The sequence below is a fragment of the Cryptomeria japonica genome, chromosome 6, assembly GCF_030272615.1.
Source record: "Cryptomeria japonica chromosome 6, Sugi_1.0, whole genome shotgun sequence".
Taxonomy (NCBI): domain Eukaryota; kingdom Viridiplantae; phylum Streptophyta; class Pinopsida; order Cupressales; family Cupressaceae; genus Cryptomeria; species Cryptomeria japonica.
Window position 1 is genome coordinate 407703335 of NC_081410.1, and position 72089 is coordinate 407775423.

The 72089-nt window shown below is 35.1% G+C and overlaps 1 protein-coding gene across 1 annotated transcript; it reads left to right on the plus strand.

The window, feature by feature from the left end:
* The first annotated feature begins 10754 nt into the window (after window positions 1-10754).
* LOC131065854 (GTPase LSG1-1) lies at window positions 10755-44818 on the plus strand. The gene is made up of 7 exons (XM_058000497.2): window positions 10755-11154; window positions 17579-17680; window positions 24040-24126; window positions 40801-40894; window positions 41938-41994; window positions 42635-42714; window positions 42842-44818. The coding sequence occupies exons 1-7, from the start codon at window positions 10937-10939 to the stop codon at window positions 44142-44144; spliced, it is 1941 nt and encodes a 646-aa protein (XP_057856480.1). The 5' UTR covers window positions 10755-10936; the 3' UTR covers window positions 44145-44818.
* Window positions 44819-72089: the final 27271 nt, after the last annotated feature.

Genomic DNA, 72089 nt, shown 5'->3' on the forward strand with positions numbered 1-72089 from the left:
CAAAGTGGATCCAAATCCATTCATATATTGCAACAATCTTCAACCTCGATCAAAAATAACAATCCCAGTCAATCGAGAAGCTATTCCTTCATTAGCATATGTGGATCCAGAATCCTTGAAACCTTCTACATCAAAACAAGTAGAGCTCAAAGAAAAATTCAAGATTAAAGATCTAGGATGTGATGAGTATATCTTTCATGTTGATCAACTCCCACTATCTCCTAAGGTATTCACTCGACATAAACAATCTATAAATAATTTGCAAGGAATTGGGTACGAACCACCTAATGTTGTGGCTACTAAGTTTGAATGCAAATCTCCTCTAGTGGTGCAAACACCTCTTGATATCAATACTCCTAAGAGTGGTTCCAACGAAGAATCTATTGAGCATATCGCTAGCCCTCTCGAGAACTCACATAGCCTAACCATTTCATTCAATCATTCCATTTCCACTCCGCTCCTAGACTTGGATCAACAAGAATCACAAAAGCCCTTACTAATCGAGGATCACAAATCAAGCTATGAAAAGAAAAATCTACAAGTCAAAAATAAAGAAAAATCGTTCAGTCCAAATCAAAATCAAAAGCCACTGAACTCTGCAAAGATCAAAGTCAAGGATAAAAATCCTACGAAGCAAAAAGAGCAAGAGATGATCTCCCCTAATATCAAAATAACTGGGGGCAAAAGTTCTAAAATTTCAAGTTAAAAAGCATACTTGTTGATCCTAAGTCTCCATCATGCTATCCTACTTTCACTTCTTTTCACAATCATAAGCCTTCATAACTCATCCACTTGTTCCACACATCCATCCCCTTTTGGCGATATATCATGGACCTTTAATGGAGCTTCCTCGAGGGATTTTGTTATCAAGGATGCCCAAACTTCTTTAGGTGACATGCATACGGGCCTGTGTAGTCCACACACTAGTAATTCTATCTCAGTTCCTTTATCAAGGAAGACATACACTCAAGCTACACATCATTCAGTCAAGGAATGTTGCAGCTACAATCATAAAGTCAAGCCTCGCACATTTGAGGTAGGTGATTTGGTTCTCAGAGAAAACCCCAAAAATCAACAAGACAGAGAGAAGAAGCGCAAGTTCGAACCAAATTGGCTTGGTCCTTACATCATTACAGCAGCATATGGATCTGGGGCATATCAGCTCTCAACTACAGAAGCTGAACCTTTGGAGGATCCTATCAACAGCATGCACCTTCGCAGGTTTTACACATAGCTCTTCAGAGTATCCTAATTCAAAAAATACAAAAAAAATAAATAAAAAAAAAATAAAAAAATTATAAAATAAAAAAAATCGTTACTTGGTGAAAACCTGGCAAACAGGCGCCTTGTGACACAAAAAACATTGAAAAATCGAAAAAAGTAAAGAGAAATAATTTTGTCCAACGATGAAAACCACTTCGGTGGCGCCCTGGACAAGTACCATGGTGAAAACTGGGTCACCAGCGCCATGTGTAGAGACATTGCTCCTCCCTCCTTCAGGATTCTCTTTCATCCTTTCACTTTGCACACACTCACAACCTATTCGTTCATAATAAACTTACCCATCCCATCATGGCTTGTTATTGATCTACCCAAGATTGGTTAGCCATTCATAATAAACCTCCCTTTTCACCTCCCTTTCCATCCATAATAAATCAGATCCTATATGTGGCTAAGGCAAATCCTACGTCTAGTGATGGGTGTGGAACTCAGAACATCACATGTTTCGAGGAGTACAGTTTCTTCCAGCTTCCTTCAGTCTATCCGCGCACAATCCGTAATAAAGCAACATTTGTATCACAGATCTGCGATAAAGTTTCATCTTCTCTGCAATAAAGTATCAGTTTCATGGATTCAGTCAATTTCAGATGAGACACAACAGCAACAATGGGCTTCAACAAATCAAATCTTTCAACAGACTCAGACAACATATGGTTCAATGCTATATATCCTTTTTGTGAGAGTAAACATTGTGACCACAATCAAATAAGACTTATACAAGTGACAAGAGACACTAAACTTGAGGACTACAATGGATGTTGGTGTCGAGTCTTGGTTTTCTTTTGATTTCATTTTTTTTTTGGTGACATGTCTTTTAGCTTTTCCGGGATGTCTTTGACTAGAGATTCTATCTCCAGGATGTCTTTGACTAGAACGACGAGGATGGGGTATCGTCACCTATTTGTATTTGCTGTCTGTGGATTGTCTCTTAGTAATGCTATGACTTGTCCAAGGATATGAGGACACTGTGAGTCTAGTGTGAATTGGGGCATTCCTTGTTTGTGATTGTCTTATCTCCATGCAAACAGGTACAATGACTTTCTGGGTCGAACATATGCCTCGATTGTCATAACCTACTTGCCATAATAAAGCTCAATGATGATAATGCACAAGAAGTTCTTTCACTTTCATATCTTCTGTCTTCCATCCCCTTTCTTGATTGACTTCCATTGTCCTTCTCGAGTCTGCGTAGCTTGCTATCACATGACTGAGTATAATGACACACCAAAAACATTTGCATTTCATGTAGTTGCACCTGCATTACCACATATAAGCATTTGATACATACATATAAATATCACAACTGCATCACATCCTGCACACAACACCTGTCAGCACAATTTACATTTGCATTATCATATTCATTTGCATTACATACATTCACATTTGCATTGCAATAACATATAAAACATAAAAGAACAAATATTACATTTCATCATGTACATATTTGCATCCATATCATAACCATCACATAGAAACATACATCACATAAGAACATCTCATCACATAGGTACACATGCATATAGTTGCTGCAAAGATGAATCATCTCATATATATATATAAAGTGTCATGATACAATGATGTCAAACAAATCATATGGCTACAATCACCCAAAGGTGTCTACATCATCATACAAAATGGTACAATACTGATACATAGGGAGCCCTCTATGACTATGATGAATTCCCTCCCTTAAAGCCGGCTGGCCTCGACCGAGTCTGAGCCCTAGAAGGACCCGCCCCAAGATCATCTCTCCTGGCCCCTGTTTTCTCTGCAGCCACCCCTCGTGTCGTCCTATCTGGATAGAAGAACCCACTGATCGCTCCTCCTAATATTGTTGGTAGTGCTAACCCTGTCCATGTCATGGTATCCCATGCCACATGTCCCAACCTCATCTCCAATGCCGGATCCTGGAACACTTGTCTAAGGGCATCCCTGTCTCCGTCTCGATCGTACGGAATTAGCTCCCCATCAATCAGTATCCGCATAATCCTGTATACATCCTCCAGGGTGACTGTCATCTCACCCATTGGCAAATGAAATATACATGTCTTAGAGTGCCATCTCTCCGCCAGCGCAGTCAACAGTCCCATGTTCGCCCGAAACTCAGGCACATACAACACATGTCTCAATCCCATAGCCTCGATCGCAGCTCGCTCCTTGGCTGTCAACTCAGGTCACAATCTCTGAGTCGATGGGAATCTCTCCCATGACTCCAGCATAGGCAAATACTCCTGCAGTCACACAAATCAATCATCTCAGTCCTAGTGACACTCATTGTTCATCACAAAGTGTTGCTTCTATCCTAGTGGTACTCCCTGTTCATCACAAAGTATTACGTGTTTTGCACTCCCTGTTCATCACAAAGTGCTGCTCACATTTGCACTCACTGTTCATCACAAAGTGTTGTTCATATTTTAGTACTCCCTGTTCATCACAAAGTACTATATCTTGGTACTCATTGTTCATCACAAAGTGCCTTGATCTATCCTATCTTAGGGCCTCTGCTTGAGTGAATCCTCTTGAGTAGTTTCCTAATTGGCAACGTATGTTCTATCACAGAATTGTCAATCATAGCCCTATTTGTTATCCTAGTCTTCCCTAGAGGACCTGTTTGAGTGTATCCTCTCAACAGCTTATCCAATCGACAGCGTATGTTCATCACAGAACTGCCGATTTGACCTAGAAGACACAAATTCACATTTTTGGACACAAACGCACTTTCCTGACATAAACGCGCATTTATTACATTACCTAGTATGCATTAATGACAACAATAAATGCAACAAAGTACGAGGAGGTTTTGTGGTACTCACTGGCTCTCCTGCCTCTGCTGGCCTCTAGAATTGGCGAACGCGGTCGAATCTGTGAACCAAAGGCCATCGCTGCTGACTGTTGCTGCTCTATTTCGCTCTGCACTCTGCTCTCGTGGATGTGTGGATGACAATGAGGATGTATTTTCCCTCGTGGTCTATCTTATAGACTGCCCTAGTCCTAGTCCTAGCCCTTGTTTCTCGAGCCAGTCTTCATTATCCTGTGACTTTGTCACTTTATTCGGTCAGTCCATTCTATCCCGTCTTTATTATCGAGCGATTGTTTGCGATCTTTTCAGACATTTTTTTCATCCAATCTCTCGAGGGGGCATATCATTCCCATCTTGGGGCAACTTTGTATCAATTCATATTATCTTCTTTGAAACAACGCGACAAGCCGCATTGTCTCAAAGAGGGGCAAAATGTAGACACCCAAAATTGTCTAGTCTAATTAAATAAATATTTTATTTATTTAATTATCTAAGCTTAATTCTTCTATTAATTAAATAAATCTTTATTTATTTAATTAATTCATTTATCCTCTTCTAGCCTTATTTCTCATTTAAATAAATACATTTATTTATTTAAATTATCCTTTTCCTAAATTAAATAAATATCTTATTTATTTAATCATCCCACTTCTTCTATTAATTAAATAAATCTTTATTTATTTAATTAATTCATTAACCTTTTCTACCCATGACACATGTCATTCATCTCTTAATTCATACACTACCTACCCCTTTCATTATTTTATTATTTCTTTTACCTACCCTCTAATCATAGCCGACCTCCTTTTACACCTCTCAATCTTATTCCTCCATTTCATATAGTGTCTTCTATATAAGGAGATGCTTCCTTCATTATCAAACCCTAATCATTCTATACATTCTAATGAATTTTATGCACTTGACTACACTACGATCCTACTTGCAACCACATTTCGTTCTTTGTTGAGCTCTTGTGCACATAAAATCTGAGAGCAAATATATCAAACAAGATCAATGGAGATAGGAAGAATGGAGATCCAAACCCTATTGGACATGTGATGGTATAATCTTTGTGATTTCGTTTGATTTGCATTGTCTTAGGTAATCTTCATATGTTATGGTGGATCTTTGTTGTTGTTAGGCTAGGGTTTTGTGGTTGAATTCATTTAGCCTTTCAATATCATTATTATTGTTATCCATTTTCACCATATACAACTTTTATCACCAATTATATGATTTGAACATCCACTGTCAATCAATTGTTCATTCTTGTCTCTTTTAGCATAAAATGTGTTAGCAATAGTCTTAGAGATATCAAACTTAGGAACATCCTTTTCTACCAAAAACAAGCAATCACCATCCTCATAGTCTGATTCATCATCTAAGATACCAACATCATCCTTAACATGATATGCCTTCTTATTGAGTCTTCCCTTGTTTTCCTTAAGTTTCTATCTATTTCCCTTTTTCAGACATCTAGTTGCAATATGACCAATCTTACCACATCTAAAACATTTAAAGGGTAACATACCTTTGTATTTGCTAGTGCCTTTCTTCAACTTTCTCACAAAGTTTGTTTCTATCTCATCCGGGCTCCCTTCATCATTCAGATTGTTTTCAGATGCCTTGAATGCGATTTCTAACTTGTCTTTGTCCTTTCCAAATTTCCTTACTTCGAATGCAGTTGGGGTGCCAAACAACTGCTCTTTAGTGAATTTCTTTGGATCATAAGTTTCTTCAATCTTTGAGATCTTGTCACTGTAGCTTACCGGTAATGTCACCAGGCTTTTGTCAATCACATCTTCATCATTCAAGGTGCCTCTGAGTTCTCTGATCTCATTTATCATGGTATCAACCTTCTCAAAGTAGCTCACAATATCTTCTCCTTCTTCCATCCTTAGGTTTTTGTAACTTCTCTTAGTTGTCAACCTCTTTGTTAGCTTGACTCTCTCATTCCCTTCATAGATGTCTTTCAGCTTCTACCAAACCCCATGAGCAGTATTCAAAGAGTTATACCTTAGTTAATTCAGTTTTTGATAATTCACTAGAGATAGCATACCTCACCTTTTCATTTTCTTCATAAGCTTGAATTTCATCTAGAGCATTAAGACCATTTGTTGATAGAACATACTTAGTCTCTATATCCTTCCAAGTATTGTATCCCAGAGAAACCAAATAACCTCTCATCTTCACTTTTTAGAAGCTATAATTAGATCCTTCAAAGATAGGAATGGATAACTTGTGTGCCATCAGATCAGGATCTACCTCAAGCGGTTAACCTCTATAACAAGGAACCACAACTCTGATACCAATTGTTGATTACCCGGGCAACTAAGAGGTGGGGGGGTAATCAGTTAATAATAAAAAATTATTTTAACCTTAATACACAGATCCAGAGTAATTAACGGAGCTATCAAAGAAAGTGAAAGCACATGCAAGAAACACCAGAATTTATGTGGAAAACACAAAAAGGGAAAAACCACAGAGAATGATAATTCTCAATATATAAACAGTGGTTAAGGTGACATCAGTTAAGGTTATTTTTACAAAGGGTGGCTCATTGCCAAGGTGCTCACTACAGGTGGGCTCACTGTCGAGGTGCTCATTGCTGGTAGGCTCATTGACCTAAAAGGCTCATTGTCGATGAAGAAATAAAGATAAAGAGAATCCACCACAAAAATATAGTTTGTACTGCCAGAACTGCTTCCAGTAACAATCTGTAATACTATACTCGCACAACTGAATTTCTTTCAATCTTGCATGTCTTCAACACAAAAATCCACATCTCAATTGATCAAATCATATTCCTATAAATAGTGTCTCCGAAAATCAAAATTCTCAATGTCGGTTGAGACAAAGATCTAAAATAGGTCTCCACTAAACATTCCAATGGTGGGAAGGAATGAGAAGTGAATCATATCACACCATTCCACATCAAACATATCAAAATGCTACTTACATTACCAAAGTCGAACCCAAAATATATCTGCATGTTATACAACCTCAATATCTGATCCAAGTTCTCGAGCTCCAGACCAATCCTAACCCAAAGATAATACTGAGAAACATCTCGTGAGATACCAAACTCATCTGATGAAACTGATAAACCTCCAAGTGCACAACGTACCTTAATCAAACACTTCTACTCATTATACCACATTCAGACCAAAGGATTTGACATCAATGACAACACATAGTGTAATGCTAACAAAGCCTACTTTGTGGATGGTATAATCTATTTTATTTAATTATTATTTGCATGCATGGTAGATCTCTATTGATGTCGTGTTGAATTAGTTTGTATATCTAGGTTAGTGGTTGGATCTTTATGGTTTACAAATAGGTTCTGAATTCAACATAAACACATATAAAAGAAACCAGCTATAACATCAAAAGATAACACCACATAATTTTAAACACTTAACACCAAAATTATGTGGAGAAACCCTTTTGGAAAAAAACTCCACCAAAAAGAGATGGGAGATTTGTATTATCGGTAATATGAAATTAAAATACAACTCTCAAACTCCAATCTTGTCTTCAATCCAACAACTTAACCCCTACAAAATAAAACTTGAACCAACTCATCCTTGTCTCCAACTAAACCCCTCAATATATAGACTCATGGGGGGCTTAAAAATACCACCATAAACATTATTATGGGTCAAAACAAGCTTTCAAAATACCATGGTAAAAATCCATATAACCTCTACATGCCAAACACAGTCTGTTACATGACATTATAACTTCTAACAGGCTGTCATACGAATCCCTAAAAATATGAGATACTTATACATACGTCATACACTATTGATATCTTATGTAAGGACACTAATACATATACCATAGTAACTGATTCTCACATCCAAAATGATTCACCTCGATTTTAGCCTTTACAATTATTATAAAATTCATCATAACATCCCTAAAGAGTAGTTTTCCATATTATACAACTTGATGGACATCTTTTGAGAGCTAAAAACATGACTTTAAAGGCATCAGCCTGTGAAAATCAATACTTGCACGCAATCTCTATAGCCATACTGTCTCCTTAGAAACATAGGTAGAAGCCATGCACTTTGATTTAGTGGTGGATGAAACAATTGTAGCCACATTTTACTCATCCAAATCACTACTCCTCCAAACAAAGTAAACACATACCCAATAGTGGACCTTCGACTATCCAAGTCACCTGTTTAATTTCCATCAATAAATCCTTGTATTTTTGTAAGATGTTGAAAATTAGGGCTTCAACACCTTAACTAGTAAGGGCCACTAATTTCCATGAGATCATCTCATATTAAGAGAAATAAATTGAACTTGATTGATCCAATCCTAAAAGGATTGAATTCAGATCAAGTTAATTCATGCCTTGTTACAATTGAAATTGAATTGTAATTAGGGTTGATTTGTAATGTTAGATCTAGGACAAACAATGAAATATTGACATAAAATAATAGTAACAAAATGTTCGAGATGTTAAGTAGAGTTGTAAACCTATATTTGAGGAGGGAAAATGGATCAAAACTTGTGACAAAATATCCAGGCTGAATTGTCGGGATCGAGGGAGTATGTCATCCTGGTCCTATAAATATCGACGATAGAAAGACTGGATGTATTATGGATCAAGATGACACATAGAATCCACTATTGGAAGGTTATAAAAAATTCTTGGGACCGAAGTGAGGCGGTCGTCCTGATCCTTAGCTTTTTGCACCTTCAAAATCTGAGTTATTATCATTGTCTACATTGCCTGATTCCTTGCTTCTAGTTCCTGAGACAATTCCTTGCACACAAAATGAAGGAAATAGGTTTGGTTGATGGGGGTTTACCTTGGGTCAAACCCCAATTTAGGAATTAACCTTAAAATGATAATTGAAATGGAATTGAAATAGAATTGAAATATAATTGAAATGGAATGCTTTCTTTTTGAGGGAAAGGCTAGATTTGGTTTGAAATGCTTGAACTTGATAACTTGATGAAGTTTTCTTGAATCCTCATGCAAAGGTTTAGAATGTTTTTATAGAAGCTGATCATGGATGCTTGGACTTGAATGTTTGATCTTTACTTCACCTTCTCCTTCAATTCTTGATAAATACTTGAATGCTTGCTCATATAGAATTGTTTTTGCTAGAGCGCAGTTGGGATCTTGATTGAAGCTCCACATTTCCAAGATTACCAAATGAGGGGCGGGGAGGGGGAGGGTAGGCTTTCTTTTATACCTAACCATGCATTAAATGTTTGAATTTTTAGAGTAGGTGGACATGGATCCAAATTCCTCGCCCACACCAGGTGACCATTGTGAGGTCCTATTTTGGGTATTGAATGGGAGGACCATGGTGCCCAAGACTTCCTAGTCTTGTTAATAAGGACTCAAAGTGAGACAGAGACTAGGCGAGGAGTTGAAAATGCAGATTCCAAGATGGTATGAGCAACTTCAAGGCAGACACTGAGCATTGGAGGTTGAAACGCCAAGTTAAGGGCTAGGCTAAGACGAAAATAGGGATACAATTTACAACGCTATAATGTCTAATATCTTATCCACACTGTCAATCCCAAAATATTCTAAACAATAATCAAAAGTTCCTTGCAAATATGTAAACACCTTTTTAACATGATTCCAATGTTCTCTATTAGGGTTAGACATAAATCTGCTTAAAACTCCCATTGCTTGTGCAATATCTGGTCTAGTGCAAACCATTGCATACATTACACTTCCTACAACACTAGCTTAAGGCACATTAGACGTATCCTTTAAATCATCATCATTCTTAAGTCACATATTTAGTGAAATATTAGTGCTAACCTATTAAGGAATTTTTACTAGTTTACAATCCTGCATATTAAATGTGTCAAAATAGTGCCAACATACTTACTTAGTGACAACCAAAGTTCAAGACTTACAATTTTTAAAGTATCAAACTTATTCAAAGGGTTGTAGCTCAATTGGTTTAGCACAATTGGCAAGGTTCAAACCAAAGTGTGTTTGGGCCAGGTTCAACCATTTGAGTGAATTTGGTGAATTGGATCCCCTTACAAGTGGCTACTTAAGTGAAGATGACTTATAATTTATATATATTCTTATTTAAATTATTGTAATTCATTATATAAAATTAGAGATGTTGACATCTTTAAGAGAAGCATACCAGTAGTCGTTATAGCTAACTTTGCATACCCACAAACCCTAAACAGTACATTGGATTTTGGCGATTGTTTTTTTGGTTGTCTCTGTATGCGATTTAACTACTTATAGTTATTGTTCTGGCTTTTGGGTAGTAACAATGCATATTGTTGGATCTGTTATGCATGTAAAGGTAAAAAAATGACCATTCCAAAGTGCTGCCCAATGCCTACTTAAAGAGGCCCTAATAAATGTGCACTACAACAACCTAAAAAATGGGCAATACTTATGCACAAATGCATTCATAATTGTATACTATGCATACCAATTATGTTGCTCAACTCCTCTAATCAAAATCCAAAAATTCTAACTATAAAATAAAATGAATGACTATAAATACTTTAATAGACTTTTAATTAGCATTTTTTTTAATTTCTTTAATTACTTAAAAATTACTTGAGGAGGAGTGAACACGAATATCTGGCGCTCTTCCCCTATATTAAGACTTGTTTCCTTTAAAAAATATCCAATAAAAGGTCAAAGAGAAGAACAGAAAACATATTCGTGCAAAGGCGGCCCTTTTCACTCCACGATAAATAGAGTTCATTACCTAGCCGCCGATATTGCTATTGCCTACGAAACGAAAAAAAACAAAAAAAAAAACAATCAACCGAGCATTTGCATATCAGCCAGGAAAGGCAGTCTGGTACGCCTTAGCAGAGACCAGCAGTATGACGAAGAACAATGAGAAGGGAGGGCTAGGAAGGTCTCTGATAAAGCAGCGAAATCAGCAGGCAGAGGAAGCAAAGAAGCATGGCTATGCCAAAGTAAAGCGCGTTTTGGAATCCGTCACAGACATCAAAGACATTGAACTCGTGGTCGAGGAAGCAGAGGAGGCAGGTCGCCTCTTCTCCGCTCAAAATCCCGCTCCCGACCTTCCTATTGACCTGTGAGTCTCTACACACATTCACCTTTTTTATTCATAAACTTAGGGTCTGTCTGCCCTTATTTAAACATTGGATGCACCCTGGTGGTTAGAGATTTGGATTTAATGGCGGAGAGCTGACTGTGAGGTCATCGATTTTAGTAAATGACATAAGTATTTATAAAAGAAATATTTTTGATAGGTTGCTTTTTTTTTTGGTCGGTCTTTTAAATAGGTTGCTTTTAACTTTCACCTCTTATCAAATAAATTTGTTTTGAGTACACCATGAAAGTTTAGACCACCTTCTGGGCTTCAATTATAGTCTGAATTGCACGCCTGAGAGGTTTCTCTTCCTTCAGTTAGGCTGACCCCTTATCATACCACCAGGTGGCTTCAATTCACCGACTGAATTTTATCTTCTGAGAGGTTTCTCTTCCTTTTCTCGTGCTCCCCTCACCATAACATCAGGTGACGAAGCTCGGACAAAAACAGATTGGTTATTTATTATTACAATTATTTGGCATGCACACGCTATTTGGTGTAATTTTTGCCTTGATATCATTACTGAGAGGTATCTTTTTCTATTAAATTTACATTCGCTTTTTCAATGGCACTCTCATTTTCTCTTCTACGATCTTAAGGGAAACAAAAAATATGCAAAGAATCCTGTATAAATACCAACAAACTATAGATTAAATTATAATCACTAAAAAGATGGGAGGTGTTTTGTTAACATGTCTATCAAGACAAAACAATAAATACTTAAAATTCCCAGTTCAAATACTTCAGAAACGCCTCATGTTTGAACGCCTAGGCATTTATTGTTTATTAAAGCTGCAATAAGGGAAGCGTTCTTCATGGTGGGGGCATGGCAGTCCGCCCTTGCTTGGCGGGCCGCCCTTGCTTGTCCACAAACAACTTTAAATTAGGATGATCAAAAGTTTCTGCTCCTTCTCAAGTAGTGTCCTCAGAGGCAAATTCTTTCACTTAACCAAATATTATGGAATGACATTATTTCTTAATTTCTTTTCTCTCATATCAATCATAACCTCAAATTTCTAAATTAATTATCCTTCGTCATCAAGTGGGGTTTAATTCCGGACATGGTGTAATGTGTTGACCTAGCACCTTCTTGAGGTGAGATACATGGAAGACATTATGAATTTGATTATTTGCTAGTAACTCCAATTCATAAGCAACCTCACCAATCCTTCTTTTAATCTTACAAGGTCCATACTACTGTGGCTTGAGTTTCTCAGCTCCACTGCCCTTATAGAGGATTGTTTATAAGGTTGTAACCATAAGAAGACCAAGTCTCTAAACTTCAAAATTTCAAATGTCCTCTGGGATCTTCGATGATTGGCATACATCTTTTGTAGATTTTGGGCGTGATGCAAGTTATTTTGAGTATGTTTAATATATGTACACTTTGTTGCACCAAGTCTCTAGCTCTAGGAACTCTACTTTTGTTTAAATCAAATTTCAAAAGGATATTTCTTCATACCCATATAGGGCCTTGAAAGGACTCATCCCTATTGACATATGATGAGTAATATATTAATAATTTTCCCCAAGATGTAGCCATTTGACCCAAGCTATTTGCTGTCCTGTGACATAATTTCGCTAATATCCTTCAAGCCTCTTATTTACAATTTCAGTTTGCCCATTCGTTTGTGGGTGGTAACTATGCTTGGGGTAAGTTCTATTCCGGCCAACTTGAAGAGTTCTTGCCAAAATATACTGGGAAATCTATTGTCTTTGTCACTAACAATTTGCTTATGTAGCCCATGTAGTTTGAATATTTCCCTAAAGAAGAGATTGACTACTTGTGGTGTTCTATATTTAGAAGATATTGCATGAAAATGAGCATACTTAGTTAGTTGATCCACCACCACATATATACAATCCTTTTCTTGCACCTTTGGAAGTCCTGTAATGAAATCCTTTGAAATGCTTTCCCAATTTTTTTTTTTGATTGGTGAAAGCACTAGGATTTTTAGCTAGGTGAGGCCACAAATGGGGGGCCTCATCCCCGGCATTAACACTCGGCCATCCTCCTCCTCCTTGGCATCAACGCTCGACCATCCATTTCTTCTTGTCTCTCCTCCACCACCAACACGTCCACAATGATAGTTCATAACCTGCATGAATGCCATGTGAGCCAAGCAAGGATTTGCTTGGTTGCACCATTAACAATGCAACCGCTTAACCATCACACTACACTATGAACCCCAAAATGCTTTCCCATTTTTGATTTGGTATTGGCAAAGGTTGTAACAACCCTGCTGGAAATGTTTGTTCTACTTTTTTTTCTGTGACATATCGTACATCCCTAATATGCTTCAAAATATCCCCTTTGAGGCCTTTCCAAGAAAATCTTTCACTCGCTTGTATGTTCTATAGGAACTTTGATTTCTTGCTAATGGAGTATCATGGTATATAATGGATAAGATATATTCTATCCTTGTAGAGAATGAGCTCTTCCACCACCTTGTATTTGTCATCTTGTAGTTTTCCTTCCAATATGTTATTTGCCATTGCATCCTTGGCATATTTTGCAAGTATTGAATTCTTCCTGTCTGCAGAGATGTCCATCATAGAATATAGGTGAGATCTTCGTGATAAAGCATCCGACACAACATTATTCTTTCCTTTCATGTACTCGATATCAAATTAGGCGTGAACAGATTGTTGGAGCTTCAACAGCAGGAACTATATTGTACTATTTTATGAGATTGTTTTGTATTCTCTGTAAAATTCACATCTTGTGTTATGGTGATATCAAGGCCACCTTCATAAATGTTTTGTTTTGTTGGAATTCATGATTGGGAGTAAGAAAATATCTCTATTTGGGAGAACACATGGCCATAGCACTCCTGCACATCTCTTGGGAAAGGTTTTATGACGGTGGTTATAGAATGTTTGAGCATTATAGAAACCAGATCTCCTTTACTAGCAATGGTTTAGGATGTGGAGATGGTGGCATGTTTGCTTTTCACAAGAAACATGTGCCTTACTGTTGCTCTTCTCTACTGATTTACAATATCAACAGATCCCTTTGTACTGGATTCACATCAGATTGGGAGGATGAAGGGGTATTGTATTATTTAGCAATGAATAGTAGTACAATGCAGTGCATGACTGAATCAAGTGATCATAAGCAATCCAGTTTATATTGTATATGATCATATCCAACCAGAATAATACAATTTAACCTATTTACCTTATTCATTAATTTTTTTTTGATGATCTAGCATCACTTCATTATGTATAACCCATTTCAAAAAATCAGGAATTGCAATCCCATGGTTGCACTTCACATCTTGCTTTTTAATACCATTGTGGGGGTCTGGGGGTAGAGTTTCCTGCGGGGTTGAGGGGCAGAGCCCTCAGCTTGTTCTTTGACACATTATAGGGTGGGTTGAGGGGTACAGCCCCTGCCTTTAAGCCTGAATTAAGGCCTTCAAGCTCACAAAGACATTCATGGCACACACCATTTTTTATAATCTTATCACTGTTTTCTCCAATACCAAATCTTCATTTTTTTTGACCAGATCTTCATTCTTCAGAGAACTAGGGGTGAATTTGGGAAACTGACCAATCTAAATGATGAGGGCTGTACAATTGATGATAGGAATATCCTCTTTCTTGAATCTTCTTTATCTATTTTCTTCTATGTTTTTAGAAACTCCTTACAGCAGTCAGCAGAAACTAACAAGCATTTATAATTTATTAAAACTTGATATCATCCGCTACCACCTCACCCTCACTGCTTCGTCCACTCTCTAGTAAGGCCAAGGTGATGACGTACAAATTAAGAAATATTTGATCACCAACATTGTAAAGTCAAGATAAAAGAACATGCATTTGAGTAAACAAAAACAATACCAACTGTTTTAAAGTCTATTTTACCTCCCATACCATGCAAATTTCCTTGTTTCTAACAAGGTCTACCATTTGGATATGGCATCATGTTTGTTTGTTCAAAGTTTTGACACAATTTAATATTGTTATTCTGACATAGAGAAACTTTGTTGAGCATGGGGACACCCAGGTATCCCTCAGATGATCCATGGACACCCAGGCATTCTCGAGTTGTCTCAGGGATATTAGGTAGTTCCTCCAACAGCCCCTATGGGGGGCACAGATTTTCAAGGGATGTAACCCCTTGCAGGCAGCAGCAGGGTGGGCTACAGTCTCCCCTCTGGTGAACATTTCTAGGGATGTAACTCCTCTTTTTGGGGTCAGGGGGAGCCACATGACCATGTGGACCCTTGGTGATTTTTCAAGATTTTTAGTTGAAAGATTGATGTAACCCCTAACCCTAACCCCGACTATTATCTAATATTTTTGTTTGCCAATTTATATGTTAGAAGATTTCTGCTATCATGAATTGGACGATTGTTTTGTTTTAATTTTTATTACTTGGGAAAGTTTCTTTTAATTATAAAGTATATAGCTGGGTTTTACCTTAACAATTTTAATTTAACATTATTAAAATGTATTGAGCTTTTTAAATCTATATTTTATCAGAGTAATATTCTTAATTTTAAATAGATTTTGATCTTTTGGGGAAAAATTAATACATGGTATATGATTAGGTGCTAATTTTTTTATTAGATTTGTTTGATTTAAATTTGCAATAGTATGTTTTTAATTATTTTAGTGTATATTTAGTTCCGGGCAATGTGACAGTTAAGTCTTTGAATCATGGTTGGTTGTTTTAATGTTCTTTATTTATTATGGTTTACATATTTTGACATCTTATATAATTTTTAAACTGATTTAGTATTTATTTATTTTTTATGCATTTATTTATTATTTAAAAATAGATATTTATTGAACGTAATCACAATTTTTTTCTTTTGTATTTTATCAATGCAATGCAAAACTTGTGACTTGCTTGATATTCGTGAAAAAATAACTTGGTTTTTTTTCCCAGCATATGTGGATGACAAGTCTTAGCAGTAGGAAGTAATTCCACTGTAGCTTATCTTAGAAAATAATTCTGCTTGTTTTTTAATCTAATTTGTTGTAAATAATCATTAGATTTAAAGGAGATTAGTGTTTATGCAAGTGATCAAGGACTGGACAGTCTCACTTCCACTTTTGTTATGGTATCTAGAAATGTGTGGTCTGTACTTTGAATAGCTTTTTCACATACAGGAGTCACCCTTAAATGATGCTTTGATAGCTATCAAGATTTTTAGCTTCTTTCATTTGCTCCATGCTAAAGATATTTTGGGTTTTTTAGTACTTATCAGGTAATTTGTAATTTTTAGCATGTTTGGTTATCATTAGCTCTATCACCTGTACATCAGTGAGATTACCAATTAAGTCTTACTTATCCTAGAAACAGAGGCTGGTAATTTCTTAAGCAGCGCTGAAGAATCCTTGTCAAAGGTTAAGGCAAAGGTAAAGGCGAGCCTTGAAGTCCCAGCTTATCTGGCATGCTCACTTAGCCTTTAAGGATTTCTTGTGCTGGTTTTGTGCCTGTGATGGAGCTCAGTAGGAGATACTAGCCTTGCCACCTGTATACACTAAGGTCTCTACCATTAAATCGTGTGGTAGAAAAGACATGTTTCCCAAAATGATGTCTATTGTAGACTTGTTCTCACCCGACGCTTTCTCTTTTGTTCATTATCAGCGAGAGCTGGGTAACTTTATAGGAATCGTCAGAATGGTCAAGAGACACAGGGGTTTAGGGATGTTTGAGGTCAGGTACTTTCGCTTGCATGCTCCTTAGTGGAACACTAAATTGAAAACATCCCCGTTTGATGTTCTGTTTGCTTGGACAAAATCTGTATATCTTCTTTTCATTCATTCTGTTCTTAGTCATCAACTTGCATTAGTTATGTTTTCTTATGGACCATAGCTTTATTAAGCCATGTTTCATTGTTTTTACTTTGAGTTGTGCTGTAGGCATTCCCTAGTCATGCTCTTCCTTCTGCTGGTTTTTCATTTTACTTGGCAAGCTTGATTTGAAGGTGTATATATAAGATCAAAATCTTTATTTTTTTCTTTCTCTGCATCCGCTGCCTGGATTATAATGGTACCAGGTAAACTTCTAGATGTTAGTTTGGAAGTAGAGTCAAATTCCAACATATATCAATCCTGCTCTATTGGTAGTGAGTGAATATTGTATCCTGCAAAGAATAATTACAAGCATATGCTAGTTTGCATGTTCTTGAATATGATATGTTTACAAGGTAAAGCATTTATAATGAGCTATTGTGTGTTCATTCATATTAGTTTTCACTTGTTTCATTTCAAACATTGCTTTTTATATTTTCAAGGTGAGATTTCAGAACTTTAGTATGGGGAGATGTTTTATGAGTATTTATTGAAGGGGCATCTAGAAGCCAGTACAATTATTATCTTATATGTCTTGATGTATATTGTTTGATGTGTCCTTGGAACATTTGTATTAAAAGTCTAAATTTTGCAGTGATTTGAGTTCAACAAGGAATGGTTTGACTCCTGATGAGAAGAAGAAACAGCAGAAAGCAGAGGAGGCCTTGTATGAAGAATGTATACGAATCCCTAGAAGGTACCTTTCTACATTGTGATCTTTTAGTCAATTATGTTGTTAGTGATGAGTTTTTCTGTAAAAGCTGTTATATTTATGTTTGACACATGGAACTTCTTAAAATCTATGCAATTGTAGAAAACTTGCGAAAATGTTCAAGAACAAAATCGAAGCAGGAAAGTCTTTACAAAATTCAACATATGACACAATGGTCATGAGCAAAGCCTGAAAAAATCAGTGATAAAACAGAACCTGATTTCCATTCTGTTATGATTTTGGTTTCACTGTTACAAGGGCAATTAAAATGCAATAAAATAAATATAACAGTTTGCTGGCTCAAGAGCAGCAGTGAGGTAATAGGTTCCTTTCCATCAGATACCTATCCTTTCTTTCAGGCAGTTAAAGATGGAACAAGCTTTCCTGTAGGTTTCAATGTACAATTTTCTTCCAGGGGAACCTATTTCATATTGTATCTATTTAATGATGACTAATTCTCATAGCCTTTGTATGAACTGTAAAAACTATTTGCATCATTAATACAAGCTTCATGATCTTAGAGAAAATCTGTGCATTTGAAATCCTCTGGCAAAAACATAAGACACCGAGGTTATTTTATGGGGACCATATATAATGTTTAAGAGTCTAAAACAATTGAATGTGTATAAATAATAGACTAAATTGTGCTACAAGGTCTAAGTTCTTTAAGAGATCTAAATTATTTATTTTGTGTGTAAAAAGTAGGAATTCATGCTTTTCTCGTTCAAGCTACTATGTCTTAACAAACACACGGACACATTCATATAAGCTTTTCTAAACACCCATTCATGTGCTTATACAAATATACACACACACTTGTTTGTGTTAATATTCCAATCATGATGACTAATTACCTAATGCTTTGAAAATATTGTATTAATCACACAAATTATTGAAATTCAAACTGTGGAAATGAATACAAGTATGCTAACAATTTACACCTTGAAATCTGCTTCTCAGTCCTTTAAAAGCTTACAACGAAATCTCCACAGTGGTAGAACTAAAAGTTGCACAGAATTTTTACACTCTATTAAGTCATTTATCTTCTATCTTGCATCTCTATCTTTATACAATTCAGCTAAAAATTCTAATCTTCCAAGAGTATCATTCTTATCTCACGTAGGAGATGACTTAGAAGATATGTCTAAATCAATAGTGTTTATCTGCACTTTATTAGACTTAGTTAACTAAATTTTTTTTTCTCTTTATCACTTAAGTGAATTACAAAATAGAAATAACTCGAACTACTTGCACATTCACACTGAACCTGTGCAAAAGTTCCAAACTGAGCTAAACAATTTAACAGTTTGCTCATGCAGATGCTCATTTTTATATGTGCATATGCAATTATATAACTTTTCACATGCATGCATACCCAAATGAATCATAGCAGCCAGAGTTTGCTCAACTCACAAAAAATGGCTTCTTGATTTTGTCAATGCTTGTCATCATTGCATTGGTTCTTAACAGGCTGTTGTCATTTAAAATAAAATGGAAAAGATGTTATATGAACTCATTTTTCTGTTGCAGAGGCTGTTAATGACAGAGATTAGATTCATTTATAGTCAAAAAATTTGATTGTAGTTTTGAAGAGTTTTGAACTTGCTTTACATTTCCAAACTTCCAGATTTTCAGATTTGGGCTTAGTTTTCAGTGGTATCTTTCCTTCTTTGATTTTGTTAGGATTTTACCTGCAAAATATTATCAAATAGTCATAGATGCAAACAAAGAATGCAATGCTTGGAAGAATAGCTGTAAGTATGCTTTTATTCAAATATTAGAAACAAGTATGGTGGACCTCTTTGAGCGAGCAACTTCCCTAACATCAATGCTTCAATACAATATGAAATCTAGTTGTTTGCGAAGGGTGATTTGTGAGGTACAACCAATCTGGCGTGAGTCCACCCACTACTATGGACTTGTTACTTTAAAGTTTAAACAACTAAATAACTAGCTTTGATTATTATTATTTTTTTTGGTCGGTAATGCATAGCTGAAATTGCGGTAGAGGGTTTTTTAGCTTGGTCCGAGCCTAGGGGAGGTCACATGGGGGACCTCCTCCCCATCCATCACTGTTCTCCTTATCGCTCTGTACAACCACCTTATCTCTCCAGTCGAGCCACCTGCACATCCACAATGATGGGCCAACCAGACATGAATGCCTGTGTGAGCCAAGTGGGATTTGAACCTTGGTTGCACCATTAACAGTGCAACCACTTAACCGTCCCACCACAGGATGATCCCTAACTAGCTTTGATTATTACAATGCTTATAATAATATCAAAGGAAAAGGAAGCGAACAGAGCTATCTCCTCCCAAATCCTAAATAAAGAAAAAGGGGGTGAGGATGAGATCCCAAGTTGTTTTGAGAGGTTGTATAGGGGCCAAAATCTTCCCCATCCCCAACCTTCAAATGAGTTTAAAGATGTGTAAGCTGGGAAATTATGGATTTGGAAGCCATTGACAAGAAATATGTACTAAGATAATTCTGTAGTACTAAAAATGGCTTAGATCATTTATGACTTCAAGAAGTTAAAGCCACTAGTTTAATGTAGAATGCAACTTGAAATTTGTCTGAAAGGAATCAGAATACGTAATTTCCAATCATAACAAGGGGAAGGGGGATTTGCGATCTTGGTAGACACTAAATGCTCCCTTCATAGTATTGACTCTGGGCTCTCACATTGTAATAAAATTGTATGAATTTTCATTAAAGTTAAAGATGAGAAATTTGGTATTGCCTTTATTTGTCCATCCAATGACCATAAAGAGAGATGTGAAACTTGGAGATGAATGCCATCTTATTTGCCTAATTTTCCTTGGTTATTAGCTAAGTTGTCAATTTAGATTCAGGTTCAGGTTTGGGTTTGAGGACCCGGTTCGGCAGTTCGTCAAAATTTTGAAACTAGGTTTTGGGTTCGTTAGTACAAAACAATGTAAAAATTATATATATATATATATATATATGTATGTATGTATGTATGTATGTATGTATGTATGTATACCATAAACTTGTAATCATAGCATCATGATCATACCATATATAGTGTAGAAGCATGAAATAAGATTAGAATATCACATAGCATCATATAAACAACAAATCCACCATAAACCTGTAATCATAGCATCATATCATATGCTTTGGCTCTGACAAGACAGGTCTAGCTCTTGGGGGAGAGAGGAGAGAGTGAGATAGAGAGAGGGAGAGAGAGGGGAGCGAGAAAGAGTGATAGTGAGAGAGATAGGTCTAGAGTTTAGGACAGAAAGTGAGTGAGATAGAGAGAGTGAGAGAATGCTGATAGGAGCCTGCTGATTATTGAAATTTGACAGTTGAAAATTTTTAAGATCTTGTAAAACCTAGAATTTGAATTATAACTCCTAGAGATCTGAAACCACTCTCAAACATCTTGCCAATACATACATGAAATATCACTTAAAGTATAATATGTTATATTTCATGTATATATTCTGGGTGAGTCCGTGCGAGTCTTGTTTCTATGGTTTTAATTGTATCTTTTAGGGTTCCCATGGTGTTGAAGTCAAACTGGATGCCAAAAAAGGTTTAAAAATTGCAAAGTTTTGTTTGTTTCGGGTGCGTGGGCATATGGGTTCGCCCTTGGTTAGCCCGGGACAAACCAGGCTCCAAAATGGCGCACCCTACTTGAACCTGTAGAGGAACTGAACCCAGATCCAAATTGGGTTCAAACCAGATCCGGATCTGGCACCCCACGGGGTGAACCCTGCAACATATATTTTTTGTAACTTCTTGTGCTGTAATTTATTGATATATGCAAACTTTTTTCAGCATTTATATTCCACAGTGCATCTTCATGGTTCATTGTGATTTACCTCGTTGTAAGGGGAATGCCTGGCAAGATATCCATAAATTCTTCTTCCAAATGGGCCACAACTGAACCAGAAGAGGTAGACACCTCTTGCATTTTTAGACTGCGATGAGTGGCTGACTAATTTAAGGGATTTGCACATGGGGAAAGCCTGCTGCTTGAATAAGTCCCCTATACCACATATGGGTGTGTTATGCAGTGCCCTTTCTTTGCCACAACCTTTTCCTTGAATCATCAAGATCCATATATCCAATGATGATATGTGCAACTTTTCAGTGTGCAAAGGATGCAAGGTCTGACTATTTCAATAGAAAACAGTTTTATATATAGAAGGAAGTGAAGTTGCTTCGTTAAAACTTTGGAATTCTCTAGCACTTTATATAGTGCAAGAGATATAGAAGGCTTTGACAATACCGACATTTTTACCCTTTAGCTGCTTTGATGAACTTTGTTTTGGTAATGGTTAGAGTTCGTAACTTTTTCCATATGCAAGGGATGGGAAGAAATCCAAATTTTCTAATGATTATTTTTTCTAAAGTCTTTTTTCTTCATTGAAAAACTTATTGGGAGATGTGAGATAACTAACTAGCACTTTTACCTAGTGCAACGGGTGCATTGAGATCCAAGAATCCTGGCAAAATATAAATTATTATGCTGTAACTTTTTGTGCTGGACTTTTGGGTTTGGTATGCACCCTTATATGATGCATGAGGGCCCTCAAATCTTGATAATCCTGGCAATTCTTTTGCCTTGTAAATCTTTAATGTTTTTGGGACTCAAAAGTGTTTTTGAAATTTTTGCATGCATATGGTTTCTGATAATCCTCACAAACTCACTTAACAAAATTTAAAGATTTTGATTGCAGATTTGTGACTTATGAACACTTTTGCATATACATAGAGTGCATAAAGTTCTGATAGTTCTGAGATCTGACATAAAAACAATAAATAATTAGATACCACTGAAGCTTACTGCCCAAAGGAAAAAAAAAAAAAATTCTGATTCAAACTAATCAAAATTCAAAAGCTTACTTATTTGTAAGGGCAACAGCTACAATTCGCGGACTGCAGCGCACCGAGTATATAGCAGATCGAAAAGTAAAGGGGAATGGAGGAGCATGCACACTCATTTACATATGCAAGTGATGCACAAAATTTTGACTGTCTGAAAGAACCTATACTGACTAGAGATTAAGAATATTCGAGAAAACAAGATGACAAGCATAATTTAATGTTATCCCCCAAATTTTGTTATATGGGACAAGAAATTACGGTATACTTTCCTTCAAGGTATGTGTGAGATTCACAATAAATGGACTGGCTGTGCCAGTCTGTGTTGGGCTGTACCAAGTGGTCTTTGGGTGTGAGTACACACCAATTTTAGCCAGGCATGTGCGCTGTGGCAACCTTTTATACAATTGGTTAATTAACCACATGCTTGTAGATCATTGTTATTTCATAGTTTATGTGGGATACCTTTACAATCATGTAGCCAGGAAAGTTGGACTTTATCTAGAATCTAGAAAAGGGAAGAGGTAATGGAAGCCTGGATATATCTACCATCTCATTTGTGATTTCAGTGGCTCTGATAGTGGGAAAATATTGACTTTACTGCTTCCTCCCTGAATTTCTCAGAGACATATGTATAAATCTTCATTCTTCACATAAGTTTAGTAAACCCTCAACCTACAGTACCTATAATATAGTAACGGTACTTGTAAACCCTACAGCTGTCAATGCTAAGTTCTTCCTTGTATACCATCTCTTTTGTAATTTCAATGGCAGTAAAGTTGGACTTTATCTAGAATCTAGAAAAGGGAAGAGCTATATGGAAGCCTGAATATGTCTACCATCTCATTTGCGATTTCAATGGATATGAATAATATGGGAAACAACTCGTGTATAATTTAGACTACTTATTAGAATGTGGCTTTAGGTAATTGGAGATGCATATTCTCATCAGAATACCAAGGATGCCTCTGATCTGGCATGGACAACCTATTGAAAAGTATTCTTCGTAGAATGGTGATCTCTTATTGGGATTATAAGTAGCACTTGGTCAAACAAATAATTTGTAGAAAGGAGCTGAATGGTAACCATCAAATAAGTGTACCTGAAGTGAGAGTCTGCTTCAACGCAAGTTCCCATATGGGTCAGTTTATGTCAGTTTTTGTGAATTGCATATTCATTTTCCAACAGTACTTTAATAGTAAGCTCTGTTTTTTTGGTTTGTATCTTGGTTGTTTTGTAACTTATCTTGATAGGTTGTCTGAGTTTTGAATGAGACAGAAATCCATTTTTTATGACTTTTATTGTCATAATCATGACAAAATTTAATAACCACAATTTTTTTGTTTCAAGTACATTCCTGTGTCTAGATTATATTTGAATTAAATAGAATTCATTCCGTGGTCTTTGGTTTTCATAGAGTATTTATGTTACATGATTTTTGATGGCGAAGATTTAAATCATGATAACTGATGATTTAATGACAATGCAGGCCACCATGGCATGCAAATATGTCTGCAGAAGAACTTGATGTTAAAGAAAGACAGTCATTTTTAAATTGGCGCAGGGGCCTTGCCAGGTACTTTTGGAATGATTTACCTTATATATTGGTCTTGATAGCAGCACATTCATTATCATATTTACAAATTGTTGAATATATATGGTGTTTATCTTCTGTTTACTTAATTTTTGAGAATACGAGACAGGCTCTAGTAAATGTTAGCACTTAAACAGATATGGTCATGATTTATTATTGAAACTTACAACTTATGTATTAGCTTACAATTCAATTCACATTTATTTTCTGAGCATTTCTTTTCAATTTTTGAACATTCACTCTTGTACTTCTGCAGAAGTTTGGGAGTAATCCTGTTGTCACTAACTAGAACCTAAGAACTCTTAGTAACAAAACAGAATGGTTCTTTTGTGCTTCAAACTGATGAGTTTCCACACTGCCATAGGTGCATTTGTATATATATGTATTCCAAAAGTAGAGTCTTGAACTTTTTGGACACATCTACCAAAGGTTTGTGAGAACCTGATTTGACTTCCTAGTATAATTTGGCTAAATTGGTTCTGGCTCAGAAGAGTTGAAATCTATATCTAGAAGCTTGCTAGCTTGTGCTGAGACTCTATTGTACTGAACTTACGTTGCAAAATTCTTAGACTGGTTTTTTCTGTTGAAGGAAGTGTCTGAATGGAAATGGTTGGGTTGTGTATTGTTATATGTGGCCTGCAAGATTCTAATTTGTGTATGTATCAATGTCCATAAGTATATTAATTTTGTATGTATTGCAATTTTAGAGAGATGATTTTAGATCTTGTTCATTATATGCATAGTTACCAAGAGACCTGTCTCCTACCTGTGGAGACCCGTACCGGTACTGGAGATGTACCGGAGACACACTTTCAGTACCGGATACTTCTCTGGAAACTTCTTGACGCATAAGGTGCTTTTGGCTGCTGTTTCTGAAGTCTCCCGACCAAAAATTGACGTCTCCTCCTAGAAAACTTAGGGCAAAATGCAGTAACAAGGTAAAAAAAATAAAGCAAACAAATAAGAAAAGCTTGCAGCAAAGCAAAGTCGTAGGGAAACGACTAATAAGGAAACTATTTTACAGGAAGACAAAAATCCATGCAAAGTTATAGTGATCGGATCTATTGACAGTTTAGACTTTTTCATAGGACTCATTTCTTATCATTGTAATAGTCTAAAGAGAAATTGCCTTTACTATTTAGCTGACAATATTGAGCGTGCTCAACATCTATATAACCTTAGAGCTGACAATATTGAGCGTGCTCAACATCTATATAACCTTAGTTTCGCTAAACAATTTAGGCTGGCTATGGTATCAGCAATATAAGTAATTTTAACTTCAATTTTTGTTCAATTTTAAAGTTAATGTTAAACTTTACCACTGTTCTTGTTTTCAAAGTTCTCTGTCATGATATGTTTTGGAAATTATTAAATATTATTTATTAAAAAAATTGGCGTCTCCAAGTAGGGGTCTCCTATTTTTGAAAATTAGTTGTACCAGTACTGGTACCAGTCTCCAGAGTCTTCAAGTACCCCCGTCTCCTGGTAACCTTGATTATATGTTATGATAGTTTAATAAATTACTTTAATTCAGCAGGTGATGCTGATATTTTGGGTGGGCAGGGGGGATTCATTCTCATTCATCATACATGTTACATCCTTTGAGTTTGATCTGGACCTCATGAGGTATATAGGGAATAAGACTCTAAATTTATTGAATCTATTTGTGTTGTATGTGGAAGCAATATCAAAAAATAATTGGAAGAAATTCTTTAATTAAATAGTCATAGGAAAGATAATGGAACTGAAACAGAAAACTTTAACCTGTGTTTTGTACATGGCACACTCTCTTGAGAGATGTGTGCTGTTTATTTCCCACTAGCTATGTCTAGGCTATGATATATATATATATATATATATTAGGTTGAACAACATCAAAATGTAGCTGTCAAATCTAACTCTTCCTCCTCTAAGGGCAAAAGCAGCAACACTGTCATTGTTCAGCAATGCCATTTGTTGGGAGTGGACATTTGTCGTATAGTTTGTAGATTTCTGGTGGACCTCATGAGGTATATAGGGAACAAGACTCTAAATTTATTGAATCTATTTGTGTTGTGTGCGGAAGCAATATCAAAAAATAATTGGAAGAAATTCTTTAATTAAATAGTCATAGGAAAGATAATGGAACTGAAACAGAAAACTTTAACCTGTGTTTTGTACATGGCACACTCTCTTGAGAGATGTGTGCTGTTTATTTCCCACTAGCTATGTCTAGGCTATGATATATATATATATATATATAATATATATATATATATATATATATATATATATATATATATATTAGGTTGAACAACATCAAAATGTAGCTGTCAAATCTAACTCTTCCTCCTCTAAGGGCAAAAGCAGCAACACTGTCATCGTTCAGCAATGCCATTTGTTGGGAGTGGACATTTGTGGTATAGTTTGTAGATTTCTGGAACCATCAATGAGGAAGACCTCATAAATTGCGTCCATGGAAGTTGCCACATCTGATTTACTTAGATTGTCTTGTATCACTGCAAATGTGCATGCAGCATGTGGTGAAAGATAGATTTGATGATCTTGAAGATAATGCAGACCCTTATGAGGGTGTTCAGCAATACAGTAGATGATAAACCATAGGCCAGCATTACTATAGGTCATAAGAATGGGTATTGAAGTATTGCTGGAGTTGTATTTGGGAATTTGTGTGAATAAAAGACACAGGTCTTCAAACGATCAAAGGCCAAAGAGGTCTAGGCTTTGTATTTTGTATGACACATTTGCTACCTTTTTGACTCTGCAAAAATGCGATTCTGTGATCTGAGTTTATAACTTTATACCTATCATATAATATGTTTTTCTTTATCCAAAAAAGGAACTTGTGAATTCTTAAACAAATCTGCTATGCTTGTCTTTCTAGAATTCATTTAACATGCTGTTTTGAAACTCATCATTCAATCAGCTTTTTTGTTCAGTTATTAAATAATTTTAACTCATACCATGTGTAGATAGGAATTTGGAATTCATCAAAGCAATAGACATTAAACTAGCTCAATCACAAAAACTAGATTGCAATGATAAGAAATTCTAAAAACATTCAATAGAGATATGAAGACAAGATAATCAAACCAAAGGCAAACCATTACAAACGCGAATATCTCCTCCATAATTCTCCATTGTCCTTCTTTCTCCTTCAAATTACTTTGTTTGTGGATCTCACCTACAAGTGTAAAAGCATGGTATGAAAGCAAGATTGACAAGATGAAATGACAACGTAAGGATACTAGAAGCGTGATTGATTTCTCTTTTTTTTTTGATTGAAGAAACTCATCCAATTTATAGACAAATTGGAGAGATGACAAGATTAGCATGAAGAGATTTGAAAGGAAATTTCAAATCAAGGATGACAAATATGACAAATTATGACAAGATTGACACGCAAGATTGATTGATTGACAAATTATGACAAAATTGACAAGATTAAAATGTCATTCCCATGAAATTAGGGAAGAGAGAAAATAGCCTCCATGATTGCAACAAATGGAAGCATAAACATAAGAATTAGGAGATGAATTTAGAGGAAATATTAGAAAAATTGAAGAAAATAGGAGAAAAAGAAATTAGGAATTAGGAGAAATTAGTAAATTAGAAAAATTGAAGAAAAAGATGAAATAGAAATTAGGTGAATTAATTAATAGGTTTTCATCCATTAATTAATTCATGAAAAGACCTAGGACTAAATAAATAGATTTATTTAACCCACCAAGAAGAAGAAAAGGATTTAATGATCAAATCATAAAACCCTAGAAATAAGAGGACAAGGAATTAGGTCAAGACAACAAGAAATTAATGTCGATTCGATCATGATTTTGATTGACAAAGGACCAATGCTGATAAACGATTAAGATTGGTTGACAAATTGACCAAGATTGACAAAGAGATCAAATTGATAGGCGCCAATTGACGAGGAACAATGACTAATTGATCCAAATTGACAAAGATCAAATTGATAGGCGCTAATTGACGAGGAACAATGACTAATTGATCCAAATTGACACGATTGAAAAGGATAACGATCGATGACGAATCGATCGCAAAATGACAAGATTGACAAGTTGATAAGGATCAATGACAAATCGATCGCAAAATGACGAGATTAACAAGAGGACAAGGATCGATGACGAATCGATTGCAAGATGACAAGATTGACAAGAGGACAAAACCCTAATTCCATCATCGATTAGGATTGACGATGTCTAAAATGATGATAAATGAGTACGCACATTGATGCGACAGGATAAGACGAATCGATCGCAAGATGACAAGATTGACAAGAGGACAAAACCCTAATTCCATCATTGATTAGGATTGACGATGTCTAAAATGATGATAAATGAGCACGCACATTGATGCGACAGGATAAGATCGACCAAAATCATAACTGAAGATTGTTATCGACAAGACCAAATTCGAAAGCTAGAAAAATGAGGAATGCAGAAGGAGGACTCGATGTTCACAAATGATAAAGACGAAGTGCGCAACATAGAAGAAATGTTAATGCGACGCAAAAACCCTAAAATAAGGCAATGCGCAAATGTTAAAATATGACTCCGCAAGCGTTGACCATTTTCAGACGTCTACACCATGTTTGAACATTGACATAGTTTGACTATGTAATCAACCTTGCAGCAGAATGGTCTGTTGGTTTAGATTTGCCTTCAATGTAGTACCATTGCATCTCAAGTTTACTATTATTGCTTTTAGTTTCTTTTTCCCTAAGATTTAAACTCTACACATTACATCTAAAGGGTACTTCTTTTCATATTTATGGGTGTGCTAATTTGTGTTTGCTTGCTTCACAATTAATAAGATTTCTGAAAGGACTTCGAATAATTTAATATCACTCTTTGAAGAATGAACTGCTCTTTGTATCCAAGTTATTGGACAAGTGAGGTGGAGAGTTCTTTATTAAGGAGTAAAAAGTTGGCATGTTCTAAAAAGTAGTGTCTAGATTTAGGAATGTGGTCAATTGGACTATTATGATAGAATGTGACTTATAAGAGAGCATCCAATGTGCTTGACCATGAGTATTGGGATGTTGGCACTTCGATATGACCATAACCACGAGTTTTGGATACCACTTGTTTTTTAGTTTCTTTTTTTATACATTGGAGGCATGGGATAAAGGTTTGTTATCTCCTTTCATAGGTGCTCTTATGTTGTTGGATAATTGTCAAGGGAATAATTGATTGTATTGGCATACACATCTTATTGTGATTAATACAAGCTTGGGTCTCTTTGTTGGTGGAGTTTTTTTCTATAAGAGTATCTCCATGTATATATGGCATTTGTATGGTTGCAATTTTAATGTTTGTTTCTTCATTAATACATGGATCTTTTTAGTTTAATTAGGTTAAATCACTATTTTGTTAATATTTACATTGTGTCATTTACTTTGTTAATGCACCTCTGCCACTTTAATGTTAAACTTTGAAGTCTTTTGTCTTCAATCTCATTTAGTCACTAGCCCTTCGTCAATGAAATTGTGGCTCCAGTATCAATAAGAATTATCACCCTTTGTCATTGTGAAATTCCTCTGACACGGAAGGCATGATATCTAGGTGCCCCTGATAGTACTGCAAGTGTGCCTCTTGGATGCTCCCCTCCTTGGTCATCATGCTGAGCCTCCACCAAAACTATCTTAGGCTTAGGTGCACCATCCTCTATATCCTCATTGGAGACCACCTCTATGTAGTGCATTTGTCCCTTTCCCAAACACCTATTTCTAGGTTGCCATAGCTCTCTGCATTTGAAACATAGCTTTTTTCTTCGGAGTTCAGTCTTAGATACTTCAATTTGGTTTGGCTTGGGGGGTAATGCATTAGGTGGAGGCATACTTTTATGAGGAAACGTTTTTTGCACAATAGTAGGTGCCTTCTTGGAATAGAATTTATCCTTAGCCACTGAATCCTGCAAGTTTAGAACTCTCTTGATGGCTTCTTGCAATGTACTTGGATCAAATGCCCTTACCAATCCTTTGAGGGGTGCAGATAGGCCCTCTACTAAAATGACTATGAGCCTCCTTTTATCATGTCTGGAACCATCATCAAAAGCCTCTGGAATTCTGCTACATAGTTTTCCACTATGCCCTCTTGATTCAGTTGTGCTAGCTTTTTGAAATGAATTTCTGTATCCTTTCTATTGAATCGCTTTATCAATGTCTCACTGAAATCTTCTAAGGTAGTGATTGAATCTTGCCCTTGGGCCATCATGCCATGATACCGCCATTTGTGGTCATCCCCTCAAGATGCAAGTTGGCAAACTTGATGGCCTCTTCTTCAAACTTAGGATTCAAAAAGAAACATGTGTCCAATTTTTGCAACCAAGCTCTTGCTGAAGAGATATCGGATACAGTGAAGGTGGGAATGGTGTTTTTTCCAAAGCAGTGTTGAATGTCCTTTCAGGGCTGCTCATCATATCTTCTCCTCGTATGCCCATTCCTTGTCTTCATCTCATAGTATTTTGTAAAGGAAGTGTCTCTTCATATGGCAGCACTTAGGGCATTGTATTTATCATGAAGTCTTGTCATTTCATCTCCCTGATTGGGTTGCTCTTCTTCCATTGGTGCTGTCCCTTCCTTTTCCAGAAAATTGGCTTTAAAGGCTCTTGTATTTGGGCTAGCTAATTCCCTATCAGCACCAGAGCTGATCCCTTTGATCCCATTTTTAATAGGTTTACCAGTACTCAGTGGTTGATACAGTCCTCTTAGGAGTTGGACCATCTCAACCATTGTGCCCCTCATATCAGCTTGAAACCATGGCTCTAAAGGATCTTGTATTTGGGTTAGCTAAGACCCTATCATCATTATAGCTTGCTCCCTTTGATCCCATTTTTAATAGGTCTACCAGTACTCATTGGTTGATTCAGTCCTCTTAGGAGCTGGACCATCTCATCCATGGTGCCCCTCATATTAGCCTGAAACACCTACCTCTCCTTGATGATCTCCCAAAAATAGTCTTCAACTTTGTCACCCATGGCAGCCTCTTTCCTCTTTTACCTCTGTTGATACCTCAATCCTTTTTCACTAACACTCATGAATCTGCATAGATACACAGGTTGGCAGGATGTGTAATGTCCCCAACTAGTGATTACCTGAATTTTGTCCTAAATTAGTAATTCCACAATATGGTTTATCATCTTTTCAATATATAAGAGTAACTTGATCTAGTCATTCAATAAACTTAGTAATGGACAAATAAATACGGATATAATAACAAATATATTACATAGGATAAACATGTCTTTTACCCATAACCAATCATGGTTTAGTTTGGTAGGAAAGCCTCACGAGGGTGCTTGTAAACTGCTCAACCCAACTAACCCCAAGAGTGCGCAGCGTCCCACTATGACAACTCACCTCTTGGCCCACAAGAGGCAGGAATGCCCCACTATGACAATTCCATCTCTTGGGCGGTGACCTACTTAGCTTGGGAGAACTGGTAAACTGCAATTCCCTTACTTTCTCCATTCATTCCTTTGATTGATTACAAGATAAGACATACGCACATATATAAATAATCTAAGAAAATATAATCAAAGTAATTTATTCACTATATCCATAATAATATATATATTTATAAAAAACGAAATATATATATATATATATATATATATAAAATTTGTTTTTTATAAATATATAAATATAATCTTATTGATATTATTTCAAGTATGTATGTATTTATATCAAGCGAATATAAATCTTGCTAACATCATTATCATAAATAAATCTATTATCCTTATTTGGATTTGAATATATATGCATAAATGAATTAAATTATATGACCAATTATTTATGTATTTGCGAATCACCTATTATATAAGTTATTAATGATTCTATGAACCATTAACTCTCTTCATATAATAATTTCTATTGATAATACAAGAATATTAAATACTTAAAATATATAAGAAATTCACTATCCTTCCTATCATATTTATGCATTAATATTCTTATCATATAATCTGTAGATTTCTTTATTGAAATGGTGATCGATCAATATTAAATCATGAATCTTCCTTACCAATAAAAATTGGTTACTGCTGCTCTAATCTCGGTTTGACCAAACTGCCTTTCTCCTTCAGCATTCGAGTAACATCCAATGGCTATCTTAAAAGCCATGTCCCATGCCCATGACACAGTGGAGTCTCTTCCCAAAGTTCGTGCCTTTCCTTTGACCGCTAGGTAATGCTTGTTGGTAATAATGTGTGCCCAGCCAGTGATTCATATTTTAATTTAGTTAGTGGTTATTATATATTATAATTGGCAGTTTTCATTATTAGTAATAACTCTGATTTGATTTATTGTTAATTATAAATTGTTTATCCATTGCTTATTAATACATACAAGTAATATTATTAAGGGAAATAAATAGTAATGATAGGCTCTGAAATATGTTTATATACTGATCAGTTGTTTAAAAGATTCATACCTATTTTTAATTTGAATGAATTGACGCATCGATATATCCAAATACAATTTATTGTTTACAATATTGGGGATATGGGGATATGACAGGATGCCAAGCTCTGATACCAATGTAAGAACCCTAGTGTTTTACTAATGTTTTCTTTAAAAATCAGATCTGCTAGCCACTCAGAGTAAAACTGGTAAACAGAATCAGAATTTGAAACCCTTCTCAACATGATATTACAAGCAAGCATCTTTACTGTAGAACAACATTGGCACAAGGGATCAACAGAACACAATTTCACTTAATTTGCACGATTTACTCAACCAATGTGTATAAAACCAATCCTAACCTGAATCTGAGTGCATAGTTTCTTGTGGCCAACATTGCAATACATGACCGTGATCTGTTACAGGTTGGGTCTGTCTTCTACCTAATTTCTGATCCGCAGTTGAGTATGGATGAGCCTGTGAATCGCCACAATGCCAGGATGAAAATTGAAGCATATACCCTTCAGTGCTTGGCCCTTAATTCGCTCTCCTCTTTGTGCCTTAATCAGGTTTTATTTGTTATGCAAGGTTTTACCAAGCAGCGCCTAGTAATTTGTCTAGTACTCATAGGAATACCAGATCTGCAAATGGTAATAAAATGAGAGGTCTGTCAGATACACCTGGGCATGATCCATGCCACTTCTGTTGGCTCCTATCAGATGCAACTCACAAATTCTCCTCCCAAGTTGTGGACACCATAGTAGTGGATTGAAATTCAAGCTTGCTGGTTGAGTGATGTTCGACCTATGATCTGTCCTGGTTCCTTGCTGCACCCCTGAATAGACCTGCAGTGAGTATAATTTGAGCAGATTGAAAGTGCATAATGCAAAGAAGTATTTAGGAGGGTAGGTTTTCCGTCCTGCTGGAGTGACCGAGGAAATCATCCTTATAAAATCTTCATATGCTCCCCTCCGCCAAAAGACCCCTACTTATATCTGATTATTTAAGGTTGGTACCAAAGAATAAACCAGGTTGGCCACAAAGAAAGGAAAAATATTATTTTAATTAATAAGTTATCAAATTGGCACCCAAGAGAGGTTTGGGTTGGCCCCCCAAAACGTATATATTCGTTAAGAGTATTAAAACACTTTTTAAAGCCTGTTTCTTCGGCCCAGCTAGTAGGGCAGGGATATGACACATGTGGATGCACCTAGCAGAGATGGACTGTCTGCTGCCTCAAGTGATAAATGTTATTCTAGTTAGGTGAATGAATAATTATTTTCTTGTCCCCAATTGATTAGGTTCACTGTTAGAATCAAATTGTTTTATAATTTTCTTATATTTTTAATATATATAATGTATCATTTCTCCATTGTCTCATCGTTGTCCAGAGGAGAATTTTTGCCAATCTAAAAGGGCATCCCACCATGCTGGAAACTCAGCCGCATGGCAGCAAAAATCATTTGGGGAAAAAATCAGCAAACCGAAAGAATAAGATTTTTTGAAAAATCGGATTTATTAAAAATGTGAAAAATTGTAATTTAAGTGCATTTCCATAGCATAGAGATTTAGAGAGCAAATAAAATAGAGAGTTTGATCCATGAACTATAGAAAACAGGATATTGTTTTTTATATTCATATCACTGCTTACATTGCATTGCACAAAGCATACTTCATATAGCGTAAATACTAAATATAAAATAGATGGTTACAGTTGTACAAAATTTCAATTAATATACTCTATACAAAGTCAACCTACTAAGTACAAAGTTCCAGAAAATCAAATGTAGCCAATGACTTGCTACTACAAATAGGGCTATGCTAGAGGGTTACAGGTCTTGATGAAGCTCGTAGTTCAGAACCTCTCCTAAGTCATTCAACCTCTTGACTATCCAAGTTGGCCTTCAAGATCTCAAAATCCTCAGGTCCAAGAAATTTTTTAGAAAGACAGTTTTTCTTTGTTAATCAGACATCATAATTTACAAAATGGGAATCAAATGGTTCATTTTTGTGATTTAATAGCACTTGCAATTTCTAGAATAGTGTGAAAAAGAACTATATTAAGAGTGTGAAAGGGAAAGTATATGATAAAGGAAGCAATTGCAAAGTTCAACTTGATAGGTTTTGAATCAAATAGCTCAAGATAAAGTAATAGAAAATGCTTTTGAAACATAATCTTACATTTTAGAAGACCTTAATTGATATTGAAATGTTCTCACTGATAGCTATTTTAGCAGATTTGTAGAACAATAAAGGCATAGTTAAATATTTTTCCATTAGATTGTAAAGACCTGCTAGTACAAAAGAAGAGTGTGACTATTTGAGCCACAGTTTTAAGTATTATTCTGATTAATTAAGAAAAACAGGTTTTCAGGACCCGAAACCTTTTACATAGGAGATAAAGATAAGACAATAAAAAATCCAGAGCATATAAACCGCTTACAAAACGACTGGCAAAAAAGCCAGCAAACCAAAAGGACAGCTAAAGAAAAAAACAGCAAAAAAACTAGGAAAGCACTACACAGCTATAGTCTTCAGAAGGTCCTCCGCCTTTTTCACCAACTGGTCATAGGTGGCCCCAACAGCTTTGAGATCTTCCAGGTCCTTGGGTTGGCCACAAAGAAAGGAAAAATATTATTTTAATTAATAAGTTATCAAATTGGCACCCAAGAGAGGTTTGGGTTGGCCCCACAAAACGTATATATTCGTTAAGAGTATTAAAACACTTTTTAAAGCCTGTTTCTTCGGCCCAGCTAGTAGGGCAGGGATATGACACATGTGGATGCACCTAGCAGAGATGGACTGTCTGCTGCCTCAAGTGATAAATGTTATTCTAGTTAGGTGAATGAATAATTATTTTCTTGTCCCCAATTGATTAGGTTCACAGTTAGAATCAAATTGTTTTATAATTTTCTTATATTTTTAATATATATAATGTATCATTTCTCCATTGTCTCTCCGTTGTCCAGAGGAGAATTTTTGCCAATCTAAAAGGGCATCCCACCATGCTGGAAACTCAGCCGCATGGCAGCAAAAATCATTTGGGGAAAAAATCAGCAAACCGAAAGAATAAGATTTTTTGAAAAATCAAATTTATTAAAAATGTGAAAAATTGTAGATAAAAAAAATTACTCTTAACAAAATTTAAGTGCATTTCCATAGCATAGAGATTTAGAGAGCAAATAAAATAGAGAGTTTGATCCATGAACTATAGAAAACAGGATATTGTTTTTTATATTCATATCACTGCTTACATTGCATTGCACAAAGCATACTTCATATAGCTTAAATACTAAAATATAAAATAGATGGTTACAGTTGTGCAAAATTTAAATTAATATATGGTTACAGTTGTTTTCATATATTTCCTCTTCTTACCAGTTTCAAAATCCGAAACATCCAAGCTCTCCTCAGAATCACTCGGTGGGTCACTATCAGGATCCTCATCCACTGAAAAGACAGAGTCAGACCCATCCTCCTTAGACTCTATAGAGGGCTGCGGGCAGGCTATTTGATTGGCCTTGAGATGGTCATAATTAAGGACCATTAAGCCTTGATGCATGGCAGTGTCCCCCAAAGCGTTCTCTTTGGAAGCCTTAATAGTGACATTCATCGAGCATAACAGAAAATAAGGAAAATTAACCTTCTCATCATGCCTAAAATGATTCAACAAGACGAAATGGTAGCCATAAACTTTTGTAAACCTACCATCTAATGTAATGTAGCGCATTAAAACAAAGAGGACTTCCCGCCAAGGATTAACAAAAGCCCTAGGGGGATGGTAAGTTTTACTTAACTTCACCAGGCGTTTTTCTCCTTCTTGGTTTCCGGATATCTGTCAATGGCCTCCTTACTGACTTTTCTGTCTCTATAGAAGTTGCATCCTTCCCTTCTGAGGCCCGTGGCTTGGGCAATAAGGTCTTCATCAATTTCAACAGTCTGGTCTCCCATTTTCAGCATACCCTTTCTCCAGTTTTTGCAGAAAAAACTGGTAACCGTGCCATCCCGTCCGTGGAGTCTCTCCATGAATTTCGAAAAACAGTCTGGTCTCCCATTTTCAGCATACCCTTTCTCTAGTTTTTGCAGAAAAAACTGGTAACCGTGCCATCCCGTCCGTGGAGGCTCTCCATGAATTTCGAAAAACCACCCTTCTGCAGGATGCTCCAGACCGCCTCCTTCCGTTTCCATTCCTTGCAGCTGCTAGGTTCGTATCGCCGTCTGTTTCCGCCCATATTTTCGCTGTTCAGAGCCGAATTTTGAAACTTGCAGAGAGTTTTAGCCAGAAAGCTTATCGGAACTATCAATTTAACCCAGAAAGCGTGGGAAGTGATGGAATAAGTATTATAATTAATGAGGCTGACATTATTATAATAACTCGAAGTACTCCATTTAATCCTTTTCATTATTATTCTGTCCATCAAAAATATTTGGAGTGCTTCTATATCGGTCCTTAAAAATGATTAGTCTGACATTCTCTAGGAGTCTTTGTTCTCCCGTCCACGTAATCATTTCATCTTTATTAACCGCCACGTTGGCAGCCCAGTCAGCAGAGCCATTGGCCTCACGGTAGATATGGGATATGTAATTTTTTTCAAAAGTGCTGATAAGGTCTCTAGCAACTTTAATGATATTGTTGATCGAACATGATGGCTTTGAGGTCCCCTTGAGACAATTTATGATGATGTTTAACTCCCCTTCAATCCATATGTAGGGGCAATTCCATTTTTTAGCAAGGAGAATACCATGGAGAGCTGCCATTGCTTCTGCTTTATGGTTTGTTTGGCTCCCTATTGGGACAGCAACCATTTCCTTGCAAACACCTTTAATAGCTCCACAACCTGCAGGGCTTGGGTTACCTTTTGCAGCACCATCAAAATTGACTTTGAACCAGCCATTGGGGGGGGGTTTGCCACCTAGCTTCAAGTCTTTTCTTTTGATTAGGGTCAGAACTGCCAGCAATCTTAAAATTCCAGGAGCTTAAAAACATTGATGGAGCTTAAATTTTTGTTGATTTTGTGTATAAGTAGATGATGGAGTTAAAAACATTGATGGACTCTGAGTTGAGATTTTGAGAGATATAAATTTCAATGAAAAATCAAAGCATGAGGAACAATCCCTTCAATGGGGCAATTGCCGCTGATATCTATTTGAATCGTTAAAGAAAAAATATATGAGGCTTGCTTCGGGAGGGATTAAGATATGCCCACAAGACTAGGGCATGACTTCTCTCAAGGCACATATTAGTTTCCCTGATACTTATATAACATGCATGGAATGCTACACTAAATATGTCTAAACTCTAAAGCATTAATGTATTGCTATTGTACTCCTTGCAGACAATTTGAACCTACATGTATATGACTTGCCTAAATGGATTGTAATTTCTTAACAAGTGCAGTACATACATTCAAGCAATGAGTTTCACCAATTAACAAAGCATTAAGCTTGCAGAATATATAGGAAATTTAAATATAACCAAAGCAATCTTTCATTTTGGTATAAAGTATGCAACAGTCCATTTTTTCAGCATTGCAAGCTGATTTTTATCTTTTTGATAGGAACCATTCTGCTTCGGATTCCACAATGTCTATATACTATTATGTATGTATTTCTCCTTCCTGCTTGATTATACAATTGTCACTACCCTTCACCTTTGTCATTAAAACTTGATAGCCAGTGTCAAACTGAAGCTCCAAATTATTACACTTTGTTAGCATTTGAAAAGGAAATTTGTCCCAACCAAACCTTGATAATCTAAACAACCACCTTCATATTATTGTTGACAATTGAAATGTTAAAATTCCTTTGAATAATCACGATCACAATAATTTTAAGGAAACAAACCTCTTTAGGTTGATATCAAGCCAATAGAGTCGCATTTCAGTTTAGTTTGGCTTTCTATATTTACTTTTGGGAAGTACTCTTACAAGCAGTTATGTTAAAAAAATCAGATTGAAGCCTTAGTATTTATGATATTGTCTACTATTTCGCATTTAATTGTGTCTTTAAATTTATATGCATGGAAAGCATTACTACTAGCCAAAGGCAAATGATAGTAGTGTGGAATACTAAGAAAAAAAAAGCACATCTCTTAACCATTCCATGTTAATATCCTTATTCCTTAACATCAAATGTAGATAAGTACCAGAGAATGTGTCTCTATTTTAATGTCCTTAACATCGATTAGAAATATACATCCATTTAAGGTTGCCTACGTAAGATATGCCTCAACAACTTAATGAAATCTGGTGAACCATAGCTCGACAGCTAGTGCTCAGTTGTGTGCTAAAAATTCACAAAAAACCTGATTAAATAGCAATTTTGTGCGGTTAGGGTTTTATGACAGGTTAGTGGACATAGTATGCTGCTTGGACAATTTTTTGGTGATTTTTGTGTGATTTGAACCCTTAAAAATTGTTGTAATATTCCCTTCTTAAATGCGATTTAAAAATAAAATAATAATTTAAAAAAAAAACATATATAATATAATTATAAAATGCATGAAATAGAGATTTCTGAATTTCAGTTGATCATTGTATGAATGAATTTATAGAGTTCCGTCTTAAGGACTTCCAGATGTATTTATTTATCAGATTTGCTTCTGCAAATAATATATTATCCAGTAAATAATATATATTATTCCAATGATTCATTTGAAGACATTATATCCTAATTTATAAAGTCATCGCTGCAGTATGATATTAATACTGTGGTATCAGTTGGTGAATTGTTTCTTTATGTTGCCAATCGTACACTTTGATAAAGGATCCCCCATGTTTAGAGGGGACAACTTCGAACAATTTCTGACACAAATCTATTTGTCTGGCTTTTCCTCTAACTACCGTACATGATCTAAAGAGAATATCACTATGTCATGGCTTGCCAAGCTAGTTGCAGCCTTATTGGGATTGCTAAGATAATAAGGCATTTAATAAAGTTGACTTAAGAAAACATTAGCAGCAATTAGTAAAGACATGAAATTAAAATTAAAAAGGGGCTCAAGACCAATGATTAAGGGTGGAGGGTTAGACCCTTTCAAAAGGTAACATTTGTGAAAGGTTGCGACTCCCTCAATGATAATGTATAAAAGGGAAATCAACTCATTTGAAATGGGACATCAATTGAGCAATAAAATGGGAATAAGCATCTGATCTATAATCAGAATATAAGACAAAATAAGAGCAGAATCTGAGTTTAGTAAGTTTATGGAAATGTGATACAAGTATATGAATGCAACATTTGTATTTTTCTGAAAGATATGGGGGTAATCGTTCTACGAAAGATCTGATAAGTGAATCAGATCCAGCATACAGCTATTGTGCATTATGTCAGTGATTTGGTATAAGTCTATTTTATACAGTCAATCTTCCTATATGCATTTATAGATATTGATTATAATAAGCTCAATACTTATATATCTTTCTGCATATATACATGTATTTATCCCATAATCAATCAAATGTAAAGTTGGAGGAAATAAGCTAGGGAGATGAGGTTTACTGGCTCCCCCAAACTAAGTTGACCACCTCGAGGGATGAAATTGGTCATAGTTGGACATTCCTGCCGCTTGTGGGCTGAGAGGCGAATATATTACCCCAAGAGATGGAACTGGTCATAGGCGGACATTCAATTTGCATGTGGGACAAGAGGCAAGTTGCTATGATTGAATGTTGCATGCTCTTGGGCTTAGTTGGGTTGGGCAATTTATTGGTGCCCTTTCGAGTTTTCCTACTGAACTAAGCTATGATTAGTTATAGGATAGTTAGCTAGTTACAATGCTTATCATAATATACTTATTCACTAATCTATGTATTTGTTCATTATCTCTTGAATTATTAATGATTAAATGAATTTACTTTAGTTTGTTATTGTTAAAAGATAAATTATATTATTGGAATTGTTAATTTTGGGCACAAACAGGATAATTCCAATTTGGGGATATTACAATTGTTGAAAACCATAGCTGATTAAATTGCAAAAGGGCAAAAACTTGTTTCGACTGGTGATTTTTTAAAAATTGAAAAAAGTGGGATTTTTGGAGGATTTATGCTTCTATGCTTCATCAGAGGAACATGGGGACAATTTTAGCTCTGTTTCTTTGTGTTACCTTGCGAAATGGAATATCATAATTAATATATGGAATTAGTTTTACTTTATTCAAGTAATGAATTATCAATCTCTGTGAATTTTCATTCAATAATGCTGCTGATGTGGTTTGTCATTATGGTTTTCAGGCTAGAGGAGAATGAAAAACTTGTCATTACACCTTTCGAAAAGAATATTGACATATGGAGGCAGCTTTGGCGAGTGCTGGAGCGAAGTGATCTAGTATTGTTTCTATATCCTTGTCTATCTGTTTATTGTGAATTTGGGTATGGGTAGCTTGAATGGTCTAGGTTTTCAATGAACTTGTGGAAATGTGTGAAGTTAAAGTGAAGTCAGAAATTTAAATGCTGAATAACTTATGTTGCCTTGTATTTTCTTGACAACAAGTGTTATGAGAGGGATTTCAATATCAAGTGGAACATTGAAAATTTGTGATTGCTATACTAGATATCATGTTTACACAGTTTGAAGTTATGAAAAAAATACATTAAAAGTAATGAAATATTTCTGTTCATCAACTTTGCCATGGGCAAAAATCTCAATGAAAATTTTGACTAATATATTTCACTCACTACTGTAGCTATTAGTTTAAGTATCTCTGAACTGTCCAGAATAAAACTGCTGTAGCTTTTGGTTTACTTGATTCAACATTTAACATCTACATTTTAATAATGTAAGATGTCTCCTGGGCATTTGAACACGGGCCTCCATTATGAAAGCCCTGACGATATACTGCTTGAGCTGATCCCATTTGACTATTCTACTTTTATTTTCAGTTTATTGAATGTTTTTACAATGTAGAATGATTATGGTAAGCAGGAAAGGTTTGGGTAATGCTTATCCCTTGTACAGATATATGTGAAAAGTTTAATTGCAATCACTTTCTATTGAATCTTAATCTAAGCAGCTCTGATCATTAATCAGATCTCATTTTAATCCTTTTTCAAATTGTTATTGGCCGATATAAACTTTGGCCTTTGTGTGTAGTACCTTTATCTACATCATATTGGTTCATGTACATGTTGCTTAGGTGGAAATAGAACTGAATTTATCAAATGAGCAGAACTGAGAATGCTTTCGTTTTTGTACTCAGCACACAAGGAAGCATTATCTATAGAATGCAAATGCTTCCTTGTGATTACATACATTTTTCCTTACTCAATGATCTTCAGTAATGCTTTTTTCTTAATGTTTGTTAACAGGTTTTATATGTGATCTTTTGCACAGTCACATTTTGGTTAACTAATAATGTTCTTATGTTCCAGGTGGTTACAGTGGTGGATGGCCGCAATCCATTATTTTACCGTTGCCCTGATTTAGAGGTTAGTTGTCTATTCTTTCCATCTATAACATCAAACATGGTATAGGCTGCAGTGCAGTGGTCTTATGGATGGATAAACAGAATAATGATATATACGGGCAAAAGAAGGGAGACTCCTATGAGATTTCACTACTTGCTCTTGTTCTTTGTTGTTTAGAATGACAAAATATGCAAGTCATGTACATCAAGCATTTGGAGTGACTTGATAGAAGATAACTTGAACCTTTGGATAAAATGCACCAATAAATAAATGTAAGCTTCTGAGGAAACGGACATCCTCTCAGACCTGTTTAATAGGTCATCAGGACTTTTCAAGACCACAAATAGTCAAATCCATTTCTTTTGGATGATTAATAACAATCATGATGGAAAGTACTGCACGAGGATTGTACAGGACCTCCGTAATATGTCCTGCATAGTGTTATTGATTGTTCACAGATGATGATCACAGCTCAAGCTGTATTAATTTTTCAATATCTGGAAAAAAAGCCACTAAATTGTGTTCATAATGTTTATTGCAAATTTGCCAAAAATAACTTCACTTGTACAGGGCATTAGTCAACTTCATTCATGTTTTTTCTTTCTAGCAGATTTGTATCTTTAGCAAATTCCTAGTTTACAGTTGTTCCTTTCATCTGCAGGAATATGTGAAGGAGATCAATTCTCAAAAGAAAACAATGTTGCTTGTGAATAAAGCAGATCTTTTGCCAGTATATATGAGGTGGTTCCTCTTCTGCAGTGATTGATTTTTAAATTTGGTACTTCTTATATCATGAAGTTGTGAATGGAACTTTTGTGAATAAAAAATGGACAAATGCTAATTATTGATATGGCATTTGAAATTGCAGGGTGAAATGGGCAAAATATTTTCATTCACAGGGTATATTATATGTATTTTGGTCTGCTAAGGCTGCTTCATATGCTTTAGAAGGTAAAGAAGGGCTGAACTCTGCAACTTCTGTAGAATCCACAGAAGAATTACAAAAGTTGGTTGTCTCAGTTGAAGATACTAAAATATATGGCAGAGAAGAGCTGTTGAACCGTTTGCAAAAAGAGGCAGAAGCAATTTCAACAAGTATTAAAGCTTCAAATCATGATTCAGCTCATTGTCATAGTGGAGCATCTACTAGCAATTCCAGTACATTGTATCCTGCTTCTACACGTGTGGTTGTAGGGTTTGTTGGCTATCCTAATGTGGGAAAAAGTTCCACAATTAATGCATTGGTTGGAGAGAAGAAAACTGGGGTCACATCAACACCTGGAAAAACCAAGCATTTTCAAACACTTATTATTTCTGACAAGCTTATGCTGTGTGACTGTCCCGGATTGGTTTTTCCTAGCTTTTCCAGCTCCAGAGCTGATATGGTTGCTTTTGGGGTTTTGCCTATTGATCGGATGACTGATCATAGGGCGGCTATACAAGTTGTAGCTGAAAAGGTTCCTAGATATACTCTGGAAAATATATATAGGATATCATTGCCTAAGCCCAAACCATATGAGCCACAGGATAGACCTCCTGCAGCTTTTGAGCTTCTAAGGACATATGCTCGTTCACGAGGATATGTCGGGACAGGAGGTTTGCCAGATGAGACACGTGCGACCCGACAAATTCTGAAAGACTACATTGATGGCAAGCTACCTCATTTTGAAATGCCATTGGATAGAGAAAACAGTGTGAAAGGTGAAGATATCAGAGATTATGCTTCTCCAGAATTGCAAATAGAAGATTCTAGAGTCGGTCTGCAAGAGGGAGCTTTGGATATCCATGATGATCAACTAGGATCTACTTCTTCCATTGAAGATGATTATGCACATGGTAATGACCAAGTTTCTTGCATGGTAAATGGTAGCTCCAATGAGGAAGCTAAAATGGGACAGCTTTTAGATGTAATGGGTAGCACAAGTCTAGAGGGTGTACTAGATGACCTTGGTGCTTTTGACTCTGTAAATGGTGTAGGATCAGTGGGTTCCTCAAGGAAGAAAAACAGTGAGGGAATGCGCGCTCAACATAAAATGCATAAGAAACTACAGAGAAAAAAGGATCGCTCTTGGCGAGCGGGTAATGATGACAGTGATGGCATGCCTGCTGCAAAAGTGGTACAGAAGCCAGTTAGTCATGGTGCTGCTAGACAACTACTAAAGATCCAATGAGTGTAGCCAATGGTTGTTCAATGTTTGGATGGCTTGTCTGCTGCAGAACGCTTAAAATAGCTAGTTGTCATGTTGCTGCTTGACTGGATTGAAGAATGCTGTGAATATTTATCACTGAATTTTAAATTTTTATTAGTGCATTGTAAAATCTGGACCATAATGCTTCTACTTTAGGCATTTTGGTTACAGCTTTTCTTGGCCAAAACCAGGTAAGCAGTAAAGAGTAATATTCTCATCTCATATGAGCCTGACACATCATATGGATGATGGCATCAAGGCATTGACATCTTTGAACTTTCATCATCCTTCAATTTATTTTTACTATAATGGAGATATATCTCTACTTTGTATTGCCATTTGACCATATTGACGGCACATATAACAGTCAAAGCAAACTATTTTCAGTAAGATCTGACCGTACTTATACATAGCATAATGCTTCTTGATATCGCTTTGGGTTTATGAGAATGTGAAATTAATTAATGATGCCTATTTGCATTGTTGCACGCTAGGCACTGGATGTTGGCATACTGAGCATGTATATTTAAAGCTATTTGCTTCTGCCACTTTTTTAGGATTCTCGATGGCAAGATGTAATATCTCACAAGAATTGTACTGATACAGTAAATTGAAATTTATTTAATTATTGCATCTGACAGATTCAACATTTATAATTTGTGTATTTGTGATGAAATGGTCAGACTTATAATTTTGTAAATCGATATGTTGCACAGGGCTTTTGCTCATATTAAAAGTGCATGCTTAAATTATGATTACCTGTTAAATATGCAGCTTTTAATCTTTTATCACAAGTGAAGCAAGTATTGTCAAGAATGACTCATGGTTTGTTGCATCAAAGGAAGATTATGTAAGCTACCATGGGACAGGTGCATCCAGTTGGCATTTAGCTCGCTTCATCTGTTAGCAGATAATTAATATGGAGTTACCGAAAGAGAAGACATTTTATATAGAATGAGTTTGAGGGTATGTTTTGCTTTTGTTCTAATTTCATTTTACTGTGATTTTGTTATCCTTCCCTTAAGAGAAAATTCCATCTTCCAACCAATCAACGCTGCATTTTTTATAATGCTAGATGTGATGCCAAAAATATGTGTTGAACGGTTGAACCTCAATGCATAACTAACAAAAGACAAAGTTAATCAAAATCAAAAGGTACGTGTGTGGGTGAGGATGTACTCAGACCCAGACTTTAGTAGTATTTCCTGAAGATGTTAAGATATATAATAATGCAATGAAATATGGAAATTTTAGCAACTTGATATTATGTATAATAAAAATAATTAACACATTAGCATAGAAAAATAGTTATTCTGTTTGGTTGGGATTTTTTAAGAAAAGATTTCTGGCTATGCTGAGAAGCATGTAGAGCAAGGAGTTTACTACATATGCTCCACATTCAAATGCTCCTTCCGTTTCACTCCCATGTCCTTTCATAGGGCGGTTTTTGGAAACAATGTAGCATATTCTTGCAATGTCACCTAAAAGATTAGGCCCAGGAGTGGTCCATCTGGAATATGGAGGCAGAACTCTGGCTGTTTTCCATGAGTACATTTTTGTCCTAATTGAGATGTGGGTGTAATATCCTTCATCCCTGATAACATTTAATGGCACTGCAATCATATTTAGTACTTACTGTGTCTTAGTCACAGCATTTGGGCTAGCAAGAGTAACAAAAGTGAGCCAAATTGAAAGCCTCAAGAGTGAAAAGCCCAATCAAGGGATTTTCCAAACTTCATGAAAATAATCTCTCTTCAACCACTTTTCCAATCTTTTAAAAAATGTTTTTTTGTTAGTTAACAGGTCATTCCATATGCAAAAGCAATATTACCTGAAACACTGGATGGGTTTACTAAATATATTTCTTAGAATGTTTTTGGTTTTAGTCCACTTTATGGAAATAAACAATACACTTATTAAATCTAACAGCTCACGGACCCTAAAAGTGAAAGCTGTGAACAGCATACTGCTAAACAAATGACAAACGGGGCAAACCTCCATAGTCATCTTGGCCTCAACATATCCTGGGCTTTGGTGTCAATGCTGGTGCTGCTCCTGTTGCAGAGTCGGCTTCCTCTGAACATTGTCCATTTTTTATCTATCACGCCATCTTTTTCTCCACCCATTTTTTGTCTCCAGATTTTATATTTTCTTCATCTGAAATAACTTCATAACCTTTTCTATCTTCTTGGAAAGCACCTCCATAACATTTTCTAAGGACATAATTGGGTCTGTGCAGATGGATGCCAAGTCTCTTTTAATCTCATTTGTGTAATTCCCAAGACTCCCTTGCTCTTCGTGAGTCTTCTTTGTAGGAAACAATTTTGGTTTCTTTGGGCTTTTTTTAAAAGGCAGGCAAAATATCTAAACAAGGAAAAGATTTACATAATTTGGTCAACCCCCAAACATGAACTGGGATTAGGATGATTTTTTCCATAGTTTTATCACTGGATTGCTATGTATTTCTGAGTATCTCATACAATAAGACAACTATCACCATACTAGAGATTCAAACTAGAAGTCTGCATAAGCTTCATTATGAATAAATAGTGATACTAGTATTGGAGGACTTGTAAGTAAATTGCTGCAAAGAATTGACACCGAGGAAAGAAAAACAATGCAAATTGAGACAAGTTGTGGATTGAAGTAAAGTATTTAACAAGATTCAGTTTCTTCTCTGCATCCTGTAAAATCTTGCAAACAAAACCATGGTTGTGAGGTTGCTCAAAATACGAAAATCTATGCTGGAGATGGAAGTTCCTTCATGGAACAAAGTGTGTGACATGGGATCAATGAAGCCAATGCCTTTACATGCAATTGGTTCTTTTGCCTAGCCTATGAGTATCTTAGGCAATGAATTTGATGAGGTGCATCTTCTTTGTGTTGTTCCATTGAGGTGGGTTGATGATGAGCCATGTTCTGCCATTTCCACGTACATCTCTTTGACTGGGTTACAATAGAGAACATATTCTATGATTTCTGTGGTGTTGCTGATATTTGTTTCAGGCCACAAGCAAACCCTTATTGGCCATCAGAGGGAGGTCTAGTTTAGGAAGATGGGTATTAAGTCCATTTTTCTGAGCTCAGCGAGACCTTGGATGATGGTCGTGAAATGTTTGATAGCACTGACAATAGTGGTGGAGGTGTTGGCAGGGTTGGTCTGGGCTTGATGCTGAATTCCTGTAGTAGAGGGCTTATGCTACGTCTATTTCTTTGGGACTTTGTATAAAATATAAACATGGCATTGGAGCTTCATACAATGGGGTTTTCCCTCAAGCTCAATAATTTTAATTCTTTGAGGTAATTTTGTGTGGTCACCCTGAAGTTTGTATGCCACATTTAGTTTCTCAATTAATGATTTTGCTTCTGCCTCAAGCTCAGTTGCACAATTATCTCCCTCCACTACCAGATATTTCTTCTTAACACTTTGCTTGCAGAATTCAATCCTAGCAGTGTATTCATTGAACCTGTTCAAAATCCAGAAGCAAATTGACTCATCCTTCACTAGGGGGCCAAATATTCTATCAACCTCTCCTTATTGAAGTCCAGGTTTGTTTTCCTCTTTTGTTTGCATTGCCTTCAAGACTTCCTTGATCTTGAACAAGGATCCAAGATCTTTGTCAACCTAGAAGGTATTCTGAGGCAGCAATTGCACACCTGTCCAGCATAAAGGATATATGTGTGTTGCATTCAGTTTCTCTTCCAACCACCTGTGCAAACTTACAGAACAAGACCACAAAAAAGGGCAGGGAATAAATTTGAAGCTTTTGCATATTTCAAATGGAGATGGCCCAAATTAAACTCAAGAAGAGGAGAGCAACCATGTGGTTTGACACCATCTATTGCCACCCATTCCAAATCAAAATGAGGCATAGTTACTATTTCCTTGAGACACGTTCACATCCCCATTTCAATAATGACAAGCTCAAGGAATTCCGATAGACCATATATCAAGGTGGGTAAGTTTTATACTCCATGAATTTATAAACCTCTAGATTTTTTATTTTCTATGAAATAACATCTTAGAAGATCATGCTGGGCTTTAACCACGGAGCATAAACAGTATCAAAAGGGGTTTTAGGCCTTTTTAAAACTTATTATTGACAAAAAAAGAGGATTGAGATGTGCTAGCATTAACCAAAAGATTATTGGTTTGTTGATCTCTCTAAAACAATGCTTAAAGGAAAATAGATTCAAATTTAATGAGAGTACACCTTAGTCAAGAACACCTTCAAGAAGATTCTCAAATTGCTTGTCGGAGGAGAGTGTTAACTGATCTAAGAAATCTTACCCAGGCCTTTTTTTTTTGATTAGTGGCCGCCTTTTTTTACCTTCCGCTACCTTAGCTAGTTAATCAAAACTCAAAATTCTAAAATTAGCTAAGCATATGGTTTTTTGAATCGTTCACCTTGTAGAATGCTTAGATGGGCATCTCCAATTCAAATTTAGAAAAAAATGGATAAAAATTGGCCAAGATACAGCTGTTAAGAGCTTTTGCTAGTTCTAAGATCCACCATTGATGTCAACAACTGTTCTAGTAATTACCATCGGCGTTGTTTGGTTATTGGAACCCCTGAATCGTAGATGGTATTTCCGATTCCCATTTCGGCCTCAATTGTTTACAGAAGGAAATCAAAGAATGAAATGACCAAGGCATGTTTGTTAGAGCTTCCAGTGGTTCCCGAAACCACTAAAGCACCCGATTGGTTTCAAGTTTCTGATAAAGTTCCAATCGCCAACGATACTGAAGAAGGAAGCAAAAGCGGCAAAGTATTTCAATGTTAGAGCTTCCAATGGTTCTTAGAATGTCCGACTTGGTTCCAAATTCTAAGCCTAGCTCCAACCATCGACATTGGAGCATCCAAGGAAAAAGGGGTCCTTTCTCTTGCATCTATGTTATGCTAACATTGTCATTCATTGCACTAACATCATCTCAATTGAGGTCACCCCTCTTCATCCTCCATCTTGGTGATGTCATTTTAAGGTTTAATAAAGTGTACTAGAATGGGTGAAGCAGAAGCGAAATTGACTAAGTTTTAGGTTTATTAATGTTTGGGCCATTGGCATCTGCCTTTCCTTCTTGCCATTGGGCTTTCCCCTTTCTTTCTCTTTTGGCATGTGATACGTGTCCTTCCCAATCCACGATCCCCGACCCATTCCCTTCACTTTGCATTCCTCCAAATTTTTTCATTAGACTCTAGAGCTTTCGCATACCTTCTTACCATCTATTCCTTCCTCGAAAGCCTGATGCTTTTGCTAATGTCATGCCCTTCCATTTCTCTGCCAATGTCATTGTTGGAGGTCTTTCAACATCCCTCATCCTCCCCTTCCTCATTAGCAAGCATCATACTTGATGTCAGATGGCTGACAAAAGGTCATCTCATTAGGTTATTAGGGGTTCCATGCTCGTCTTTGATTTCAATCGACAAGCGGTATGTGGTAGGCCCAAGCTCAAAACTCCAATGATAAGCTCCATATGACATGTCGTCGACCCAAAAGCATCATTAATACTCACCAACTCCGACTACCACCAAATTTTGATCCTTGGGACATACAAATATGGCTTTCATTCTTTTGGCATTGATTTAAAGAGGAAAATGGTGTCCATGTCTCATTTATTGTTTGCAAGTGCTCAATTTGTTAGAACTCCATCCCCAGATCATAGATCTTGGGGGCTATTTTCATCATTCCTGCACTTCAATCAACATATTCATTAATACAAGGCATGTGAGGGATGTCAAGAATGCTTTCTCACACCTCCTAGGTTGCCCAAATTGGATTGGAATGTATAGATGTCTATATTTCATTAGTTTTGTTGGCAGCTAGGGTTTCTACCTCTTTTTTGCCATGTGATTGCTTTTGCTACACCCTTGTAATAAATAAAAGACACTTTTGTGCTCATTGTTATGGTTCTTCCGTTTGATCTTTACAAAAACATACATGTTTTACATCACTACTATGCATGTATGGATGTTTACCATCGTTTCTAGATTTGTATGCTGTATTAATATATTGTGTATTGATTATGGGTAATTTTTGCTCCATTTAGTGTCCTATAGACCTCGACTTTCATTGGTAATTTTCATTGATTATTTGTGCAATCCTAGGGAGGAAGACAAAATTTTAATCTAGGTGCATCACTACCCTTTTATGCACTGTTAATTCCCCTTTTCCATGGCAACCGATGGGGTAGGATTAGGTTTAGATTTAGTAAGTGTTGGGTCAGACCAATACCTTTGCATCTAGGTCAGAGAGGAAGCCAACTTTCTCTAGAGATTTGACCTCGTTTGCAAGGTCCCACACCTTGAGGTCACTTCCATTGTGTAATTGGAATGTTGAGCAACAACTTTAGCAAGGGTGCAATTTCATGTGAGAATATAGAGCAACTCCACAAAGGAGAAGCTTTAATCCTTCTACCAAGTCGATTATCTTTCTTTGTTTTTGATTAAAAAAGCAGCGTTAACTAGGGCACTGACCCTTAACATAGATAGAGACTATCAAAAAAAGAAAAGCCCACAGGCAGGAAAAACAACACATTCGAGCAAGCCCGGGACCAACAAGGTCGAACAAAGGGAACTTGTCCAACCTTCAACAACTCAAACCCAACTCAGGGAGGGGTGTGGACACCCAATCCATGGGGCAGAGGGGAGGACTTCCCTTTCCGGCAGCGACAAACAACAGTCCAGGAGATACTACTCTCGGGGCCATCAAGGGAATGACCAAGCGGAAAGGATCCCTCTTGTAAACCATCAGTAAAGCCACTGTCATTAAGATTATTCAAAAAACAATCAGACAAGGAAGACCCCGCAGAGACACTGCCAGATTGCTGTTGCAAAACAACAACAAAATGTTGTTGTAGAACAACAAGAAGAGCAGAATCACCAGGAGAAAAGTGAAGCAGAGGCGCATGAGCAACAAATGTAGGAGCCAAGGGGGCAGAAGAGTCCATGGTAGCGGTAATATCAACAAAGGCTTCATCAGCAGTAAGGGCCACCTCATCTCGAGAGGATTCAACCAAAATAGAGTCTGAAGCATTAATAGTCAAGTGATCTTTAGTAGCACCCTTCCACCAAGTAGCAACACCTTTGCGGCGAGAGAGAGAACAGTTTGAAGCTAAGTGACCCATTGAGAAGCACCTTCGACAGTGAAAGGGGAGGCCCTCATAATCCAATGGCTGAGTCCAAGGCCTCTCCCCAACCATAAGAACCACATCCCTGGGGAGGGCCAGAGATATGTCGACATCAATTAATATATGAGCAAAGGTAGAATGACCCATGGAGAACGTGGCATCATCAAACTTCAAGAAGCTGCTAATGGAGTTACCGATGGCCTTGAAACAAGAAGGCTCCCATAAATGAAGAGGGAGATTGGGGAGGCGGACCCAAACCGGACGAACATAGAGAGATTCAGTAAGGGGGTTGAAGGAAGAAGTCCAAGGTTAAATAGAGAGGGAGATATCCCTCCAAGCCCACAACTTTCCCAGAACCAAATCACGATCAAGAGTAGAGGTAAAAGAAGCAACGAAAAAGCCTTTAGCACAAGGGAAAAACTCAATGCCATGAGCCACTAAAGGCTTCCAAGAATCACTCACCCAACGATGAAGGTCCGGAAGAGAAGGCCAAAACCCAACAAAACTGCAGACCAAAGCACTGCGTTGATAGTAATCAACATTCCACAACCTCCAGGCCACAAACCACAACAAGGGAAGTCTTAGCACAAGGAAGAGGACGAACCCCCTTGGAAGGATGGGCAGCAGATCCAGCCACACGATCAAAGCTACGATTCCTAGCAAAAGGAGGTCTGGGCTTAGCACCCACATGAGGGATAACAGGGAACTTGGCACCAGCAACACCAACCCTGACCTCAACATCAGAGGAAGGAGCTTCGCCAGTAACAGGAACAGAAGGACGAACCCCCAAACCATTAGCATCACCAACATGAATCGTAGTAAGAGGAGTTGAAGTAGTCGCAACACCAAACGAAAGGGTTTCAACAAAGAATCCGTCCACAATATGGGGAGAGGCAACCACCCAACCCTCAACAGGTGCATCACTCCCGTAATGGAGAATGCCCACGAAACCAGGCACCGACTTAGTCGCAGGCAGGGAGGGGTTTGCAACGAACAAAATGCAGGGAGCGGGAGAATGCATTTCAAAAATTGATTATCTTTCTTTGTTATTTATGCCCCTTAGAAAAATAAAAGTAGCTCCCATGAATATTAGAGATGATCTTGTTGAGATATAAATCACATTTTGTATTTAAAACATCTAAATTTAAGCCTTAATTGAGTGTTGAGATTGATAAATGCAAACAAATATTTGAGTAGTGGAGATAGATAATTGAAAATGCTAAGAAAAACTAGAGAGCTTATTTGGATTATAGAGCATTGTTAAACTTTTACCTCTTTGACTAAGATACAAAAGATTAATAGAAATTAGAATTGGATAAATGATTAGGAGACTAAGGCAAAGGTATTTCAAAATTTTTGAGGCATGAGAGTAGACTATTCTTGCAATCTAGTCTTGGGTCATTTCACTTGCATGGCTTTATTTGTATTGAGTTTCACCTTTGGGATATATAGAACTTATTTGCTTGTTCATGAAGTTACATTTCAAAAATGAGTAGTATTAAAAAACACCTATAGGTTCTTGCTATAGGTTGAGGGAAACATACAAAATAAAGAATGTTGATGCAACCAAGACTAATTAAAGACTAAGATTAATAGTGATGCAACTGTGATTGAGTGGGAATATGAATTCTTTAATTGCATCATTTTGGTCCTAAGGCAATGAACTGTAGAAATGTTCCAATGAGAATAAATGACTTTAGCAAAAATGTTTTTGCACCATTGTTTGATTTCATTATTTGTCACAAGTGCAACAATTTTGGGCACATTGCAAAAAACTGTAGATGCAATTTTGTGAGTCCTCCTAAATTGGATGCTAAAGGAAATAACTCCATAAGTTAGAACAATGAGTTCGGGAAGGTTTGGAAGAAGAAATCAAAATAACAAAGATCATAGAAGTCCCTAGTAGCTCATACTACACTTCAAGCTCACAAGGAGAAGAATACATGGATCATTGATAGTAGATGTTCAATTCATATGACCGTAGGCAAGAGCAAGTTCATGAACTTCAAAAAGTTTGATGGGGGAGATGAGATGTAACTCTTGGTAATAACTCTATTGCCAAGATTACTAATAAGAGTACCTTGAATCTTGATGGTAGAAAGACAAAAACTTATTATGTTTTATATGTAGAAGGATTGAAACATATTCTCCTGAGTGTAAGTTAGATGCGTGATAAATGATGCTATTCTCTCTCATTCAACACTTAGGAAGATTGATACTAGTGAGTTAATTGTGGAGGGAAGTAGGACTAACAATGATACCTTAGTGAGGTCAATGGACATAATTGTTTTGCCATACAAAGAGAAGAGAGTTGGCTTGGGCACAAAATATTGAGACATTAATTTTGAATGGTAATAGATATGAAAAATATTAAGAACGCTCTATCTACTAGTTGTAAGCTATGCCATGAGTGCAAGCTGATAAATACTAGATTTCCTACCAACGAGTATTCTACTACAAACTTTTGGATTTGATTCATAGAAATTTGTGTAGACCATTGAGGACAAAGAGTTTACAAGGAGATAGGTATTTTATGATGCTTATTGATGATTACTCTAGAATGACTTGCATTACTTTTCTAAAAGAGAAATCATATGCTTTTGAGACTCTAGCTAAGCATGTGCTGAAGAATCATTCTAAAGATCAAATTATAGGAGATAAAGATAGAGGAGTTTAGACTCAAAGAAGAATTGAGAAAGAGATAAAGACAATGGAGTTTAGACCTAAAGAAGAATTGAGAAAGAAAACAAACAAGTACACTTTTCTTTACTATCGAAGATTGAACCAAGTAATTATGTAGAGGCAAGCAAGGAGAAGGGTTGGTTACAAGCAATGGAGGAATAATTAACTTACATTAAGATGAATGAAACTTGGGAGACGGTTCTAAGACCTAAAGATAAGAATGTAATAGGCACAAAATGGGTCTTTAGAAACAAGTTGAATGAAGATGGCAAAGTGATCTAGAATAAGGCTAGGTTGCTATGCAAGGGATATGCTCAAGTTGAGGGAATTAATTTCGAAGAAATATTTGCTTTGGTAGCTAGATTAGAGGCAATTAGAATATTTTTGGCATTATCGACATTTAAGAATTTCAAGGTATATCAGATGGATGTCAAGTCCATTTCAAATGGAGAGTTGGAAGGGGGAGTCTACATTAAACAATGGGAAGGGTTAAGGTGTTCAAACAAACCAAATTTTGTGTGTAGGATAAATAAGACTTTTTATGAACTCAAGTAGGCCCCTAAAGCGTGGTATTCCAGATTGAATAGATATCTAGAACAAGAAGGTTTCAGAAGAGGTAGTGCAGACAACAATTTGTACATTGATCGGTTGTTGATAGTTGTTGTCTTTGTTGATGACACCATGTTTGGAGGTAGCAGTGATGCAATGTGCAAGGAGTTTTGGGATGCTATGCAGAAAGAGTTTGAAATGTTAATGCTTTTTCTTGGTTTATAGATTTCTCAATCAGAGAAGGGTATATTCATTTCTTAGACCAAGTACATAATAAAATTGTTGAGTAAGTTTAATATGAAAGATTGAAAACTAGTAAGTACACCTATGGTTGGTGTATTTTGAGCAAGGATGACAAATCGGCTCAAATCAAACCTCGTATAGGTCAACAATTGGTAGTTTATTATATGCCACTGTATCCATATCAGATATCATACATGAAATTGGTATGGTTTCCATATTTCAAGCAACATCTAAGAAAACCCATGTGAAATCAGTGAAGAGGATATTCAGATATCTAAAGGCAACAACGTATTTTTGATTGTTGTATCCCAAGAGTGAAAATTTCAATCTGATTGCATATACAAATACAAATTGGGCCAGAAGTATAGCTAATCAAAAGAGTGCAAGTGACATAGCCTTCTTTCTTGGTGATAGTCTTGTGTCATGGTTGAGCAAAAAGTAGGATTCAATATCCCTATCTACAACAAAAGTAGAGTACATTGTAGCAGTTTCTTGTTGCACTTAGGTTTTACGCATGAAGCAAAATTTGAAGTATATGAAAGTAAAATTTGATGAGCCCATTTCCATTCTTTGTGGAAATGCAAGTGATATAAGTATTTCAAAGAATTCGGTAATGCATTCAAGGAAAAAAAATATTGCTATTAAGTATCATTTTTTGAGAGAGGTGGTTGATAAAGCGGTGAAGCTAGAATATGTTGAGACAAAGGAGCAAATTGCATAATTTTTCACAAAACCACTTCCAAAAGAGACTTTTGAGTATCTCTGATAGAAGTTGGGAATGGTGGCACCATCCTCTGGAATCAAGAGGAAGTATAAGTTGAGGGGGAGACTTGACTCCTTATCACTATCAAACTTGGTGTCTTGCAGAGTGTTTCAGATCATAGTTTGGGTAGAATTAGAAAGAGTAGATGAGTTGATGATGTATGAAACTTAGGGGGAGATTATTCGGGAGAAAGGAATTTGGAATGTTGTATCTTTCATATAAATTAGAAAGGGAAGAAAGGAACCTAAAATATTGTCCTTTGCCATTGATGTCAAAGGGGGAGAAAGGAACTCAAAATGCTTCAAATGCTGAGAAGCAAAAGTTGTGTTACTTAGGAAGTTTTAGAAAATATTTGTTTGTGTTGGTGTGCTAACATCATTTTGTTTTTTCCATCAATGACAATGGGGGAGATTTTTGAACATGTAATTGATGTCAAAGATGTGTCAAAGGTAATTGAATGTTATATCAAAGGAGCTCACAGTGACATCAAATAAGCATGTAATTGTATAGCCATAAGTATCATAATATCTATGTTTGAGAAATTGAGTTTAAAAAATACAAATTGTTGCGAAATCAATTGGAGTATGTTTGTAATATTGTCTTACATCCATTTCAGGTGCTAAAGGTGATCTGGATGTGTATGCACTATGTTACTAAGGTCTATTCCTCAAACAATGTGTTTACATTGTTAACTTGTCTTGTTTCATATTCTACCGCACTTGGGAGTTATGACCTACAGTTTGGATGGAGAGTATGTCTACACATTTTTTGTCAAATTCAAAAGTTCATAGAGTTGATCATTAGTGGATTGAAAGGTAGAAGTGACATAATGTACATTGTGTGAGTTGGTTGACTAGGTTGTTGTTCTAGATTGATGTGTCATAGGATTGTAATGTGTGCTCACCGAAGATATCAAGTGAATGATCATTGGAACCAGATAAGTTTACATTGGGTGACACATAGCATGTTCCCTCTTCTAGGGTAATGCATCGACTCGAGACTAGCCTATTACATGTTTGGCTAAGAGTTATGCTTGTGGTCAACTTGTTAATGTGGTAATCTTGTTCTAGGCTAACATGTGAATATAGTACATATTGTAATTCATATATATAGTGCATATAGGTTCATTTCTTGTATCCGTATCAATGTAGTTATCCAATATGTGTTATAATTGTTGTGAATTTGGAGCGATGCAATAAGAGTTGCATCTCAATCATTTTGTAGTTACATCAAAATATCATAAGAAGTATAGGATGAGGTTCTGAAGGTTGTTTAGATCAAAAGCAATCTTCGTATTCAATTTGAAGGTCCACAATTCATATCTATTGTATTCTAGTGGGATTGGTGTCTCACTTGTTGAGTAGGTGCGCAAATCTTGGTTGAGGGGATTGGTGTCTCTTGTAGGTCGATGCCTACAAATAAAATAGAGGATTGGTGTCTCTAGTAGGCTTTGGATTAAGGCAAAAATAGGTTTTGAAGGTGCCCCAAAACCCTTTAGAAAGAAGATTCTAAAAGGTTTAGAATCAAAACAAAAAACCAAAAGAGAGAGGCTACAAAAGATAGAACATTACAAATAGCAGTCAAAGAACCTGTTGGACCTTTAAATTTTTTCAATTTTTAAGGTTCTAGATTCATACTAGGAAGCAAATCTCTCTATGCGATTATTGAGATCAAGTATGTATTCAACTCCGAGTTCCCTGCAACCTACTTTGATGCATGAACAAGGTGGTCGATTTCCAGGTATGTATATGGTTGCAAAGGCGAAATCATTCCAGATACGTCTTTTCGAATCATGATTTCTTCTCACCTAAGCATTATTATGTCAATTTAAGTGTTCATACGCATTTTGTATACCATAAGTATGTTCTTTGCCAAATTATAGATCCTCTTGATTACAGTTTCTATTTCTCTTGAGGCTAATTTATGTACACTTTCTTAGAACGTATAAGTTATGAATTGAAATTTTATCAGAAACATCATAATTAGGCATTGATGGCTCTTTTCCGTTAAGTCCTCAGGTCAAACAAATTATTTGTTTATATTATTTACATCTTAATGAAGCCCGATGCTGAATTTCAAAGTGTTGTGAATCTATTTGGTATTTTTCATTGGCTAAAACCAAATGGAGTTTTTTCAGAATTGTTGTTTGCAGGATTACAATGTTGACTAAGTGCTCTCTTTGGATTTTAACATCTATTGGCCGAATAGATATCTTATCAAATGGAGTGGTCCACATGATTCCCTGTATGGAAATAAAACTATTTTCCAGGTTTTAGATCTTTGTTAGCCCGTTTCTCATATTTTTGAAGGCAGAAGTATAGACAGTTTTTAGATGTTTGTCAGTGAAATTTTTAGGATTAAAAAGTTGTCAACTTTGGTGATTAAAATCACTGCGCTCATAAAAGTTCTTGGAAAACCGCATGGTGAAAGTTTCTTTGGTATATTGGACTATGTTCCCGTAAGATTTCATGAGAATCAGAGAAGTTCTGACTTGCCTTTTAATTGTTTTCTAACTGATCCCGACATAAAAATGCGTCAAAAAAAAGTTTTGAATTTGAACAATCAGAGGACAACCCACTTAAAATTTTGATGTCAAATGCTTCTATTTTAATTTTCACAGAGATTGAAGCTCGTTTGATGTGTTATTTTAAAATTTATATTGCCCGCAACAGCTCTGGCATGCTAGTTTACAAAGCAAGTATCAAAATTTGGCAAGCTACTTGAAATTTGAAATAAAACCCATGTTTTATTTCAATTATCATAAATTTTGGCCAATTTTCGTGGCATTTGGATACCTAGTTAGTTGGCAATGAAATTACTCCAAAATAGGCCGCACTAGAATTTATTTTAAGTGATTTTATTTCTTAGTTCATTTCTAAGAAAAATCACTTAATGATTTGGGAAATTACACTATAATCTTTTGCCCTAAAATAATGAACAAAAAGATAAATATATCTCTATTAGGGCAAAATTATTTTTGCATATGCCATTTTGTGTGCAGAAGCAGTAAGTATTTCTCACTTGAGGTTTATTGTAATGATTTTCTATTATTTAATATTTTAAATCATTATCTTGAAATGACATTATTACATTTAATCTTGCCATGTAAATAATATTCCAATATTATTTATTTTTGTTATCTTTTGAAAATAGAAGAGGAAATATTTTGCTAATAGGATGAAAGATATTTATTTTGAAAGTGTTTTAAGTAAAATCATGGATAACATTGGATTCTAGTATTATAATTTTCCTTTATCCTCTTGTAAATATTTTTACCTTTAATTAATAAATTTAATATTTTAAGGTAAATTATATTTATTGAAATGAATAAATATCTAATTATGTTTTTTATTGTAAGAGAGGCATAATGACTTATTTTTTGCAATAGCAGTTTGATAAGGATTAAAATATTATTTTGTTCCTTGCCTTTGAAAAGTTATAATTGTAATATTTTTATCAAAAGGGAAAAGTGCATGTGGTATATGATGACCTAAATAAGTTTTGATATATTATTATGTCATCTTATATTCCCTTAATGTTCTTTTCACCCTAGGTAAATAAATTGAACATATTCATTAGGGTAAATTATTTACATCATATAGTTAACGATTTGATTGATTTTTGTAAGTATATATTCTATTGGAATTGCCCTAAAAGGGTGAAAATGCATTCTTATCACATGGTTGGAATATTGATTCACGGATGTCATTTCCAAAAGGGAAGTATATTCTTATCATATCACACTACCTTATGTTATTATTTGAATGCACATCAAGATGAAACTTATATATGTTATTTACCCTAAATAAGTGCTTTGAATATATATATTAGGGTAAAGTGTTATTTTATATAAATGGATGTTATGTTTGCAAAATTATTTTCTTAAAATGTGAATACTTTGGTTTATTGAATTATTTTAAACAAGTATTTATATAAAGATTATTTTCAAACTAAAATCTAAGGTGGAATATGTTTAATTTTCAAATCAAGGAATTTGATTGGCTTATCTTGTGTGCAAGAGATATTGAGAAGATGACGAATATTTGCCCAGGAATTTTATCAAGGCAGAGAATAAAAGACACATTATTAAAGCATCATTTAGTATTTTTTAGGGTTCTCATTTGTAATTGTTTATTAAACCAGAGTGTGTCTCCTTTGGAATGCAGCTGTTTGTAACTCCCGTCTGTGTATGAAAGGGCGTGTCCTTTCATATATGTCTTTTGATTCACATACTTATAGGGAGTCATTTTTGTATGTAATAAGGGAGGAAAGACGACGAAGAAAGACTGGGGGGAGACAGACTGCGGGGAAGGACTGCAAGTTATATGTTTTAGGGAAGTCTATAGGAAGAAGAAGTATCTTTTTGTGCAAACAGACTGTAATGGAGTATCTTTAAGTGAAGCTTATGTATGCAATCATTTCCTAAAGATTAATATACAAGGTTCTCTGTTTCTTTTCTAAATATTGCGCATACTTTTGTGTTGATGAGTTATCTTTGTCCTCTTGATAAATCTATCATTTGATTTGCTATGATGTGCCATCACATGCTGTTACATTAAATGTGAGATTGGGTTTTCATTGTTTGTGTAACACATACCGAAACCTTCATAGTTGATGATTAATATTGTCTCTGGAGTTGATAAGATCTCTTGTCCACAAAGTGTGATAAATATCCCTGGATAGAGGCACTGGTCTGTTATTTATCTTTTAAGGTCCTGGTTTATTATGCATTTAAGGTCCTTGATAGAGAAACATTCTTCCCAAACTCTATATGAACTGATCTTTGCATATTTCTTTTAAGCCCTAAAAACATTCTTATTCTTAATATAAAACCATAATCATTTTCATTTCTTTTCAAAAGCATTCACTTAAAGCACATAATAAAGCATAATTGCAAAACAATCATTTGCCAGTTTTGCATTTGCTAACCATAAAGCTTAAATCCACTTTAAATAACTCTTTTTGTGCTTGAGAGGGAGAGGTATACCCACCTAGGTTTAGTGGAGCTTTAAGTGCAGAGGGATTTGGTCTTTGACCATCCCTGTTCATTGGCCAAGGCTAGTTGGATCAGTTAAGGGCTTGGCAAATCCTTAAGTTTTCCAATCTGTGGTTTTGGGAACCAATAGATTGGTGACTTTGTTGGAAAGTTGTCATACATAGTTTGACATTCACCTAGAAGCTCTAGTGTTTTTTCATTGAAGATTCGATAAGTTTTATTTTCCCCATCCGAGTCCCACAATAGATTGGTGACTCTACTGGGGAGTTGTTTGTAAAACATCAAATCCAAAATCTCATTTAAGGTGCTCTACGGGAAGGAAGAACCCAAGAGCTTAATAAGTTATTTTTCCTCCATAGGAGGTGGCGATTCTACCTAATAAGAAGTTTTATTTCAATTGGTGACTCGACTAGGGGAAGAGACCCAGAGGGAGATGAAAAATTTCCTTTTTGAAAATGTTTCAAAGAAAGCGTTTTATTCCAGATGGCATCAGGTCGTTGGATCTTAGTAGCTTTCAATGTATTCCAAACAAGTTATTCCCTAAACTTTCACAGCTTGTACCAAAATTCCATGGGGAATATGATGAATCAACAATTGATCATTTGGATGTATTTTATACATTCATAAAGGATTATGAGATTTATGCAGAAGATTATGTGATGAAACTATTCATTAGGACATTGAAGGATAATGCAAGAGAAGCTTATGAGTCACTCCCTACACAAAGCATCTCATCATGGAGGGAGTTGGAGCAATGGTTCCTTGATGTATTTAATGATGCAGGTGAAGAAGGAAGCATGTGTTAGGGTTTCAAGTAGATCCGAAGCAAATATGAACTAACAATTATATGCAGATTTAAATACAAAAGATAAAGAAATAAAACAAGACATAGATAACAATTATATGCTATGAGCTAGAGGAAGATCACAAATACACTATGGAAGCAGAATCCTATGTGTCTCCCTTGGATGAATTTCTAAATATAAAAAAACAAGAAGATGAATCTGCACTAGAGTTCTTCATGAGGATGTTCAAAGTTAATCAAGAGATATCTTCAGATGTCAAGCCTCCATTTTATGAGTTATTAAATAAGATATATAAGTTAGGGTATGACTCTCAGTTGTATAATTTGCTCAGGTATCTACTTGATGAAATGGCTGCAGAAGATAATGAATGCAGGATAAAATTTACAGAGGACCTTGATGAAGAAGGAAGTTTGGATTAGATTGAAGAAGATTCCATTATTGATGGGACTTGTATGGAAATAAACAATATGCAATATCAAAATGATGAATCTCTCAGTGTGGAAGAAATTTCCGAATTATTAGACATAGAATATGAAAGATATATTCAGAAAAACGGTCCAATTTTTTTTCAAAATAAACAAACTAATGGATTAAGGTACATTCAGTGTGTGTTTGACGAAGTAAATAATGATTCCTAGGGAGATAATATGTCAGAGGAAAAAATCAACGAGGATAGTCTTCCCGTGGACAAAACAAATGACGATTCTTGGAATAATGAGAAATACATACACACTGAGGAGTGTAATGGGGAATATGTGCCTGAAAATCCTTTTGAAATTTTTTTTCTTCAGTATCATGAGACTTCATAGAAATGTGAGGAAATTATTTCTAAATGTGAATTCTTTTTCAGTCCCTCTTATGAAATAAACACTGACCATCTAGGATGTGAAGATGAAATGGATTTACATTCGGCATACAGATTTGAAGGAGCTTCAACAAAGAACAATGATGAAGATTTTTAGGAAGATACTTTTGGTAAAGGTATGTATTGTGATTTGCTGTATGATTTCTTACGTATTGAAGCACATGAAGATTCTCAAGGAGATAGAAAGGATTTTCCTATGTTCTTAAATAAATCAGTTAAAGAAAATACATAAAAGGTCGTGTTTGGAAATAATTTTAATTTTTCAAAAACACTATATAGTGAAACTATGGGAGAAAAGGAAATAATGTCTCTACATGACATTGTTGAAAGGGACATGTGCCCTGAGTCTTTATGTGAAAAGGGTAAGTTATTTCCAAAACACAAGGAAAAATAAAATGTGTTTAAAGATATAATTTTTTTATCAAGTTTACATTATAGTAAAATCATATGTGATGGGTGCCCTAATCTACTATTTGAGGAAAATAAGATATTTTTCAAAAACGAGGATACAGTAAAAATGAATTATATGGAACATAATCCCAAAGGAATAAAAAGTTTGAAAAATTGCAACATAGGTTGTGTTAATCCCAATTTAGACATTTCATTGGGAGGCACGAATACTTTGCAAGAAAAAGGAAGGGAAAAAAGTTTACCAAATATTTTCCCTCAAATGAATGTTTTTGATTAATGAAAAAGCAGGTTTTGAAGGGGCCCCAAAACCCTTTACAAGCAAGACTTAAACAACAAAGCCACGAGAAATAGAGAGGAATAGAACCAAAAAGAAAAAGCCAGCGGAAAATCCCTCAAATGAATGTTGCAAAATATAAAAATGGAAATTTTGAATGGTGTTCTGAAACTCATATGCAGATGAAATTCACATATGACAAAAGAGATTTCAAAATTTGTTAGGAAGAAAAGGAATGTAAGAATAAGGGTAAAATACTATTGAAATATACTTTATTTCAATTAAGGTTGATACAAGAGGATGAAAGAGATTATGTGTATCACATAACAAGGAAGTTAATTAAATATATTGGAAAAAAGTTTTATAGCAGGATAAGGAACAATATATCAAGCAGTGGGAGTGGTAAACTAAATAATGTTGTTAGAAGGTGCATATTATTGCATGACCAAAATCAGGTATTTGACATTGTAAAGGGAATATCGTCAATTTTTGGGGGGCCTCGGGCCACCCAATTTTAATTATGAGGAATACCTACAGAAGGGGTGCTATCTAATGGTTTTCTTTTCCAGAGATAACTGAGATCTCGTTATGCTAACAGGGAGCGTACGTCCCCAGAAAGAGCCACTATTGGACCTTTAAAATTTTTCAATTTTTAAGGTTCCAGATTCATACTAGGAAGCAAATCTCTCTTTGTGATTATTAAGATCAAGTATGTATTCCACTCCGAGTTCCCTGCAACCTACTTTGATGCATGAACAAGGTGGTCAATTTTCAAGTATGTATATGGTTGCAAAGGCGAAATCATTCCAGGTATGTCTTTTCGAATCATGATTTCTTCTCACCTAAGCATTATTATGTCAATTTAAGTGTTCATATGCATTTTGTATACCATAAGTATGTTCTTTGCCAAATTATAGATCCTCTTGATTACAATTTCTATTTCTCTTAAGGCTAATTTATGTACACTTTCTTAGAACGTATAAGTTATGAATTGAAATTTTATCAGAAAGGTCATAATTAGGCATTGATAGCTCTTTTCCGTTAAGTCATCAGGTCAAACAAATTATTTGTTTATATTATTTACGTCTTAATGAAGCCTGATGCTGAATTTCAAAGTGTTGTGAATCTATTTGGTATTTTTCATTGGCTAAAACCAAATGGAGTTTTTTTAGAATTGTTGTTTGTAGGATTACAATGTTGACTCAGTGCTCTCCTTGGATTTTAACATCTATTGACCGGATATATATCTTATCAGATGAATTGGTCCACATGATTCCCTGTAAGCAAATAAAACTATTTTCTAGGTTTCAGATCTTCGTTAGCTCGTTTCTCATATTTTTGAAGGCAACAGTAAAGACAATTTTCAGATGTTTGTTAGTGAAATTTTTAGGATTAAAAAGTTGTCAACTTTAGTGATTAAAATCTCCGCGCTCAGAAAAGATCTTGGAAAACCGTTTGGTGAAAGTTTCTTTGGTATATGGGAATATGTGCCCGTAAGATTTCATGAGAATCGAAGAAGTTCTGACATGATCCCGACATAAAAATGCATCAGAATTGTTTTTTGAATTTGAACAATCAGAGGACAACCCACTTAGTATTTTGATGTCAAATGCTTCTATTTTAATTTTCACAGAGATCGGAGCTCGTTTGATGTGTTATTTTAAAATTTATATTGCCCACGAGAGCTTTGGCAGGCCAGTTTACAAAGCAAGTATCAAAATTTGGCGAGATACTTGAAATTTGAAATAAAACCCATGCTTTATTTCAATTATCATAACTTTTGGCCATTTTTCATGGCATTTGGATACCCAGTTAGTTGACAATGAAATTACTCCAAAATCGGCTGCAGGAGAATTTTTTTTTTTCCTGCATAGTTTGAAGCAGTTTTAAAAGGAGAAGTCTTCATTGCCATCTGGTATAGTTGTAGGATATAATGTGCCAATCCCGAGAAGTTATGTTACCCCAATGAGGTTACAAAGGTAATATTGTTTTAATTTTTGACAAGGGTAAGTATATTAATTTAATATTTTACTGTTGTTTTAAATTAGAGGTAGAATGATGATCAAATATCATTTTTACTTTTTAATCTTAAAAGTAATTATTTCTCAAATATTTTTTATTAAATATATTACTTTTTGAGAATTTATTTTAAGTGATTTTATTTCTTAGTTCATTTCTAAGAAAAATCACTTAAAGATTTGGGAAATTACACTATAATCTTTTGCCCTAAAATAATGAAGAAAAAGATAAATATATCTCTGTTAGGGCAAAATTATTTTTGCATAAGGGATCATATCATTAAAGATTTTATTTTTCCAATTATCGCTAATATAAAATTTTCATTAGTAAATTGATTATGCCATTTTCTGTGGAGAAAGATTTTACTTATTTCCAATGGGGAGTAAGTATATAAGCGGATTTTTAGGAAATCCAAAATAATTAGTTTTAGTGGCAACTATATAGCTAGAAATATATTACTTATTCTTTTTCCTTAATTTTTTAATTTAATTTAATTTAATTTAATTTTTGTGATGCATTTTATATTGCTATATGTATTATAGATATTTTATAGAGGAAAATAAATATATAATTTTATAATGTTATATTATTTTAATAATATTTTAATATAACATGAATAGATCTATAATCAAATCAAATAATAAAAGTATCAAATTGTATAAAATTTTAAGGGATATATATTTATAATAATAATTATTTAGTTACAGTTTTTTTTATTGAATTAATATGTTTAAAACTAATTATACTTTTATACATATTTAATTATATTTAAATAACAATGAATTTAAAAAATAATTACTATTTTTTATTTAATTAATTTGACTTAATAAAATTATTATCTATCAAAACTATTGTTATTTATTATTAATTTTAATTTTTCTTAATATTGAATTTTTTATATAATTTTGTTTACACATTTTTGTTTATTTTATTTTAATTTTTAAAGTAATTTAAATCTAAAACTATTTCAATTATTTAACTTTATTTTGTGAAATTAAAAATTTATTAGGATTTCTTTAATTTATATCATTTTTTCTAACTATCAAGATTATTGTTATTTATTATTAATTTTAATTTTTCTTAATATGGAATTTTTTATATAGTTATATTTACACATTTTGTTTATTATATTTTAGTTTTTAAAGTAGATTTAAATCTAAAACTATTTCAATTATTTAACTTTATTTTGTGAAATTAAAAATTTATTAGGATTTCTTTAATTTATATTATTTTTTGTAGTAAAATTTTAATTATTATGAAACAATTATTTTAATTATTTTATCTTAATTATTATAATTTTTAAAATATAATCATTATTAAAATTAAATCATAATTATTATTAAAACTATACTAAAAACAAGACAAGTACTAGCCACTATGTGACACTTGTTACATTTAATCTTGCTATGTAAATAATATTCCAATATTATTTATTTTTGTTATCTTTTGAAAATTGAAGAGGAAATATTTTGCTAGTACGATGAAATATATTTATTTCTAAAGTGCTTTAAGTAAAATCATAGATAACATTGGATTCTAGTTTTATACTTTTCCTTTTATCCTCTTGTAAATATTTTTACTTTAATCAATACATTTAATGTTTTAGGGTAAATTATATTTATTGAAATGAATAAATATCTAATTATGTTTTTATTGTGTAGAACAATAGCACTTTGATAAGGGTTAAAATATTATTTTATTTCTTGCCTTTGAAAAGTTATAATTGTAATATTTTTATCAAAAGGGAAAAGTGTATGTGATATATGATGACCTAAATAGGTTCTGATATATTATTATGTCATTTTATATTCCCTTAATGTTCTTTTCACCCTAGGTAAATAAATTGAACATATTCATTAGGGTAAATTATTTACATCATATAGTTAACGATTTGATTGATTTTTGCAAGTATATAATCTATTGGAATTGCCCTAAAAGGGTGAAAATGCATTCTTATCACATGGTTGGAATATTGATTCACTGATGTCATTTCCAAAAGGGAAGTATATTCTTATCATATCACACTACCTTATGTTATTATTTGAACGCACATCAAGATGAAACTTATATATGTTATTTACCCTAAATAAGTGCTTTGAATATATATATTAGGGTAAAGTTTTATTTTATATAAATGGATGTTATGTTTGCAAAATTATTTTCGCAAAATGTAAATACTTTGGTTTATTGAATTATTTTAAACAAGTATTTATATAAAGATTATTGACTTTTCAAACTAAAATCTAAGGTGGAATATGTTTAATTTTCAAATCAAGGAATTTGATTGGCTTATCTTGTGTGGAGGAGATATTGAGAAGATGATAAATATTTGTCGAGGAATTTTGTCAAGGCAAAGAATAAAAGATACATTATTAAAGCATCATTTAGTATTTTTTAGGGTTCTCATTTGTAATTGTTTATTAAACCAGAGGGTGTGTCTTTTGGAATGCAACTGTCTGTAACTCCCTTCTGTGTATGAAAGGGTGTGTCTTTTCATATATGTCTTTTGATTCACATACTTACAGGGAGTCATTTTTGTATGTAATAAGGGAGGAAAGATGGCGAAGAAAGACTGGGGGGAGACAGACTGCGAGGAAGGACTGCAAGTTATATGTTTTAGGGAAGTCTATAGGAAGAAGAAGTATCTTTTTGTGCAAACAGACTGTAATGGAGTATCTTCAAGTACAACTTATGTATGCAATCATTTCCTAAAGATTAATATACAAGGTTCTCTGTTTCTTTTCTAGATATTGTGCATACTTTTGTGTTGATGAGTTATCTTTGTCCTCTTGATAAATCTGTCATTTGATTTGCTACGATGTGCCATCACATGCTGTTACATTAAATGTGAGATTGGGTTTTCATTGTTTGTGTAACACATACTGAAACCTTCATAGTTGATGATTAATATTGTCTCTAGAGTTGATAAGATCTCTTTTCCACAAAGTGTCATAAATATCCCCGGATAGAGGCACTGGTCTGCTATTTATCTTTTAAGGTCCTAGTTTGTTATGCATTTAAGGTCCTTGATAGAGAAACATTCTTCCCAAACCCTATATGAACTGATCTTTGCATATTTTCCTAAAAGCATTCTTATTCTTAATATAAAACCATAATCACTTTCATATTTTTTCAAAAGCATTCACTTAAAGCACACAATAAAGCATAATTGTAGAACAATCATTTTCCAGTTTTGCATTTGCTAACCATAAAGCTTAAATCCACTTTAAATAACTCTTTTTGTGCTTGAGAGGGAGAGGTATACCCACCTAGGTTCAGTGGAGCCTTAAGTGCAGAGGGATTTGGTCTTTGACCATCCCTGTTCGTTGGCCAAGGCTAGTTGGATCAGTTAAGGGCTTGGAAAATCCTTAAGTTTTCCAATTTGTGGTTTTTGGAACCAACAAAACCAACAAAAACCCAATCAAGTGACAATCCGAACATCCACAGAGAGTCCCTTAAGATTTACCTTTAGTGGTACTCTTGTGAGATTGAAGAGTCATGTCAAAAGAGGGAGTTGACATTTTAGATTTCTTTCCCTTAACAGTAATCCAACCCTCCTCAACCTTGGCAGCCGCACCAGTCCAATCAGACGAACCCAAACTTGAAACAATGAAACTATGAGAAAAATAACCAATAGCATCTTCCTTCTTAGGAGAACAAAAGGTTCCACCATGCAAAGCAACAACATGAATAGAACCAGAAATAACAACTCCAATACCACTAGGCAGGGGAACACCATTCGAGGGGTCAACAGGAAGAAGTGGGGATGACTAACAAGCCTCACCAGCTCCTCTACAGGAATCCAAGACTACAGGAGAGGAGACAACAGTAACCAGACCCTCCGCATTAGGAACCTCATGAAAATCGGTTTTCTTCACAACCATATAATGCTGATTTAAAGCACCTTTCCACTATGAGGCTGACACAATCTTCTTTTCAAGTCTACAACTCTGAGCCGCATGACCCATTTTGAAACATCTTCGACACTTGAAGGGAATCCCTTCATAGTCGAGGGTTTGAACCCAACTGCCCTTAGAAGAATTGATAACAATCTCAACTGGCAGTCCTTTAGAAACATCAAGCTCAACCAAAATGCGAGCAAAGGTATAATGAAGAAGGTCATTAGATTCATTAACGACCAACAAGAAATCCCCAAGAGCATTGCCAATTTCCCCAAAAAGAGAATCAACCCACAAATGTAGGGGAAGATAAGAGAGCCGAACCCACATCGGAATTTTATTAAACGTTTCAGAAAAAAGGGTTGTGTATGCTCATATTGTGGTATCTGCATGAGAGAGGAAAACAACACAAATACACCAATGAGACATTACGTTAGAGATAAAAAATCATTAGAACAAACAAATGAAATAAAGATCTTAAGCACGTCTCATTGTTCTATCTCTCCAAGGATCCTTCAAATCAAGGTGACTTTCAGCTTGGAAGAGCACTTGATCTATAGGATGACTACCAAAAGAATGAGGGATATGTGATGATTCTAAGATCTAAATGGAAATGCAACTAAGATCTTAGTGAAATGCTAATATGAGATAATGAAGATGAAATGTAAAACTAGATGATTAAGATTTAGATGAGTTCCAAATTGAAAGCTAAGATGATACTAGAAGAATTAATTAACCAAGAAAAGATATGCATCTAAGCTAAATGAAACTAAAAAGGCTTATGATATGGATGCTTGATAAAGAGAGCTTCTTAACCTACAATGTGACTATAATTTAGATGCACAAAAGACTTGATATGGAGAATGAGGAATGAGAACTCTATTTATAGGGAAAATAAGGCAATGGAGGGTTGAGATTGAATAATTTCAACAAGAGCTATGATTGAAAGTTATCAATCCATGTGAGGGATTCAATCCAATCCCAAGTTGACAAATGTCACCTTGAGAGGGCTTGAGAGGAGATGTAAGAGTCATTAAATGCTTGAGGAGACATGTAGGTTACCTTAGGATGTAAGGTTATGGTTAGGTTAGTGGATAACCAATGGATAAAGCCTTTACCCAAAGGGTAAACTCTTGTGCAACCCATGAGTGCTTGATGGGACCGTTGGGTTAGCTGAGGGTTAAGTTAGAGAGAAAGTCTCTAACCATGTGGGAAGGTTGAGTTAACCATTAATGGTTAGGAAGACTTTGGGGACAAATTTGTAAGAGTCCTTCCAAATTTGGGGAACCCAACATATTAGCTTGTTGAAGGAAATAAAGTCTTAAATGCATTTAGAAGACTTTCTTCTAAATTTGAGAAGTGACCTCCTCAAATTTAGGGAAAGGACATGATTAGGAGTTGATTAGGCTAATTAAAAGGGTTTAGAAGAATCTAGAAGACTCTAGAAGGATCTAGAAGAGGTTTAGGAGGCAAGTGAGAGATGTAGGATTTTGCAAGTGTGGGGAAAAATAGAATTTAATTAAAATAAAATTGATTATTTTAATTGATGGTTGCAACTTGCATTTGATAGATTTAAATAAATATTGATTTATTTAAATATGATTTTGCAAGTGGGGGATTTTTATTTTAATTATTGGTTGCAACTTGCATTTGATAGATTCAAATAAATATTGATTTATTTAAATATGATTTTGCAAGTGGGGGGATTTAATTAAAATGGCTAGAGGGGGAATTTTAATTAAAGTAAATTTAATTAAATGGCTTAGAAATGGGGATTTAATTAAATGTGAATTTAATTAAAATGGCTAGAGGGAGAATTTTAATTAAATGTAAATTTAATTAAATGGTTATGAGGGAGATTTTAATTAAATGCAAATTCAATTAAATGGCTACGAGGGAGATTTTAATTAAATTTGAATTTAATTAAATGGCTAGGATAGAAGAAGGGGAATATTAATCAAATCTTTAATTTGATTAATAGGCTAATTTAGAGAAATAGGGATATTAATTAAATCTTAATTTAATTAATTGGAAGAAATAGAGACAATTAAATGAATAAACTTCATTTAATTTGTTGTGCAACTTTTAGGTGTCTACATTTTGCCCCTTTTTGAGTTAACGTGTGACCACAGTTGATTCAAAGAAAAACGCTCAATTTGTCATTAATTTTTTTGATACGATGTTGTTGCCAAAGTTGTCGATATGATGCCCCAGATATGAAGAATTGATTTGATATGAGACTGATGTCAATATGAGACTGATATGAAATTGATGTCAAGATTTGATATGATGCCCCAAATATGAAAAATTGATTTGATATGAAGCCAGTGTCGATATGAAACTGATATGAAATTGATATGGAGATTCAATATGATAATGCCCCCTCGGGAGATCGTTTGTGCACTAAAGACATAAATGATCTCTTGAAAGAAGAGGAATGTTATTTGAAAGATATAAGAGTGGATAGTTGATGACATGCATGGGTTTGATAAGATTGATCAGATTGATTGGATTGATAAGATTGATCAGATTGAGATTAAGTCTGGTTTCAGGAATGACACCTCCTGTATAAGACAAAGATGATCAAAACGCCTAGTTTCAAGAATGATATATCCTGTATAAGACTTGATCAAAATGTCTAGTTTAAGAAAAGATACATCCTGTATAAGACATGATAGAATGGATTAGATGAAATGGATTGATAGAATTGATAAGATTGGGATCAAGTCTGGTTTCAAGAATGAAACCTCCTGTATAAGACAAAGATGATCAAAACGTCTGGTATCAGAAAAGATATATCTTGTATAAGACTTGATCAAAACGTTCGGTTTCAAGAAAGATACATCCTGTATAAGACATGTTGAAGTTGATGTTGATAGATGGATGATGAAGATATGAAAGTGAAGAAATATTCTATGATGATGTGATAGATATGCATGTGATGGATGCAATGATGAATGTGACTAGATGATGATGATGAGATTTATCTTGAAAATGAGATGTATCTTGAAAATGAGATGTATGGTGTCTACCCCAACTATAATGACAATAATAATACCTCTAATTGAAATCTCAATCCGAAGTTTGGACATTCATATGGTAGAGTTTACTATTTTCATGGTTGGTGTTCATTTAGTTGTCAATCCAGGAACGTAAAACTTGAAATGGGTCTACAATATATATGCACTAAGCTCCTTAAATGATTATTCTGGATTACTGTAGTGACTAACATTATGCAGAAAGGAAAGGTAGGAATAGAAATCATAAAAGGCTAAATGAAAGCTTCACAAA

Coding starts and splice junctions, on each gene's coding strand:
- LOC131065854 (XM_058000497.2), top strand. CDS start 10,937: ATGACGAAGAACAATGAGAAGGGAGGGCTAGGAAGGTCTCTGATAAAG. Junction 11,155..17,578: donor CCCGACCTTCCTATTGACCT/GTGAGTCTCTAC, acceptor TAAATTTTGCAG/TGATTTGAGTTCAACAAGGA. Junction 42,715..42,841: donor CTTTTGCCAGTATATATGAG/GTGGTTCCTCTT, acceptor TTGAAATTGCAG/GGTGAAATGGGCAAAATATT.